The sequence below is a fragment of the Blastomyces dermatitidis genome (assembly GCF_000003525.1).
Source record: "Blastomyces dermatitidis ER-3 genomic scaffold supercont1.1, whole genome shotgun sequence".
Classification (NCBI taxonomy): Eukaryota; Fungi; Ascomycota; class Eurotiomycetes; order Onygenales; family Ajellomycetaceae; genus Blastomyces; species Blastomyces dermatitidis.
The window spans coordinates 1,744,438-1,816,526 of record NW_025544774.1 but is presented as its reverse complement, the minus strand read 5'-3'; the positions used below and the strand labels follow the sequence as shown (position 1 = coordinate 1,816,526).

The 72,089-nt window shown below is 32.0% G+C and overlaps 5 protein-coding genes across 5 annotated transcripts; 2 read left to right on the top strand and 3 right to left on the bottom strand.

Moving 5' to 3' along the window:
• Positions 1-9,927: 9,927 nt before the first annotated feature.
• On the top strand, positions 9,928-10,722 carry BDCG_16085 (uncharacterized protein; the record flags this gene model as incomplete). Its single annotated transcript, XM_045425356.1, has 2 exons — positions 9,928-10,407; positions 10,716-10,722. The coding sequence occupies exons 1-2, from the start codon at positions 9,989-9,991 to the stop codon at positions 10,720-10,722; spliced, it is 426 nt and encodes a 141-aa protein (XP_045279094.1). The 5' UTR covers positions 9,928-9,988.
• A 24,842-nt stretch (positions 10,723-35,564) lies between these two features.
• On the top strand, positions 35,565-39,117 carry BDCG_00269 (SRP receptor beta subunit). The gene is made up of 3 exons (XM_045415788.1): positions 35,565-35,836; positions 35,919-38,026; positions 38,091-39,117. Exons 1-2 carry the CDS (start codon positions 35,639-35,641, stop codon positions 36,687-36,689), a joined length of 969 nt encoding a protein of 322 aa, XP_045271651.1. The 5' UTR covers positions 35,565-35,638; the 3' UTR covers positions 36,690-38,026; positions 38,091-39,117.
• BDCG_00268 (short chain dehydrogenase/reductase) lies at positions 36,826-38,420 on the bottom strand. Its single transcript, XM_045415787.1, has 2 exons — positions 37,320-38,420; positions 36,826-37,170 (listed from the first exon to the last, which is right to left on the bottom strand). Exons 1-2 carry the CDS (start codon positions 38,010-38,012, stop codon positions 37,093-37,095), a joined length of 771 nt encoding a protein of 256 aa, XP_045271650.1. The 5' UTR covers positions 38,013-38,420; the 3' UTR covers positions 36,826-37,092.
• Positions 39,118-39,305: 188 nt separating the features above from the next.
• On the bottom strand, positions 39,306-42,816 carry BDCG_16084 (cystathionine beta-synthase; the record flags this gene model as incomplete). Its single annotated transcript, XM_045425355.1, has 7 exons — positions 39,306-39,935; positions 40,003-40,679; positions 40,764-40,798; positions 40,879-41,163; positions 41,725-41,782; positions 41,886-42,315; positions 42,397-42,816. The coding sequence occupies 7 exons, from the start codon at positions 42,814-42,816 to the stop codon at positions 39,306-39,308; spliced, it is 2,535 nt and encodes an 844-aa protein (XP_045279093.1).
• A 19,014-nt stretch (positions 42,817-61,830) lies between these two features.
• On the bottom strand, positions 61,831-62,157 carry BDCG_16083 (uncharacterized protein; the record flags this gene model as incomplete). The annotated part of the gene is made up of 1 exon (XM_045425354.1): positions 61,831-62,157. The coding sequence occupies one exon, from the start codon at positions 62,155-62,157 to the stop codon at positions 61,831-61,833; it is 327 nt and encodes a 108-aa protein (XP_045279092.1).
• Between the last annotated feature and the right edge of the window lie 9,932 nt (positions 62,158-72,089).

Here is a 72,089-nt window from a genome sequence, read left to right as displayed (position 1 = left end):
ATCAAATCTATTGAATGCTCAAAGATTTATTTAATTAGATTATTAACTCTCACTGCTCTCTTACATTCTGAATTTCATCAAAGATAATGTGTATTGAAGTCTTCTACAATTATAGAGTTTCTTAATAAAGTTATGTTCAGAAATTCTCTATCAATTATTCAGATATTGTTATATTTCTTCAATGACTTTTTATTATAGATATTTATAAGCTGTATAGTATTAAACTCATTTTCTTTATCTATAATATCACTTATCAGAATATCAGAGTCAGACATGATATTAAATCTTAGATTAAATTGATATCTTGATCTCTTTCTTTCATAGATCACTACTCTTAACTTTATCTCAGACTTTTGAGATAAAAAGCAGTAGTAGCTTAAGTGAGAAATGATATATTTTTGCTCAGCATCAAAATTCAGCTTCTGAAGCAGTATAAAATCAACTTTTTATTTAAATACAATTTAAAGATAAGAATAAATGCAATTTGAGTTTCTATTCACATTATTTTGAATAAATGTGATTTTTAAAGAGTTTTTAAACTTTTATTGTTTTTATTGTATATTCATACTAAAAGAGAGTAGAGTAGAATCTAATCACTATTATTAGATAGTAGATTATAACTGTTCTGAAAAGTAGGAATCTCAACTACTTACATTATATCTAGTTTATTATCAGAGTCATTTCTCAATTCTCTAATCTTAACAGAAGTTTGAGGATTCAAATTCTGTTTACATTTCACTGAAGAATTGAAGTTTGAAGACTTAGATAATTGAGAGTTTCTTCTTTTTAAGCTTACAGTTGTGAGTTTACTGACTTGACTATTCTCTTCAGTTCTAGATTTACTCTGAGCTTCATCTTTTCTTCAGTTCTTTTGAGTTCTTGAAGTAAATATACATTCTTTTGAGCTAGATGTATGTTTCTCTTTGTAATTAGAGTATTTAAGCAGAGTATATTAACATATTTCATCTCTTTTTAAGCATGTTTTTCTTTGTAATTAGAGTATTTAAGCAGAGTATATTAACATATTTCATCTCTTTTTAAGCATGTTTCACATTTATACTCACTAGTTTTATGATCTCTGACACAGAATGCACATTTTGAGTCTCTGAAATAGAAGATTGTAAAGTATTCATATCTTTAACAGTTTGAACACTGTGTTTGAGCTTTGAGATTCATTCTTGAGTCTTTGTATTCATGAACTCTCATTTTCAAATCTATTACTCTTACTTCAGAGATCTTTGACTGTTTCATTATCTTTATATATACTAGAACAGAGACATTTCTTCTGCTTTGTCTGAACTCAGTTGAATTTAGTCATATAGACTTCTTTCTCAGTTGAATAGAGTTGTATTCTTCTAATTCATTTTTAAGAAGTAGCATTTCTTCTTCACAGTTAAAAATTTCAACTGAAATATCATGATGAATGAATTTGTCTCACTTTTCATCTCTCTCAGATAGAATTATTGTGTTTAACAAAGATTCTACTGCTGATTTTCAGAGATTCTCATTCTGAATAAGGAATTCAGCACTGAATTCAGGCATTGTAGTCAGAATGATGAAGTTTTCAAAGAAGAATGGCTCAATTGAAGCTATAACTGGTTTTTGAACTTCAATATCAGTCATTAACTGAGAAAAGAACTGCTGATTGATTTCATGTTATGAATTATTTATTAAGTTGTGTAAGATCTGTTTCTCTGATTCTTTCAATGTGTATGTTTTCAGAGAATGTGATTTGAGTATTTTATATGACTCAAATCATCTAGATTGGAACTTCTCAGAACTCTTATTATGTATAAAAACTCATGTTCTCATCTTGAGACTTGATTTCTTAACTAGTGAGTCTTGTATTCTTTTTGATTGAATTGCTCAGTTCAGGAGTAACTTGTTAGCTTTTGTACATGTGTGGCTGATCTCTTTCAATCTTGATTCTGTGTCTGCGACTGTTGCATCTGCAACTGCTACTGCTGTGTCTGTAACTGCTGTTTCCGCTATGTCTGCAACTGCTGTTTCTGCTGTGTTTACAACTGCTCTCTTTCTCACCTTTTCTGAAGCATTCTTCAGAATGCATGAATGCAATTCATACAACAGATAGAATGATGAATGCTTAGAGACTGCATACTGTCAAATCTATGTAGTCAATAGCACCTGTCTGAGATATTCATCTTATAGTCTCATAGACTTACTCACTAGATATTTCATCAGCATGTTGCTCAAGATTTCATTCAAGTGTTTTATCTTCTCATTTGTCCGCGGATGATATAATATTGTTCTATGATGTCTTGTCTGTAACTGGCCTATGAAATGCCTCATCACTTCTCTCACAAGGTTTGCACTGTTATCAGTTAGAATCTCACACAGCATTTCATAGTTAACATAGATCTTATTATGTAGAAACTTTGCTATCATCTTCTCTGTTACCTCTGAAACTGCTTTCACAACTAGCCAGTCAGTAGTGTAATCAATAGCAGTGATTATTCATCAATTTTTATTTGATATTCACAGTAATATATCTATGAGATTCATCTCTCATTGTTTAAATAATTGTATTATACACTTTATCTGATATTACACTTTCTCACATTCTAACTCTTTCTTAGATTCTTTCACAACCTGATAATTCAGACACTTATGAGTATATATCTGAATATTCTCAGTCATACTTAACCAGTATACTCTTGATTCAAGTACACTCATGAGTTCAGAGCTTTCTAAGTGACTGAATTCCTTGTGCATGTAAGTATTATTATTATTATTCTTCAATTATAGATGTATGCAGTCAGAGACTATGACATCTACCTGAGAACTTTAGTTCTCAGGGTTTTTTCTATGTCTGTAAAGTTAACTATTATACATTCATCAATTTCAGATATGCAAAATCAGAAAATTCCAGCCCAGAATACAAAAACTGTTTACAAATTGCAGTGTTTTAACATCTTTTGATACTTTGAAATCATTTGACAATATCATGACAAAAGAAAAGAGAAAAAGAACACAGTCTCAAAGATAGACACATTAAATAAATAGATAGAAAGAAATTGAAAGAAAAAGATAAAGAAAAAGATAAAGTAAAGAGAGACTATAACAAAACAAATTATTAAAAGAGAGTGTATAGCTGTTTTAACAGACTATATCTGATTTATTTTCTCCTCTTCATACTCAGATAATTCTGAATTTAGCCATTTTCTTATAGCTGCTTGAGTTTCTGATAGAAAGTCTATTAAGTATTTAATTCCTGTCTCAGTTGAGAATAAGAATCTCATATTTAATTGATTTAGATCATACTTCTCTTTCAATCTGGCTCTGAGACTATTGTATAATGCACAGTGTATTATAATATACTCAGGATTCTCATTTGTATTGCAGAATGAGCATTCTATTGAGTCAAATCTATCATCAAATCTTTGTATATAAGATTTGAAATAGCCATGTCCTAGTTTCAGCTGTATTATAGATGAGAATATTTTCTTTTTATATTTAATTGAACAAGATTTCCACTTGGGTTTTATTTCAAATCTTGAATAATGTATACTCTTCTTTTGTTTCTGTCAGCTTTCATTTCACTTGTCTAAACAAGATTCTTTTATTTTTCTCTTTATAAAAGATCAGGATATAATTTTTTGAATAGATCTGCTTAATTCTGCACTCTTTTTTACAGCTGAATCAGCCAATTCATTATCATAAATATTCATGTGAGCAGAAACTCAGTGTAGATGAATTATCAGCTTTAATATTCTTCTCTTTTGAATTTTCAAAACAGAGTTTAAGATCAGTTCAAGATTCATTTAATCATTATAAATCTGACTATTTCTAAGTCTTTTTAAAGCAGCTTGACTATCAGAGAATATTCATGTCTCTTTCAAATAATTTCCTCTTTTATAAGATTTTATTTCAATGAGTTTGAAAGCTTTCACTATTGCAAATAGTTCAGCATCAAAGACTTCACATTCAGAGCCTAGATTCCAGAAATCTGAGATAAAATTAATATTATCTTCAGTATAAGCAATGCCTGCGCCTAATCTATTCAAGTTCTCATTTTTTAAGTCATCTGAATAAATCAGAATAGAGTCTTTTATATTGATTGTAGAAATTCTCTTCAAATACTGTTCATATTCTTTCTCTTTTGATAGTTCACTTATTTATAAGTCTATAAGAGATTCAAGCTTTTCTCTTCAGAGAGATAACTTCTCATGATCAACTTTTTCAATATTTAAAGAAGAAAATTGATTTTTAATCAGAGAGTATAGTCTGTACAGTTGAAAAGGCATTTTCTTTGAAGAATTATTTTCATTTCAATCAAGAAATCTATTCCAATCCAGTTCATTTCCAGAGTTAATTGATAGAAATGAAGAAGAGACTCTTTCTCTGATTATATAATTTAAGCTCATCTTTACAACTCTCAGAGCATAGTTCATACAGATCTTTTTAAATCTAATAGCAGAAGAAGGAATTGAAGCTTCAATTTTTATTACTTTAATAGAAGATGATTTGAATGCTCTCAGAATTCTTCTCAAGGCTCTGTTTTACAGACTTTGAAAGAGTTCAGTGAAATTCTCTTGATTATTTCATTAAACTTGAACTTCATAATCAGCTACTGATGTGATACAGGCTATATATAACTGTCTCATAGCCTGAAAGAATAGACCTCTCTCTGTATTTGATAGTCTGATTATGTTGTTCAATAGTCTTTCTGTCTTGACAGTTCTTTGTTGAATGTGATATTTAAAATTCAACTTGGAGTTTAATCATACTTCTAATCATTTGACATTTACACTGGGTTTAATCTCTCTATTTAAAAGAGTTAGAGATAGTTCTTTCTCATTGAGTCTAGAAAAGAAATGAATTAACTCAGTTTTATTCATATTAAATTGAATTTGATTGATATCTGCTCTAATAAAGATTTTCTTTACAGCTTCTTCAATTACTTTCAAATTCTCTTTGATAGTTTTTGAGCTGTAGACTAGATCAATATCATTCACATAACTCAGAGATTGCACTATTCTCATATTTCTATTTTTGAATAGATATACAGTATATATTACAAATAAAATGAGTGAGATTGAAGATCTCTGTGATACTTCTATTTTTATCTCAGTCTTATCTTATTTCATTTCATCAAAGAAGAGTTATATAATTCTTTTAGATATAAAACAGTTAACTCATTTTATTAGAGAAAGTGACAGTTTTAATATCTTCAATATCTGAATTAACTTTGACTTTGAAACATGATCAAATGCTTTCTTTATATCAATAAAAACTGCAGTTGAGACCAGATTCTCATACTTTGCTATTTAAATATTATGAATAACTGAGAGAACAGTGTCAATTGCAGAACACTGTTTTCTATCTCTCATTTATTCACTGAATAAAAGAGAATCATCTATAGAGCTTATAAAAGATAGTTGAGTAGCTATTATCTTTTCTAAAACCTTTTCTAAACAGTTCAATAGAGATATTACTCTATATGACTTAGGAATTGAAGTTTTTCTATTAGATTTTGTAAGAATCACTTCAGTGGCTTCTCTCCAGTATTCAGAATGATATTCATTTTTCAAGAGATTGAAAAAGAGCTCAAAATATTCATTCTTTAAGTAGGAATATGTATTTTGAATAATCAAGTGATTAATTGAATCAGGACCTGCAGCAGTTTTAACAGAACTTGAGAAAATAGCTGACTCTAATTCATCTTGTGTAAGATCAGGTCATTCCCAGTCATTTTCATCAATATAGTTGAGAAGTGATATATTCTCTTTCTCTGAATCTGAATCTGAGTCTGATGAGTTCTGAAAGAGGATTCTCATGAAAGCTTGACATTTTTCCTCAAAAGAGTTTGCTATATATGATTCATTCTGAAACTCATATTCTAAGACTGAAAGTTTTGCTACACTTCTTGTTTTAATATAGTTAAAAGCTTTAAAAATTTCCTTTTCTTATGCTTCTTCAAGAAATTTATTCCAGCAGTCTGTTTTAGCTCTTTTGATATCTGAAAAATATTCATTTCTGACAGCTTTGAACTCTTCATCAGATATTATATCATTTTTTCAATATCTTCTAGCAGTAGCTAATTCTTTTCTTTTAGATGAGATATTCTCATTTCATCAAGATTTTGAATACTCAGAAGATTTTCTTTTTGAAATATTATCTCTAACACTTGTTAGAATAATAGATGTAATAAGCTTCACTCTATTCTCAAGCATTTCATTTAAGATATCTTGACCAGAATTTCAATATAGCTCATTCTATCTTTCAGATTTTAGCAGTTTTATACTTTCTTCAACTGCTTTTCAATCAGCTTTTTCAAAGTTATACTGATTAGAGAGAAGAGGATTTTCACTCATTTATTTTTCACTCAGTTCAATATTAAATTGAATAATCTCATGATCTGATCCTGATGTCTCATTTGAATCAATAAATCAGTTTACAAGTCTTCTTTTCATTAAATTTTGTGACATGAAGATTAGATCTATAATAGACTTCTGTTTCATGTCTTTTCTAAAGAATGTTTATTGATCAGACTTATTAACCAAATCTATTGAATGCTCAAAGATTCATTCAATCAGATTATCAGCTCTCACTGCTCTCTTGCATTCTGAATTTCATCAGGAATAATGTGCATTGAAATCTCCTATAATTATAGAGTTTCTTGATGAAGTTATGTTCAGAAATCCTCTATCAATTGTTCAGATATTATTATTTTTCTTCAATGACTTTTCATTATAGATATTTATGAGCTGTATAGTATCAAACTCATTTTCTTTATCTATAATATCACTCATCAGAATATCAGGGTCAGACATGATATCAAATCTTAGATTAAATTGATATCTTGATCTCTTTCTTTCATAGATCACTACTCTTGACTTTATCTCAGACTTTTGAGATAAAAAGCAGTAGTAGCTTGAATGAGAAATAACATATTTTTACTCAGCATCAAAATTCGGCTCCTGAAGCAGTATAAAATCAACTTTTTATTCAAATGCAATTTGAAGACAAGAATAAATACAATTTGAGTTTCTATTCACATTATTTTGAATAAATGTGATTTTTGAAGAGTTTTTAAACTTTTTTTGTTGTTTTTATTGTATATTTATACTAAAAGAGAGTAGAGTAGAATCTAATCACTATCATCAGATAGTAGATTATAACTATTCTGAAAAGTAGAAATCTCAACTGCTTGCATTATATCTAGTTTATTATCAGAGTCATTTCTCAATTCTCTAATCTTAACAGAAGTTTGAGAATTCAAGTTCTATTTATATTTAGCTGGAGAGTTGGAGTTTGAAGACTTAGATAGTTGAGAGTTTCTTCTTTTTGAGCTTGCAGTTGTGAGTTTACTGGCTTAACTCTTCTCTTCAGTTCTAGATTGACTTTGAGCTTCATCTTTTCTCCAGTTCTTTTGAGTTCTAGGAGCAAACATACATTCTTTTGAGCTAGATGCATGTTTTTCTTTGCAATTAGAGCACTTAAGCAGAGTGTGTTGACAAATTTCATCTCTTTTTGAGCATGTTTCACATTTATGCTCACTAGTTTTGTGATCTCTGACACAAAATGCATATTTTGAGTCTCTAAAACATGAGATTGCAAAGTGTTCATATCTTTGACAGTTTGAACACTGTGTTTGAGCTTTGAGGTTCATTCTTGAGTCTTTGTATTCATGAACTCTCATTTTCAAACCTGCTACTCTTACTTCAGAGATCTTTGACTGTTCAAGTGTTTTTATATATACTAGAACAGAGGCATTTCTCCTGCTTTGTCTGAACTCAATTGAATTTAGTCATACAGGCTCCTTTCTCAGTTGAATAGAGTTGTATTCTTTCAATTCATTTTTGAGAAGTAGCATTTCTTCTTCACAGTCAAAAATTTCAACTGGAATATCATGAAGAATGAATTTATCTCACTTTTCATCTCTTTCAGATAGAATTGTTGTGTTTAACAAAGATTCTACTGCTGACTTTCAGAGATTCTCATTCTGAATAAGGAATTCAGCACTGAATTCAGGCATTGTAGTCAGAATGATGAAGTTTTCAAAGAATGATGATTCAATTGAAGCTATAACTGGTTTTTGAACTTCAATATCAGTCATTAACTGAGAAAAGAACTGCTGGTTAATTTCATTTCTGATTCTGAAAATGAGATTTGAGTTTAGCTTGTTTCTTTGCAGAATGTCCTGATTTGAGACTTTGAGAATAAGTCTTCTATTTCTGGAGATTTGGAAGTTTTTCTCTTTTTACATTTTCTTTTTCACTTTTCTATGAATAGAGGCATGAGCAGTATTCTTCTCAGTTTTCTCAGAATTTTGAGCAGGTTTTGAGACAGTAGGTTTAGAGACAGCAGATTTAGAGATAGCAGATTCAGCTGCTTGAGCATATGTTTTCTTCTGATTCAAAGAAGAAGAAGAAGAAGAAGTAGAAAAGAAAGAAGAGCAAACTGAAGAGTCAGTGATTGTATTAGAAATTTTCAAAGTTTTTTGAACTGTGTTTGAAATTCCAAGTTTGAACTTGATCACTTTCTGTAGTTGTCTAGCCTGAGCATGAAGAATTAACAGAACTTCTTCATTCATCTCATTCAGACACTGCTTTTCAAGAATTTTACTTGCTTTTTCAAGTTTCTGTATTTCAAGAACTTGTTATTTCTCTATCTCTTCTTTCTTTCTTCTCTTCAGAATTTCAATCTCAGGAATAGCATTTGAGAAAGCATCTTTTTCCACATCAACTGAGTGTACTTTTGAACTCATTGTTCTTACTCAATGAAAAGTTGATCAGACTAATTCAATTGAGATATTTATTAAACTCTTTTGAATTGAAAAGTTGGTCAGACTGTTTCAATTAAGAGGTTTCTAAGTCTGTTTTCAATTGAAAAGTTGATCAGACTATTTCAAAAGAAGAATCGCAGACTTTTGTGTATAAAACACCTGATTTTTTTCACACTAGTTCAGTAACTAGGTTAGATTTTTGAAGAGAATCTAATAAACTAAAATTGATTTTTAAGATAAATCAATAAAATCTTTACAATCTCTTTCTTAGGATACAGTGAGGAAAAGTATGATATCAATTGATAGTAAATCAGATGATATGACAGTTTTTGAGAGAAAAACTGACAAAAAATAAATCAATTTTTTGAAGAGAAATTGATTAAAACTATTCAATTTTATTCTAAATTATTCAATTCTCCTCGCACAACAGGTGTGCAACTCAAATCAGTTAATAAAGAGTGTAAAAAAGAATTAAGTATTAATAAAAGCTCTTCAGCCACTGAAAAAGTAATTCTTACTTAAAAGAATATGAAATTATGACAGAAAACAACTCTATTTTTAATTCTTTGTAAGAATATTGTGTAAAACCCAGAGAAAAACATCTTACTTTTTTAAGAGAAGTAAAAAACTATTTCTAAAATCTTTTTTTTTGCATTAACTGCTGCAGAAGAATGAGATAGAAACTGCTAAAATATGCACTACTGTATACTCTCTATCAAGACTTTCCCTCTTCAGAGTCTTGATATTATAGAGAATATAAGTCTGTTTCTATATGATAATATAAATATTGTCAGCAGGATGTAGAGGAACTGGTTATTTATATCTCAAAATAGAAGACTTTGTCAATGATTATATCAATATAGAGTTAATTCTCAAATTCAATAGAAACCTAGTGTTGCTGTTCTCAATCCCTTGCAGAATCTATTGAATATTGAGATATTAAAACTAGATTTAATATATCTCACTGTGCAGGGATCAAAGGCTCAGTCAGACCTTGAAGTATACTGATTTTATAGTTGTCATGTCTGCTGATTATGTATTGAGTACAGTTGCTGAGGTATCTTTTTGTACTTTTCTGTCGGGGATGAGCCAGATTGAGAGGGGTGGTACAAGGGCGAGACTTGGCGTTGATGTTCAGATACACTGAAGACAGACCGCGGAGGTTGCACTTCAGAAGTGGCCGTTGGTTATGTGCTTGATATTATCGCCGAGGTATCTTTTTGTATTTTTCTGCCGGGGATGGGCCAGATTAGGAAGGGCGGTACAACGGTGGGACTTGGCGTTGGTGTTTTGGAACATCAAAGATGGACAGGGTTTTCGCGGAGGTCGCTCCTCAGATATCTCCACAACTACAGATCGGGGATCTTCCAAAATCGAGAAGATTGGTGCATATGGCTAGGTCTCTTCACCTTACAATTTGTATGGCACTTTGGCCCGGGGTTGTGGTGTGATAGGGGAGAACGGGGGATACTCCCACACAGGAGTTTTGAACAACGTCCGGTTCACATTTGGCTGGATAACTCCACCACCACACAGGGTATGCGGTCGGCGATGGGGTCAGAATGCTCGTATGATCGAGGGCTTTTCGATGGATCTATCGGCGGGTTCTTATTCGAAAAATCGAGCGAGTTCGTGGTGGAGCGGTCGGCTGTGTGCATGTAAGTTATTAAGTCACATCTAAATAAAGATTCTAGATAGAGAGCTTCTGTGTATTTCAGATTGCAGTAAAGCACAATGTTGTTTTTCAATTTTCTCAGCTTGAAGTTCAGAAGCATCTCTTCTACTACTCTCATAAGACACTTATCATTTGACATCTTATCATTCTTTAAGTGAGAGATCATGATGTTCACTCATTCTGATTTCTTGTATTTTCTCAGTGCATTTAACATGAACATTTCTTATGCCTGATTTACAGAACTCTCACTCATGAAATCAAGTCTGTAACTGATTACATCAGATATCACAGCATCTGATCTCTTTCAGTATTTAATATAAAGATTATATACTTAGAACTCTGAGATTCAACATGCTAAGCATTTGAAAGGTTTTATCATCAATTATAAATAGATAAGACTTTTATGATCTGTGATCACTGTTGTTATATACTCATTGTTAATATATCTATCTCATAACATCAGCACATGCTTGATCACTAGCAATTTCTTTTCATACACTGAGTAATTGAGCTCAATGTCTGATAGTTTTCTATCATTGTATGTCATCAGATATAGCTTGCTGTTCTTACTCATCTGTAGAAGAGTGTCTCTGATAGCTCATTTAAATGTGTCTATCTCAATGTAGAAAGATTTATCACAATCTGATTAAATAAGTACTGAGAATGTTATTACACATTCTCTCAGTATGAGAAAAGCCTCTTTGTATACAGCATTTCAGATGATTGAACAAAACTTCTTCTTTCACAGATTTGCATCTATTTCTCTTAAGAGATCTGAGAGTGATGCTGATATTCATATAAAATCCTTGATAAATCTGTAGTAATATGAGATCAACTTAAGAAACTATTGTACATAATATACATTTCTTAGCTGCAGTTAATTCACTATGACATTCAATTTCTCTAAGATAAGATGTATACAGTCATTACTTACTATATATTCTACAAACTTCAACTCTTCTGTTTTAAACACATATTTGATTGATTTAATATAGAGCTTATACTCTGTCAGAGTTGTAAGTATTTCATTGAAATACTTCAGATATTCATTATATGAGTTTGAAAAGACAAGAATGTCATTGAGATATATAAGATATAAGATTTCATTCTGTTTATGAAGAATCATATTTATCATTATTTGAAAGATGACAGACATATTTATTAGACTGAATAGTATTATCAGAAATTTGAACTTTTCTCATTATATATTAAACACAGTTCACAGAACTGACAGTTTATCTATACAGATCTGTCAGTATTCTGAGAGAAGATTAATCTTTGATAGATATCAGATGTTTCTGACTGTATTCAACTGTTGTTGAATCTGTGACAGTGAATATTCATTCTTGATTATAAGCTTATTAAGTACTCAATAATTAATACACATCTGTCACTTCTCATCTGTCTTTTTCATAAATAGAACTGAAAAGCCTCACATGCTTGATGAGAGTTATATGAGACTATGTTCTAGAAGATCAGTGATCTGATGCTTCTGTTCTTTGAGATATGTTTGTGACAGAGAGTACACATTCTGATTGACTGGTTTTATGTCTTCTGTGTCAATCTCATGTACAAATTCTTGTTCTGACAGTAATTTCAGTGAAAGATCTGTTCAGAAGTTCTTTTTATACTTCTTCAGAAGCTTCTTCATACACTTATTCTCTCACATATCTTTTATCTTGGTTTTCTCTGCTTTCAAGTTCTGTATGATATACAGAATGCTTTCAGATGAGGTCTTGTAAATTATTCTCTTTACTTATTAATGTATAAGCAGATTTAACTCTTCTATATCAGAGATGTGAAATGTTCTTCTCATATCAGTTAATAGAATTGTATGAATCATTTTCTTTCTATCAGTCAACTGTATATGACATGTACATCATTGAATCTGCAGATTGAACCTTTGAAATCAATTAAGTCTGAGAATAAGATTATATTTCACATTCTGCAGCTCTCATGCTCAAATATAGCAAGATCATTCTCTGAAGTGCAAGGGAACTCTTACTCTTGCAGATGATATTAAATATTGATTATTAGATAATCTTATGTATCAGAGATTCTTCACTTGATGAATCTCTTTCAGTCTTTGAATTATATAATCATTAATATATTGCATAGAAGCTTCTGTGTCTGCTAACACTTTTGCAGTCATCTCTTGATTCTTACTCAAGTACCTCTTATACATTAATATTTCAGGTCTCAAGACATTGAGATGAATGTTCACTTCCTCATTCACATCTTAATCAGAAGCCTGCTTTCTCTTTGTATTCACAGAATTCAAAGAATCATCTAATATGAGCATCTCTTTTACTTTAAAAACTTTTTATAAAATATCAGTGAGTGTCTCTGAGCTCACTGATTCTGCTAGTTTTTTGACTCTCTTACTTCTCTTGACTGCATACACTGAGTGTAATCTTTTATATCATGATTTTAGCATCTGCAGTTGAAGCAAGCTCAATGCTTATAATATCAAGATTTTCACTCAGAGAATCTCTTTTTCAGAGAATTCAGTGCTTTAGTAATAGCATTCAGATCTAGATTCATCACATTCAGATATATGACTTATGTTATAGAAGTCTGATTATCTGTTCTCTACTAGAATATACTTGATTGCAGTATTTTCTATTGTAATTGACTTACTTATTCTTATATAATGAGAATATTGTATACTTTCTTCACTGTGTCTGACTATGAGATTAAGCATTTTCATTCTGCTCTTAACTCAGGTATAAGATCATGAATAAAGATCTGTAAATAGAAAGATGTTGAAAGCTCTTCATTCAATATGAGATAGTATAAACTGAAGTATATAAAGTATGATGTAAGATCACTCACTTATCTACACTCAGTGAAGTGTTTATAATACTTATCTTACATATTCACTTTCTCAAAGTTGTATAAGATTCATTTGAAAAACTCATTTCATGTTTATAAGAATGAATATCACTTCAGATCTGTGAGATTTATCTTTTCATTAGTTATTTATAATGACTTTGCTTTTCTATGTAGAAATGCAGCAGATCTTAAGACTTGTTAAAATTCTATTAACTGTTTATCTATGAGTTCATATTTGATTCAATAATATGATTATATCTGACTTAGTCAGCTGATTGTAGCATCATTTTTTCAGTTGCTATTAAAGCTTAATAGCTCTGATAAATCTCTCAGCTTGATATATCTCATACTTGAATTCTCATTCTGTACAGTGATCTCTGATGATGTGTATACTTCTGAAGAGATTATAAATAATCATGATAAGATCTTCAGATTTGATATAGTTATCTATCTATGTAAATATTCAATCTTCTACTGCAGACCTAAGATCTGATTTTCTCTATTTTTATTAATAGTGATAATTGTATCAGTGAAGCTCTTTATAGTGAATACTTAATCTGCAGTGAATGTCAATTGTTATTTGACTTTTATCTCAGTCTGCCACTATGTATAGACTGGCCGCCGGGACCATGAATTTCACGTTTGGTCTCATTTGGTCTGGTCCCATACATTTCTTGGCGTGAATCCCGCTGGGACTAATCATTAAATAAACATGCAAAGTGACTATATATCAGATCTCAAAATGAAACCATGACTTGAAAAAAATGAGAAAGTGGTCTCATTTGGTCTCATTTAGTCCCATTCTTAGCATAAAGTTACTATTTTTAGACATTTTAAGGTTTTTTTTAGACTATTTTTAATTTTTTAAAAAGTAACGCTTTTTGGTAACGCTCAAATGAGATTTAAAGCCATTTAAAGCAATAAAAATAATTTAAATTGAGAAGTGGAAATCATGGTCCCATTTGGAAAATGTGACAAGAGTAGACAGTAAGTCCCACTGGGACAGTATGGGACTACTATCTAATGTTAGAACCGTGTAATGGGATCTGTCGAATTGACAATGGGACTATCAAAAATTCTGGTCCTGGTCCCAGACACGGTCACACGGTCAGTCTAACTGTGTATGCAAGGCCTCAATCTCATTTAGAATTCTTATACATGTATAAAGCTTTGATTTCAGTTTGACAGTTTCAGCTGCTTTTCTTACTACTTTAAGTAAACTCTCTGAGAGATTCTGCATATCTTTCAGTTCAGATAGCAGAGAAGAATGTTATTCATATTGACTAGAGAAGATATTCATTTCAGTGATTTCTCACTAATTGTATGATATCTATCATTATATTACTGTGTTATTATATTGATATATTGTTCTATCACTATATCATTATATCACTATATTATTATATGATTTCTGTTATCATTGTACAACTCTGATGATAGTTACTCTCTCTTTTATCTCTTTAAGTGAAGAGCAGTCTTCTTTGAATCTGATTTATCACTCTCATTTCTTTGCTTACATCTCATTCATTCGCATACATAGCATTCACCTGAGTATGGAGTTTTTCTTCAACAAGTGAAGCAGCATCAATTGAATACTCTTTCACTCACTGCTCTTCATACACTATCTTTTGAGATGTTCTAGAATCACACTGGCATGATAACTATAAATTGCTTCATAGACAGAATTATCACACTCTGAAGAAGTCTGCACTTCTCACCAGTTTTTAGACATGCTATCAGATGTGATTCAAAGGTTGCTTAAGTCAGTGTACAATTACAGGCATACACCGGCTTCTTATATATTGTAATATCATACGCTAAATTAATTAGTAGCCGCTATGGCCCCTCTTTACACTCGTACGCTAGTAGTTCGGAAGCGGCCGCGTTATTATCCGACGGTCGTACGTTCTTCCGAACCACAGATATAGAAGAGTTAAATCTGCTTACATATCAATAAGCAAAAGAGAATGATTTACAAGACCTTATCTGAAAGCATTCTGTATGTCATACAGAATCTAAAAGTGAAGGAAATCAAGATAAAAGATATACAGAAGAATAAGTGTATGAAGAAGCTTCTGAAGAAGTATGAGAAGATCTTCTGAACAGATCTTTCATCAGAATTACTGCTGAAACAAGAATTTGTACATGAGATTGACACAGAAGATATAAAATCAGTCAATCAGAATGCATACTCTCTATCATAAATACATCTTGAAGAACAGAAGCATCAGATCACTGATCTTCTGAAATATAGTCTTATACAACTCTTATCAAGTGTGTGAGACTTTTCAGTTCTATTCATGAAAAAGATGAGTGAGAAGTGACAGATGTGTATTAATTATCAAGTACTTAATAAGCTTATAATCAAGAATGAATATTCACTGTCATAGATTCAACAATAGTTGAATACAGTTGAAAATATCTGATATCTATTGAAGATCAATCTTCTCTCAGAATACTGATAGATTCATGTAGACAAACTGTCAGTTCTGCAAACTGTATTTAATATATAATGAAGAAAGTTCAAATTCCTGATAATACTATTCAGTTTGATAAATGTACTCATTATCTTTTAAATAATGATGAATACAATTCTTCATAAACAAAATGAAATCTCATGTCTTATATATCTTGATGACATTCTAGTCTTTTCAAACTCATATGATGAATATCTGAAGCATCTCAATGAAGTGCTTATAACTCTGACAGAGTATAAGCTCTATATTAAATCAACAAAGTGTGTGTTTGAAACAGAAGAGTTGAAGTTTATAGAATATATAGTAAGTGATGACTGTATACACTTCATTCTGAAAAAATTGAATATCATAGTAAATTGATCATGACTGAGAAACATACATCATGTACAACAGTTTCTTAAGTTGATCTCATATTATCACAGATTTATCAAGAATTTTATATGAATATCTATATCACTCTCAGATCTCTTAAGAGAAATAGATACAAATCTGTGAAAGAAGAAGTTTCATTCAATCATCTGAAATACTGCATGCAAAGAGACTTTTCTCACACTGAGAAAATGTATAATAATATTCTCAGTGCTTATTCAATCAGATCATAATAAACCTTTCTATATCAAGACAGATATATCTGAATGAGCTATCAGAGACACTCTTCTACAGATGAGTAAGAACAGCAAGCTGCACTCAGTGATATACAATGATAGAAAACTATCAGACACTGAGCTCAATTACTCAGTGTATGAAAAGAAATTGCTAGTGATTAAGCATGTGCTGATGTTATGAAATAGATATATCAATAACAGGCATACAATAACAGTGATCATGAATCACAAAAGTCTCATCTATCTACAATTGATGATAAAACCTTCTAAACACTTAGCATGTGAAATCTCAGAGTTTCAAGTGTACAATCTTTATTAGACTGACCGTGTGACCGTGTCTGGAACCAGGACCAGATTTTTTGATAGTCTCATTACCAATTCAACTGATCTCATTACACGGTTTTAACCTTAGATAGTAGTCTCATACTGTCTCAGTGGAACTTACTGTCTACTCTTGTCACATTTTCCAAATGAGACCATGATTTTCACTTCTCAATTTAAATTATTTTTATTGCTTTAAATGACTTTAAATCTCATTTGAGTGTTACCAAAAAGCGTTACTTTTTAAAAAATTAAAAATAGTCTAAAAAAAACCTTAAAATGTCTAAAAATAGTAACTTTATGCCAAGAATGGGACTAAATGGGACCAAATGAGACCACTTTCTCATTTTTTTCAAGTCATGGTTTCATTTTAAGATCTGATATATAGTCACTTTACATGTTTTTTTAATAGCCAGTCCCAGCGGGATTCACGCCAAGAAATGTATGAAATCAGACCAAATGAGACCAAACGTGAAATTCATGATCCCGGCGGCCAGTCTAATCTTTATATTAAATACTGAAAGAGATTGAACACTGTGATATCTGATACAATCAGTCATAGACCTGATTTCATGAGTTAGAGTTCTGTGAATCAGATATAAGAAACATTTGTGTTAAATGTGCTGAGAAGATGCAAGAAATCAGAATGAGTGAATATTATAATCTCTCACTTAGAGAATAACAAGATGTTAGATAACAAGTATCTTATAAGAGTAGTAGAAGAGATGCTTCTGAACTTCAAGCTGAGAAAATTGAAAAACAACATTGTGCTTTATCATGATCTAGAATATATAGAAGCTCTCTATCTAGAATCTTCATTTAGATGCAACTTGATGACTCACATACACAAGGAATTCAGTTACTTAGAAAGCTCTGAACTTATAAGCATACTCAAATCAAGAGTATACTGATCAAGCATGACTGAGAACATTCAGATGTACACTTACAAGTGCTTGAATTGTCAGGTTGTGAAAGAATCTAAGAAAGGATTAAAATGTAAGAAAGTGCAATATCAGATGAAGTGTACAATACAATCATTTAAATAATGAGAGATAAATCTCATAGACATATTATCATGAACATCACATGAAAATCAATGAATAATCACTGCTATTGATTACACTACTGACTGGTCAGTCATGAAAGCAGTTTCAGAGATAATAGAGAAGATGATAATGAAGTTTCTACATAATAAGATCTATATCAACTATGAAATGCTGCATGAGATTCTAACTGATAACAGTGTGAATCTCATAGAAGAAGCAGTGAGGCATTTTATGAGTCAGTTACAGATAAGATATTATAGAACAATGTCATATCATTCACAGATAAATAGAAAGATGAAACACTTGAATGAAATCTTGAGCAACATGCTGATGAAATATCTAGTGAGCAAGTCTATGAGATTATAAGATGAATATCTCAGTCAGATACTATTAGTCACATGAATTCAGCAGTATGCAGTCTTCAAGTGTTCATCATTCTACCTGTTGTATGAATTGCATCCGCGCATTTCAGAGAATGCTTTGAAAAGGATGAGAGAGAAAACAGCAGTTGCAGATGCAACAGTCACAGACACAGAATCAAGATTGAAAGAGATCAGTCACACATATGTAAAAGCAAATGAGTTACTTCTGAACTGAGTAATTTAATTGAAAAGAATACAAGACTCACTAGTTAAGAAATTGAGTCTCAAGATGAGAATATGAGTTCTCATACATAATGAGAGTTCTGAGAAGTTTCAACCTAGATGATTTAAGCTATATAAAATACTCAAATCACATTCTCTGAGAACATACACATTGAAAGAATCAGAGGGACAGATCTTATATAACTTAATAAATAATTCATAACTTGTGAAAGCAAAGATATAAGACTTAAGCAGATTATAATTATTCACAGCACTATTATCAGTATTGAAAAAGAAGAGACTTATAATTAAAAAGTCTCATGAGATAAGAGAAATCATAGACACTTATGAACTAGATGATCTCACTTATTCTGATCTTTTCATAATTATAAGAAAAGAATGAGAAGTAATGAAGAAATCAGATAAATATCACACTTCAATAAGTAATGAGACTGTAGCTAGTCATATAATAACACACTGCAGATAGTGAGTACAACACAGCAAAGAGCAGTCTCAAAGTAACAGATTTATATGTGAATCAGATCACAGAAGAAAAAGGAATTCAGAGTTAAATTTAACTGTTTACATCAGTTCAATCACAGAGATCACAGAGAATAAACTATCTGAAATATTCACAGATATGTGAGACTAAGTCATCTTGATCTCTGAAGACACTCAGAGATCAGATGAGATTAGTTTTAATAAACTGTTCACTGTAGTGATCTAAGCAGGTGAAGAGAGACAGTATAATATATGAGACAGAATCATAAAAGATGAAAGCTGCTGAACCTAGTCACTGAACACTATATTATATAGAGATCATGTAAGAGTAGTAACTAGCAGATAAAGAAAAAGTATAAGAAAAGAAAAGAGATAATGAATTAATCATTAACTGTAAGAATTGACTGTAAAAGATAAATGTTATCATACACATCTCATTCATTTTCATATACTACACATTTAATCTATTTCCAACACCACATCATCTGAAAAACATCAAAAACAAAGAAAATCTCAAAACTCAAGATCTGTAAGAGATTTGAGAGTCACAAGCTGCTCTTATAATAATATTATACATGTCTCTGATTTCTCTACAGCTCTGTGTACAACATTAATATCATTTATCACAAGATTGACTGAAATGCCAATATAGAAATGTGTACACATATGCATAGAAAAATTGAAGAAGAGTGCAGAACTTATAGAATCAGAAGTCAGAATAGAGAGAGCAGAGACAGAAGAAATGAAAGAAGAAGAAGACACAGAATTAGATGAATAATAATAAGAGTCATCTGAAGCTGAATACTTATAATCTGATGTACACACAATCTTCTCTGCAGAGAAGAAAGAGAAAGTAATAGAAGAAGCTTAAGAATAGAAGAGAATAGTCTCAGCAGTGTTATCATCTTCAATTAGAATGACCTCTGACACTGAAGTAACTAAGAATCATTATTAGCATATGAAATTACAAAAGCAGAGATAACAATTACTGAATGAATACTCACTGATCTTAGAATTGTACACACAATTACAACATGCATGAGACTTCTCAGAAAGTGAGAGAGAGAAATGAGAAAATACAGAAAGCTGAATGCAGCATATGAACAGCTCATTTTCATAACAACATCTCAGACAAGGTGTATAAGCCTCATATCTGTGAGTGTAAAAGAGTACAACATCCGCATTTCTGTTTCTAAAAACACAGATATCTTTCATCTGCATCATGAAGTCAGATGATAGATATTAAAGAATAGACTGATACAGATCTATCATTCTGAAGAAATTTATTAGAGTAGATATTCTCATAATATTGAAGTTTACAGTTGTGAAAAGCTTCTTAATATCTGTGAATATCATAACTTCATACATAGCAAAACTTATAATAATTTTCTCTAAGAACAGAAAAATCAGCATCAGAAAGAAAAGATGAAAAAGAAAAAGACTTACAATCTTAATACTGTTGAGAGAAGAGATAACTCTCTGATATGAATAAATAATTATCTCATTATGAATATTTAAAATGAATATAATAATTGATGTCTGTGACTGAGCTTCAGATTGTTATATTGTACACAGTCTTTATATAATAAATTATTCTGAGAGTTGATAAGAAGAGTGAGAGTGTATATACTGAGAAATATAATTCATTAACTTTATCAGTAAATACTGATCAGCTTTTTACTATTATCTTATAATAAAATGTCTTCTCAGTACTGCATTTCATTCACAGACAGATAATTAGACTGAATGTCAGAATCAGATATTAGAACAGCATCTTTAAGCATTCTATTTATATTATCAGAATGATTGACTTAAACATCTTCTAATCACTGAATTTGTATATAATAATATAAAGAATATAATCTTAAAGATATCTTCTTTCTATACTTATTATGAATACAATTCTTTGTTATTCAGTGATATTATAAATAATGTTTTAAAGAGAGAGATAGACAGTCAGAATATTGAACAGATACAGAGAACAGAGTATTTCTCAGTATCAGAAGTAAAAGTGAGATTGAAACTTTTGAATAAAATTTATAAGAAGACAGTGAAAAGCATCTGCTGCACTTAGAAGCAGTAGATAAAATACTATAATTAAAAACATCTTTTAATGAAGTTCTTGATAGAGAATTAAGTACTACTTTTAACAAAGAATATCAAGATAATAAGACTATGTAAGAAGCTCAATGAGCAGTGACTAGAACTCTTCTCAGTAATAAGAGTGATAAGTAAGCAGATATATAAGTTGAAATTACTCACAGAATTAAAATCAATTTATTCTGTTTTTCATATTTTCTATTTAAAGTTCTATAAGTAACACTCTGAGACAGAGTTATCTTAACTGAATAATATCAAGATAGAGAGTGATACTGAATATCTTATGAAGAAAATATTGAATAAGTGAATATATTACAGTAAGCTTCAATATCTTATGAAATAAGAAAATTATTTATTATCAGAGAATTTATGAGAATTACTTAAGTATTTGAAAAATATTAAGAAAGAGATTGTAAGCTATGAGATAGCTAGTAGAGATTATTCTGTTACATGTCAAAGATATTGAATAAGAAATATCACTTAAGACTTCTCATTTTTTTTAAAGAGTTTTTTAGAGATAATCTTATAGTAATGAGCTGATATCTTATAAGCTCTGTAACACTCTTCTTCTATTTTCTCTCAAAGAGTTTTTAAAAGTTTAATGAGACTACACAAGTGTAAAATTCCTGAAGTGATTAAAAGAAAAGAAATATTTGAAATTAATAAAAAGATTAATATTATTAACTTACAGACTGCTGCTATTCTAATGAGACTGCAGCTTGCTGAAAAAGTAAAAAGAGAGATCAGAATCTACTTATCAATAATTACATCTTTATCAAACTCATTCTTCATCATTAAAGTCTCTGATATAAGTATCTTTATCTGCTGAGAAGTTAGTACTGCAATACTGCAGAAGAGTATGAGAAATGCATAAAAATATCAACTTATTAACTTATAAAGCATCTCAGTTATCTGCTTCAATTAAAGCAAGATTCTCTTCAATCAGTGATTGATCTTTACAGTACTTTCAATAATAATACTAATTAATCTCTTCTTAAAATCAGTTATTCTGAGGTATTTTTTTTATCTCAGAGATTCAGACTTTCATCTTCTTTTACAGATGAGTAAGAGAGATCTTCTCAGTCTTGACAGAATCTGTCAACACTTAGAGCTCTAAGACTCTCACTCTGTACTACTTGAGTATCTAGACTTCTTATCAGAGCTGATATAATGTCTTTCTGTGAAGTAATACTTATAGAGAGATAGAAGTTATTGTTACAGATACAATGAAAATAATAGAAGTGAGAGAAGAGATAGATATATAAAATCTCTCTCTTCTTCAGCTGTTTAATACAGTGTAAATTTAATCTAAGATTTGATATCATGTCTGACCCTGATATTCTGGTGGGTGATATTATAGATAAAGAAAATGAGTTTGATACTATACAGCTCATAAATATCTATAATGAAAAGTCATTGAAGGAAAATAACAATATCTGGACAATTGATAGAGGATTTCTGAACATAACTTCATCAAGAAACTCTATAATTGCAGGAGATTTCAATGCACATCATCCCTGATGGAATTCAGAATGCAAGAGAGCAGTGAGAGCTGATAATCTGATTGAATGAATCTTTGAGCATTCAATAGATTTGATTAATAAGTCTGATCAACAAACATTCTTTAGAAAAGGCATGAAACAGAAGTCTATTATAGATCTAATCTTCATGTCACAAAATCTAATGAAAAGAAGACTTGTAAACTGGTTTATTGATTCAAATGAGACATCAGGATCAGGTCATGAGATTATTCAATTTGATATTGAACTGAGTGAAAAACAAATGAGTGAAAATCCTCTTCTCTCTAATCAGTATAACTTTGAAAAAGCTGATTGAAAAGCAGTTGAAGAAAGCATAAAACTGCTAAAATCTGAAAGACAGAATGAGCTATATTGGAATTCTGGTCAAGATATCTCAAATGAAATGCTTGAGAATAGAGTGAAGCTTATTACATCTATTATTCTAACAAGTGTTAGAGATAATATTCCAAAAAGAAAATCTTCTGAGTATTCAAAACCTTGATGGAATGAGAATATCTCATCTAAAAGGAAAGAATTAGCTACTGCTAGAAGAGATTGAAAAAATGATGTAATATCTGATGAAGAGTTTAAAGCTGTCAGAAATGAATATTTTTCAGATATCAAAAGAGCTAAAACAGACTGCTGGAATAAATTTCTTGAAGAAGCACAAGAGAAGGAAATTTTTAAAGCTTTTAACTATACTAAAACAAGAAGTGTAGCAAAACTTCCAGCCTTAGAATATGAGTTTCAGAATGAATCATATACAGCAAACTCTTTTGAGGAAAAATGTCAAGCTTTCATGAGAATTCTCTTTCAGAACTCATCAGACTCAGATTCAGATTCAGAGGAAGAGAATATATCACTTCTCAACTACATTGATGAAAATGACTGGGAATGACCTGATCTTACACAAGATGAATTAAAGTCAGCTATCTTCTCAAGTTCTGTTAAAACTGCTGCAGGTTCTGATTCAATTAATCACTTGATTATTCAAAATACATATTCCTACTTAAAGAATGAATATTTTGAGCTCTTTTTCAATCTCTTAAAAAATGGATATCATTCTGAATGCTGGAGAGAAGTCACTGGAGTGATTCTTGCAAAACCTAATAGAAAAACTTCAATTTCTAAGTCATATAGAGTAATATCTCTATTGAACTGTTTAGGAAAGGTTTTAGAAAAGATAATAGCTACTTGACTATCTTTTATAAGCTCTATAGATGATTCTCTTTTATTCAGTGAACAAATGAGAGATAGAAAACAGTGTTCTGCAATTGACACTGTTCTCTCAGTTGTTCATGATATTCAAATAGCAAAGCATGAGGATCTGGTCTCAACTGCAGTTTTTATTGATATAAAGAGAGCATTTGATCATGTTTCAAAGTCAAAGTTAATTCAGACATTGAAGATATTAAAACTGCCACTTTCTCTAATAAAATGAGTTAACTGTTTTATGTCTAAAAGAATTATACAACTCTTCTTTGATGGAATGAAATAAGACAAGACTGAGATAAAAATAGGAGTACCACAGAGATCTTCAATCTCACCCATTTTATTTACAATATACACTGCATATCTATTCAAAAATAGAAATATGAGAATAGTGTGATCTCTGAGTTATGTGGATGATATTGGTCTAGTCTACAGCTCAAAAACTATCAAAGAGAATTTGAAAGTAATTGAAGAAGCTGCAAAGAAAATCTTTGTTAGAGCAGATATCAATCAAATTCAATTTGATATGAATAAAACTGAGTTAATTCATTTCTTTTCTAGACTCAATGAGAAAGAACTATCTCTAACTCTTTTAAATAGAGAGATTAAACCCAGTGTAAATGTCAAATGATTAGGAGTATGATTAAACTCCAAGTTGAATTTTAAATATCACATTCAACAAAGAACTGTCAAGGCAGAAAGACTATTGAACAACATAATCAGACTATCAAATACAGAGAGAGGTCTATCCTTTCAGGCTATGAGACAGTTATATATAGCCTGTATCACATCAGTAGCTGATTATGAAGTTCAAGTTTGATGAAATAATTAAGAGAATTTCACTGAACTCTTTCAAAGTCTGCAAAACAGAGCCTTGAGAAGAATTCTGGGAGCATTCAAATCATCTTCTATTAAAGCAATGGAAATTGAAGCTTCAATTTCTCCTCCTGCTATTAGATTTGAAAAGGCCTGTATGAACTATGCTCTGAGAGTTGTAAAGATGAGCTCAAATCATATAATCAGAGAAAGAGTCTCTTCTTCATTTCCATCAATTAACTCTGGAAATGAACTGGATTGAAATAGATTTCTTGATTGAAATGAAAATAATTCTTCAAAGAAAATGCCTTCTCAACTGTACAGACTATGCTCTCTGATTAAAAATCAATTTTCTTCTTTAAATGTTGAAAAAGTTGATCATGAGAAGTTATCTCTCTGGAGAGAAAAGCTTGAATCTCTTATAGACTTACAAATAAGTGAACTATTAAAAGAGAAAGAATATGAACAGTATTTGAAGAGAATTTCTACAATCAATATAAAAGACTCTATTCTGGTTTATTCAGATGACTCAAAAAATGAGAACTTGAATAGATTAGACACAGGCATTGCTTATACTGAAGATAATATTAATTTTATCTCAGATTTCTGGAATCTAGGCTCTGAATGTGAAGTCTTTGATGCTGAACTATTTGTAATAGTGAAAGCTTTCAAACTCATTGAAATAAAATCTCATAAAAGAGGAAATTATTTGAAAGAGATATGAATATTCTCTGATAGTCAAGCTGCTTTAAAAAGACTTAGAAATAGTCAGATTCATAATGATCAAATGAATCTTGAACTGATCTTAAACTCTGTTTTGAAAATTCAAAAGAGAAGAACATCAAAGCTGATAATTCATCTACACTGAGTTCCTGCTCACATGAATATTCATGATAATGAATTGACTGATTCAGCTGTAAAAAAGAGTGCAGAATTAAGCAGATCTATTCAAAAAATTGTGTCCTGGTCTTTTATAAAGAGAAAAATAAAAGAATCTTGTTTAGACAAGTGAAATGAAAGCTGGCAGAAACAAAAGAAGAGTATACATTATTCAAGATTTGAAATAAAACCCAAGTGGAAATCTTGTTCAATTAAATGTAAAAAGAAAATATTCTCATCTATAATACAGCTGAAACTAGGACATGGCTATTTCAAATCTTATATACAAAGATTTGATGATAGATTTGACTCAATAGAATGCTCATTCTGCAATACAAATGAGAATCCTGAGTATATTGTAATGCACTGTGCATTATACAATAGTCTCAGAGTCAGATTGAAAGAGAAGTATGATCTAAATCAATTAAATATGAGATTCTTATTCTCAACTGAGACAGAAATCAAATACTTAATAGACTTTCTATCAGAAACTCAAGCAGCTATAAGAAAATGACTAAATTCAGAATTATCTGAGTATGAAGAGAAGGAAATAAATCAGATATAGTCTGTTAAAACAGCTATACACTCTCTTTTAATAATTTGTTTTGTTATAGTCTCTCTTTACTTTATCTTTTTCTTTATCTTTTTCTTTCAATTTCTTTCTATCTATTTATTTAATGTGTCTATCTTTGAGACTGTATTCTTTTTCTCTTTTCTTTTGTCATGATATTGTCAAATGATTTCAAAGTATCAAAAGATGTTAAAACACTGCAATTTGTAAACAGTTTTTGTATTCTGGGCTGGAATTTTCTGATTTTGCATATCTGAAATTGATGAATGTATAATAGTTAACTTTACAGACATAGAAAAAACCCTGAGAACTAAAGTTCTCAGGTAGATGTCATAGTCTCTGACTGCATACATCTATAATTGAAGAATAATAATAATAATAATAATACAGTGTAAATAAATAGTAATACTGATCAGAGACTGCACTGAAGCCTTCTCACAGAGAGAAGATGAAGAAACTGCAGAACTCTGTGAACTCAACTCAGCAGTATTCTGAGCAGAGCTCAGACATATTATGAAAGAGAAACTGTGAATTAAGCTTCTCAGAGTTACTATCTCTGAAATCAAGCTCTTCTCAGATTTCTCTCTGAATGATCACATGAAGTCATACATTACTGTGTTAACTGAAGAGAGAGATAATGTCACAATAATAATAAGAGAGACAGAAGAAGAACTGAATATAAATGAACTGACTGATAGAAGAGATAACATCTCACTGCAAGATATAATAACTATCATCACAGCTGTAAGAGAAGCAGAAGAAGAAGAAGAAGAAGATATAATAATGAAAGTGATACTTCTGCAGTTCATTGACACTGCTGTCTTCATCTTTAATCAGACTTTCTTAACAGTTATGAAGACTGCAGCTGTATTACAATAATGTTTACTCACTAGAAAATATCAGAATAAGTTCTTTATTATTCTTCAAGAATGATACTCATACACTCACTATTACAATTGAGAAGAGAGACAGAAAAATGTTTCATAAGAGAGAGAATCTTTTTAAAAAATCCTGCTACTACTGTTAGCTTTGTCTCTAAAAATACATCACTTTTACAGAGAATTTCATATATAGAATAAAATATATTAAAAGATCTGCAAGTCACTTGTTAACTACATTTTCCATATTTTAAATTAATATATAAGAAACTCACTTATCATACATTTGATTTGAATAAAGATGAAAAAAGAAAGATCTATACAGTCAGCAGAAAAACTCATCTATTTCTTTATACTATGTACAGCACATGTACTGTCAAATCAGTTATTATTATTATTCTTCAATTATAGATGTATACAGTCAGAGACTATGACATCTACCTGAGAACTTTTAGTTCTCAGGGTTTTTTCTATGTCTGTAAAGTTAACTATTATACATTCATCAATTTCAGATATGCAAAATCAGAAAATTCCAGCTCAGAATACAAAAACTGTTTACAAATTGCAGTGTTTTAACATCTTTTGAAACTTTGAAATCATTTGACAATATCATGACAAAGGAAAAGAGAAAAAGAACACAGTCTCAAAGATAGACATATTAAATAGATAGATAGAAAGAAATTGAAAGAAAAAGATAAAGAAAAAGATAAAGTAAAGAGAGACTATAACAAAATAAATTATTAAAAGAGAGTGTATAGCTGTTTTAACAGACTATATCTGATTAATTTTCTTCTCTTCATATTCAGATAATTCTGAATTTAGTCATTTTCTTATAGCTGCTTGAGTTTCTGATAGAAAGTCTATTAAGTATTTAATTCTTGTCTCAGTTGAGAATAAGAATCTCATATTTAATTGATTTAGATTATACTTCTCTTTTAATCTGGCTCTGAGACTATTGTATAATACACAGTGTATTATAATATACTCAGAATTCTCATTTATATTATAGAATGAGCATTCTATTAAGTCAAATCTATCATCAAATCTTTGTATATAAGATTTGAAATAGTCATGTTCTAGTTTCAGCTGTATTATAGATGAGAATATTTTCTTTTTACATTTAATTGAACAAGATTTTCACTTGAGTTTTGTTTCAAATCTTGAATAATATATACTCTTCTTTTATTTCTGTCAGCTTTCATTTCACTTATCTAAACAAGATTCTTTTATTTTTCTCTTTATAAAAGATCAGAATACAATTTTTTCAATAGATCTGCTTAATTCTGTATTCTTTTTTACAGCTAAATCAGTCAATTCATTATCATGAATATTCATATAAGTAGAAACTTAGTGTAGATAAATTATCAGCTTTGATATTCTTCTCTTTTGAATTTTTAAAACAGAGTTTAAGATCAGTTCAAGATTCATTTGATTATTATAAATCTAACTATTTCTAAGTCTTTTTAAAGTAGCTTGACTATCAGAGAATATTCATATCTCTTTCAAACAATTTTCTCTTTTATAAGATTTTATTTCAATGAGTTTGAAAGCTTTCACTATTATAAATAGTTCAGCATCAAAGACTTCATATTCAGAGCCTAGATTTCAGAAATCTGAGATAAAATTAATATTATCTTCAGTATAAGCAATGTCTGCATCTAATCTATTCAAGTTCTCATTTTTTAAGTCATCTGAGTAAATCAGAATAGAGTTCTTTATATTAATTGTAGAAATTCTCTTCAAATACTGTTCATATTCTTTCTCTTTTGATAGTTCACTTATTTATAAGTCTATAAGAGATTCAAGCTTTTCTCTTCAGAGAGATAACTTCTCATGATCAACTTTTTCAATATTTAAAGAAGAAAATTGATTTTTAATCAGAGAGCATAGTCTGTACAGTTGAGAAGGCATTTTCTTTGAAGAATTATTTTCATTTCAATCAAGAAATCTATTTCAATCCAGTTCATTTCCAGAGTTAATTGGCTGTTAAATCAGTTAATAACTGTTATTATATAACAAAGATAATTTCTAATCTGATAATCTTAAGAGTATTAAGACTATACTCTTAAAGAAGAGAGTATTATTATACTTCTGACTATGTCAAGACTCTGTTACAGTTTCATACAGCTCATTACTTTCATACAGATGCTTTCATTCTGTTCAAACTAGTTTTCAATCACTTTATAATATTATTCAGATATATCATAGAAAGATCTGATAAATAAATATAAAAATCTCACTTCTATATAAGATTAGCAGATTACTTTTTCTTAACAGTGAGATACTGCTAAGATATCACTTCAGCTATTCTTACTTATAAAATAGAAGAAGAGTATTCACTCATTTTCTATATAGAATAGCTAGATACTGACTTCTTATAAAAGAAGTTAGTGATTCATTTTTCTTCTACTGAAATATATACAAGAGTTACTATGTGTCTTATATAATCTTCTATACTAAGTATCATATCTGTGATATTCTCACAATAACTCTGTAGTCTATAAGCTCACTATTCAAGCAAGATAGTCAAGCTCACTTTATTATTATTATTATTATTCTTTTATTATACTTATATGCAAGCGAAGCTTATAATGAGTCCTTGCATAATGTTAAATACAGGTCAAGTATTGATTATACAGAAGGAAATACAGGTGTTAAGATTATATCAAGATAATAAGAACATAGAAAATACAAAGAAGTGACAATTAAATACATGCGATAATAACTTCTCAGCTCAGAAACATAGAGTGATTTATTGAAGTGATTTATACACCTCTGTATTTATTAGAAATCTGAGGTGCTTGAGTTCCGGATTTAATGTATTCCCTGCGGGTTTCGAACTCACACGTCTTGGTTTCCCACGCCAAGGCGCTACCGGGTGGCCGCATTAACCATTCGGCCACCAGGGTGTCAAGCTCACTCATACAGCTTCTCAAACAACTACCTCTATATAACACTGCTAACTAGCTATCACTTCGGTTCCACTATGTTACATAATTAGATACATTGATTCTGAATTGATTCTGAATTAATTATAGTAATAAAAAATTGATTTAATCTATATATTTAAGTAATTGATAATTGATTGAAAATCAGTTGATAATCAATTCAGTATTATTATTAAATTCAAGAATAATTTTAGTATTAAATTGATTTTGAATTGATTTTGAATTAATTCTGAATTAATTGTTAATTAATTATAGTAATAAAATAAATTCAATCTATATATTTAAGTAATTAATAATTGATTGAAAATCAGTTAATAATCAATTCAGTGTAAATTATATAAACACTTACTTTATTATTAAATTCAAGAATAATTTCAGTATTAAATTGATTTTAAATTGATTTTGAATTGATTGTAGAATTGATGGTAAATAATTAAGAAAGAAAGAGTGATTTCAAATTATAAGAAAAGATGTATTAAGTAAGATCAGATAGTGACACAGATCACTTTTATAAAATCAACTTATATAACAAGGTCAAGTGACGCACTTAGTGAGATCAAGTTTTCTACTTTCTATCAACTATTCTACAGTTGCTGAGTATGATTAATTATATCAGCTTACTAATCATTTAGAGCCTACTATGTAGAATAGTTGAAGATTGTATTAATAGATTTATCTACAGAAATATAATATAGTGATAAGTTATATAATCTAGTGAGATTGCTAACTGCAACAGCTATAAGAGTCAACACTCTCTCTCAAGATAATAAGAATTATATACAAAAACACTCAAATTATCAAGATAGTCTGTTAAAATCAAATACAAATGTAAAATTAAACATTTTCAACTTTTATATCTGTAAGACCTAGCAAAATCATGAATTGTGTAAATATCACAGTATCTAGAGATTTAGTAAGTTCATTCACTGCTATCTGAGCAGTGAGAATATATTCTAAATTAATGATTCTCTGATTCAACTGTCAATGTGAAAAATGAAAACACATGTTAATGTGTTTACTTCAGACTGTAATAACTATCATCTTTGTAAGATCTATGACACTCTTATTATCAGTGAGAATCTGTATCAGAGATGTAGTAATGAAGTCAAGCTTAATTATGAGATTTCAGATTCATGTTATCTCGCAGACTATCTCACTAAGAGTCATATATTCAGCCTCATTGAAACTTAGAGATATACAAGATTGCTTCACTGAATGCTATGAAATCAGATCATCTGTGAGTTTAAAAATGTAGCTGAATGTTGATTTCCTATCATCATTCAAGAGACTGACTCAATCGAAATCTGAGTAGTTGAAGAGTAGATAGAAATCATCAGGAAAATCAGAGAAAATGAAAAGATCAGTAGAAACAGACCTCTCATACAGGCCATGTCTGTAGAAAATGCCCAGATTCATGATCTCTTTCAAATAATATATAATATATAATAGAGTCTTTCAATATTAAGATGTTGAATCAACATTCTGTTAAGTGAGTAGTGAGACAGTATGAGTGATATCAGAATATGTTTTAACTGCAAGATATTACAAGCAACTCACATTATATTGATATCATCAAATTATGAAATCAGTCTCTTTCTCAGATATAGAGAAATCATCAATGTAAAATTCATTCTTTACTGATATTCTGACAACAGCTGTATTATCAAGATAGAAATCTTCAATAAGACATTTAATATATTGATAATGTATTAAATTAATTCTCTTATCTGAATAATTGATCTTCATATTCAAATACTTAATTAGCTGATGTAGATTCTTGACTTTCAATTTCTCACTGAGTATACTCACTAGTCAATCAGCATTCTCAGAAGCTTCAGATATGATGTTAAGATTATTAATATAGATTATTATATAGAGATAACATCTGAATATATGATATCAGAGTGCTGAATCATGAATACTGACTGTAAATTCAAGATCACTCAACAGAGCTGTTAAGTAATCATATCAGACCTTTGTCACAGAGTTCAGATTATATAGACTATTCTCAATCATGCAGATAAGTGTTTTCAGTGAATCTGTCTCAAATTCAGTGAGTTGTCTTATATAGATCTTCTTAGTGAGACACTCATACAGATATACTATCACTATATTCACTTGATAAAGTGTTTAACTGTGTAGTACTGCTATTGCAAAAAGAATACAATTGACAGTATTAGTGATAACAGAAGTGTAGATCTCTTCTCTAGAATTCTTCTTAAGTCAGTTATTACAAATCACTTAATATAATTTTCTAAGAATATCATCAGAATTAGTATTTAAATTCACAGATCTATCTTTCTTAAGAAACACTCAATAATCTGAAGCAATCAGTTCATCTTTCAGAACATCAGATCTAGAGATTAAATTTCATATATTATATTTCTTCAGATCAGTAATCTTATGTTGTATAAACTTCTTTCAATAATCTTCTACTCTTTCTAACTGAAATGTGACATTCTTATAGAACTTCAGAAGGTTATCTGTAATAAGACTTAAAGTGTAAGTAGTCAGTGATTTCGCGGGTCACAATTATGTAGAATTCAGATTATCAATGTTAGAGACATCTTCATCATCAATCAGATAAATATCAGGCTTCAGTTCAATAATATAATTAATAAGTTTCACAGATGTAATAATCAGTTTTTCAGTGATTGAGAATCTCATATTACTACTGACAATAATCTTGTCAGATTCAGAATATCATAGACAATATATTGATATATCACTGAATTCAATGATATAATAGAAATCAGCATGTGAAGAAAGCTTATTCACAGACTGCTGAAATTCATGTAAGTGAATAAAAATCTCTGCACTCAATCAGTGAAAATGTCTCATATTCAGCAGAATATTCATAAGTGCATATTAAGAAATCTTATATGAACTTGAAATTATAGAAGTCTCTGTAGTAGAGAATTAAAATTTCAAGTTATAAAGAACTGTAGATATGAGAGTATTATTAATTATTATAATCACTGTCTCTAGAATATCTGCTCAGAACTTCTTAGAAAAATTATCTTTCAAAAGAGCAGCTCTAACTCATTTCATGATAGTGTGAATTTCATATTCAGAAACATTATTCTGATGTGATGAATATACTACTGTTAATTTTCATTTAATGTCATATGAATTCATAACTATATGTATACATGTGAATTGAAAAACATCATTAATATCAGTCTGTAGAAAAGCAGGAACTGTATACTCAAGATTACTCATGAATCTGAGTCATAACTCAAAGTATTGAACAGTCTCATTCTTGAATTTTAAAAAATATACTCAACAGTAGCAGGTCACATCACAGATGATAAGCATTCAGTATTTAATTTTCTGATGAAACTCTAAGAGATGATCAGAGAGATCTTTCAATATATATTCATTATCTATAAGATTAATATGAATCTTCTCAATGAGTTGAATAGATCTAGACATTGATGTTTTTAAATAATCTTATATCATATCTGTCTTGACACATTTCTTATAAAAGAACTTAGTCTTAGAATCTTTAATTATGACTTCAGTATGGAAATTCTTGATTATAGCAATTATAGCATCAGTGTGAATATGACTGAGATTACAGTATCAGTTCAAAAAAGTCTTTGATATTCTTGTATTCTTGAGACCTGTATTCAGAACTGTAGAATCAATGTTATCAACAGTAGTAGCAGCAGTTACAGAAAGATTAACTTTTTAATTAAAATCATACTTATATAACATTGCAATATACTTGACTGTCTTATTTAGATAATTGAAATTCTCATTGAACTTCTGTTCATTAATCTTATATATGTTATTCTGAGCAGTCTGAACTGCATGAAAAATAACACTGTTTAAGACTCTGCAAATGAAAAATGAGAGAATAGTGAAAGATAATATAAATCAGAATCTCTGATCTTCAAGCTTTGTAAATAAGAGCAGATTAACTGTAATATTAGAAATATAGTAAATATTCTGTAAGTTAATATCATCACTCTCAATCTTTAAGATGACAGTCTTAATCTTCTTAATAAACTCAGTTTTCTCAGTCACAGAATTGACAGAGATATTATCATTAAAAGATTTAATATTTGAAAAAGAATGAAGCTCATCTATCATATTCAGACTTATATATATGTTCAAATATCAAGATCTAGAGAATGATTTTTCAGTAACTGTGAAAGAGAAATAGAACTTAATCTTTGTAATTACTGTATTTACTGCTGATTAAGAACTTATTAAGTTATTCTTTTTCTCTTTCTTCTTATCATTCTTCTTTTTCTTTTTATCAGAGTGTAAGATAAAATATCTGTCAACAGTATATTCATATCTTCTACAGTGAGTATACTTTCATACAGATGTACTTTTATTCTTATCTTTATTCTTATCTTTATTCTTATCTTTATTCTTTTTCACAGTCATAGAATTAATCTGAGACTGCTTTTTTCACTCAGTGATAATCTTCTTAAATATATGATTAATCAGTTACTTCATTAAATTATTAATATTAATATTAACAATAAGTTTCTGATCAGTGAAGAAAAACTCATTCAAATATATCTTAATAAACAGTCTTTGATAATCTTGTAGATTATTAAGAAAAAGATTATAATATATATTCTCAGTACTCTGACAGAGCTTCTTATAATAGATAATAAAATAGTAGAAATATCTCTGAAAAGTAAGATAATTATTCTTCTTAACTTATAATTTTATTAATTTCTTAAAGATATTAACTCATTCTTCTATCAGTGATATTATATATTCAATATTAATCTTATCTTACAGAGCTATAGTATTATCAGCTTTCAAGATTTTAATAGTAATTTAAACATTTTTAATAAGACTTAATAGTATATATCTATATAGAGACTTGAAATGAATTCTTCACTTCTCAGAGTTAATATAATATATAAAAGAGAATTCTTATTAAATTCTTAATAAAATATTAGTTTTATTAATAACTTCTATATTAGTTAATATATTAATATATCAGACTTTATAATTAGAGTTATTAAATATAGTTACTGATTTAATATCTAATATATATTTAACTTTCTTCTAATATTTCTATAACTTATTTCTTATAGTGTCTCTTTATACAGAGATAGATATAGTAAGATATTAAGTAATTTCAGTCACAGTTATTTAATTCTATAGTATTATCTGTATAAAATTTATAAGATTATCTGTAATATAATAAATAGATTAATTCAGATCATCATTAAAAGTTAACATTTCAGAAATAAGAGATAATAAAAATTTAAAGAGTTAAAATAAACAGATTCTATAGATAAATATTAACTCTGTTTTCTCTTATTCTGAAGCTTCTTTATTATCTTATTATCAAATTTCATACTCTAGTAAAAACTGATCTCAGTTTTATTTTATAAGTCAGAAGCCTTCTCATAATAAGTGATTATTCTATTAATAAGTTATTTAGTAAAGTGTGTGATTCTGAGTCTTGAGCTGAACTCTGAAGTAACAGATATATTACTTATATTAAGATAACTCTGCTTCTTTTAGATATAAAAAAAGAGTGATATTCTTCACAATGAAGAACATACTTTCTTAAAAATATAAAGTATATAAATCTGCTGATTAGCAGATTCAGAAGAAATAAAATATCTCTAATAAAGAGTGAGAGTCTTTTCAAAAAAGATAAACTATTCATATCAAAAAATATTGATATAATGTTCTAAAAAGAAAAACATGCCATTCAGGCTATAATCTGTAGAATAGTTGAAGATTGTATTGATAGATCTATCTACAGGAACATAATATAGTGGTGGGTCACGTGATCTAGTGGGATCGCTAACCGCAACGGCCGTAAGGGCCAACATACTATTAGTTCGACAGCATTGAATGAACAGATTTATCAAATTCCAATTGTCCGCTCTCCCTATATAATTTGCGTGCGAGGGCACAATCTAGCCACCACCATGGATTGGAGTCCCAGCGGAATAGCGACCACCCTTCTCTCCGGCAACCTAATTGCCATTCTCGTTACCTGCACCATTGCCCTCTCGCTCCCTGTCGTCTTCCATATTCTTCTCTACCAAACCTCACCCGCAAAGGACTCAAGGGATTTCTTGCTCCTGGGTCCTAGCGGGTCAGGCAAAACAGCCTTATGCTCACTCGTATGTACAGCGCCCCGGTTCCAAGTTTTAAACCCATATAGCACAGCATATACGTGAAATCTTGATAGCTAACAGTGTATAGTTGCAACAACGCTCGATATCATCCTCTTCTCCGAAACCACCTCGAGAAACACATACCTCCCAAGTTTCATCCTTTGTCCACATAACTCTCCCGCCAACTGTCCCTATTGGCTCCAACAAATATCGCTCAGTCAATGACCCGACTCTCGGAGAAGCTACAAAGAACCCGATTACATATCGGCTCCGAGATACCCCTGGCCATGGCAAACTCCGTGCATCCCAGGGCATCGCTTCATTGTTGTCCCTCTCAGATCCTAAAAGGAAAGGCTCTGTTGGGATCCGTGGAGTAATCTTCATGTTGGATTCCGCTGCCCTATCACAAAGCGATAAAACGCTACGGGACACCGCTACCTACCTACACGATGTGCTCATTACGCTACAGAACCGAGTGTACAAGAACGGGAAGAGAATATCATCATCATCTTCTAAAAAGACACCTAAGATTCCCGTCCTGGTCGCTGCGAATAAGCAAGATTTATTCACCGCCCTGCCGCCGGGTTCAATAAAGGCGAAGATGGAGTCCGAACTTGAGAATATCAGAGTCTCGAAACGGCGAGGGTTGTTGGATGTGAGCATGAATGGCTTGTCTGCAGAAGAGGAGCCGGATATGCTAGGTGGGGACGAAGAGGAAGGGCCTTTTACTTTTCAGATGCTAGATGAGCAAATGGGGATTGAAGTTGACGTTATGGGGGGTGCTGTGTTGAACGATGATGAAACGGATCGTGGGGGTGGGATGCGGCGTTGGGAAGAGTGGATTGGGATGTGCTTATGATGTGCTTGTTATGCACGAGGTATTGCGCAGATCATGAACTCGGTTCCCATTTTTATTTTCCATTCGACATACCCTCTAGCCGGGGTCTTTCCTATTTTTTGTTGCTGATGATATCGATCAATCTCCTCATCTACCCCGCCATCGTCATGAAAAGAGAGTGCATATGTGTATGCCCCGGCAAAATGAAATTTGGGTATATTTCGCGGCCGGAAATGGAAATAGCTCTTCAACTTAGGATCATGATGAAGACGGCCCAGACCATGCAATTCCCATCCATGTCTAGGAACAAGGCATACGTGAAGTCCTCATCATGAGTTACCTGCCAATATAAAATCGCCCAACACAGTTGCTCCTTGCCTGTCCTCTCTGAGTTGGATAGAAAAGAGGATGCTCCTGATATCCGTCAACAAATTCCCTCGGAAATGCCATTTCTTTGCCAACCATCCCCCAACACCTCGGCAACCTTCCTGTCAGTCCAATCCTACAAAACAGGAAAGAAATGAAGTAATCAGTCGGTTAGTCATTAACAACAGCTCCTCCGAAACCCGCTCTACAATGCCACAATGTCGCCCACCGCTACCAGAGAATAAAAAAAAGAAAGAAACAGAGAAATCACGTCGAACCACTCACCCACAGTTGCCTCGCCAGTTCCATATCGCCTGCCATACGACTGGTCTCATCCCTCTTCGCAACCGGCACAAAATACTGGCCCCTCACTCCACCACCTGCAGCAATATCTCCACTAGCTGCCAAATAAAGCGCTGTCCCCACCGCATCCTGAATGGACTGCCCAGCCACGGAGAAAAACATTTCAAATGCCTTGCCCACTACGGTACCTAGATATCCTCTCCAGATCTTCATATGATCCGTGGCGATTTTTCCGGGGAAGAAGCTCTTGACATAGATGTGTTTAGTCGTTTCGTCATTGGCACCATTGCCGTCCACCACGCTCCGATTATACCTGCCGCTCTCACTATTCGTCGCAGCCGCTAAAACCTCACTAAGTCCCCCTTCCATGAGTCTCCTGCTAACATGGCACGTGAAGAGAATATTTGCCAGCTTAAAGCGGCCGTAGCGCCAGATACCATCATAACATGCGCTCTTGGTTGGAGATCCTTCGGATGGCGTGAGAAGGTTGAGGTCTAGTTCGCGGCAGAGGCTGTGGAGGGATGATGTGGTGAAAACGATGCAGGTGGAGGTGGCATCTGGGAAGCGGGTGACTGTGGAGTGAAGGAGGGGAAGGAGGAGGACGGTTAGGATGTGGTGGCCGACGTGGTTTGTGGCGAAGATGGACTCAATTGATTTGGGAGAAACTGGGGTCATACGTGTGTGTGGAGGTGAGTCAATGGGAGGTCCCGTTTTTCAGATTTGATGATATATTAATAATATATATCTTCGTAGGTGATCCCGGGTAATAGAGGAAAGTTTTTCAAAAAGGCGCCTTATGTTTATCAGAAGAAAGAGGGGTTAAGGGGCTGAGTTCTCATACCAGCATTGCATACGAGAATATCCAACCTATCAGCCCTCCCCCGAATATTCCACGCCGCCCTCCTTACCTATACCATATCTCCCAAATCGCATTGGATAAACTCAGTTCTCTGCATCTCGCACCAGTCTCCAGCTGAATATGCGGGTTCCTCTTCCAGATATCGACGGTAGCGTCATATTTGTCTCGTCTGCGACTAAAGTATATATAGCTTCGCGATGCCATAGAGGAGAAGCTGCATGCTTATCCATAGAGAGATGTTTTTTTAAATATATATATATATATATATATATATATACATCTCAGCAACGTCAAAGTGTTGGATTAGGATATGGGATGGATGAATAGTAGATAAATGAGTACAACAATCGAACTGAAGAGAAAATTTAGAAATCGAACTTTCCTTGTCCAATGCCTGATTGACCTCCCTATTGGGATATGCGTAAAATAATAGCCGTCGACCACAATCGTTAATTGTCTATTGCCTATGGATTAGATGTTGTATCATAGATAGTTGTGCAGATAGATACCCTAGCCACTGCGACCACACGAAACGGGGCTTACAGTGATAATCACAGCCTTCCCATGAAGGTCTGGAACTTGAGATAATGAGAACCTCCGGGATGTAAATATACCTGTCATCTTCGACGTGTTCTTCTTTCAATTAACGGTTTGTGCAGCATCTTCGTTTGTAGATATAACTTACAGTGTATGTATGTACTTGAAGTTGCGTGGTTCAGTTATACGGCGTATGAGGCGGATATACTCATTTAAGCTAAATAAACATATTGGGAAAGCCACCCTTGCATGAAGCAAGCTGACGGGTTGACATTGAAAATCAGGAGCTTGAAAATAAGTAGAAATTCCCATGGATATTCGATGTTGAATTATATAGAATCTATCATGCTACATTAATAGCCAGAGGTAATTAAGTCATCGTCATATCTCCAGGGGTTTGTTATGTTGAAAACAGGTTGGAGCCTCACCACCTTTTTGATGTCGACATCATGGCGCAAATTCTATCTAAAGAAAGCCCGAAGACCTGACTGACTTGCCATAGGAATGGAGAGAATAAAATACCCAAAACTCAAACACCAGAGCGGCCACCGATGGTTACAGACTAAGACAAATCAGCCTTGCACTTTACTCTGGTGTAACAGCCAGGTCAGTAAATCCACCTTGGTAGCCACAGCCACCGGCTTCATAGCTCCGCTTTCATCCTTCTCCGTAACAACAGCGGCACTGTTCCATTCGAAAAAACGCTTTAATGCGCTCAGCGGAGTTTCTAGCGTTATTTCAATAAACTGGCGACGCTTCTCTGCGCCCGGCTCAGATTCAGAACGTCCCGTCGAGCCAGCGAGGAGTTCTGGAGCAGACCGTGAGATATCTCTGGGATCTGTTACTACCTCTGACAACTTCGAGAAGTCAAACATCACATCGGAAACGGGACTGCTGCTCGTAGCTCTTCCGTGAGAAAGGCGGCTGAGGATATTTCCGAGAGTTACAAGACCAACCAAACGTCTCCCCGTAGGGGCAAGCACGGGTAATTGATCGAAGCTTTTTTCTCTCATTACCTCGATGGCGGCTTCGCATGTGGAATTTGATAGGATTGTAGTAACTGGCTTTAATCTGAGCGCCTTAACTTTGGCCCCTGAGAATGGATCCTTTGGACCGCGTGGTTGCAACTCCGGTGATGGAGGCTCCGTCGGCGGGACCTCTGGAAGTAGATCATTCGCCGCAAGCCAGTCATCATCCGCAAACTAAAGGGTAATCAGTACCATTCATATCGACACCACATCCTAGGGCATAATGTAAAAAAGGAAATACCTTGGTCAGATAGCTTCGAATGCTATCAGGGAGAACAACAACGATAACGTCATCCTGAGTAAAATTGAAGTCTTTGGCTGCCTTTGCAAGACCGGCAATCGCACTTCCACTACTCCCACCAACGAGAAGGCCCTCTTCAGCTATCAGCCGTCTGGCATACTGGAACGACTCCCTGTCACCCGTCTTATACCATTTGTCAATAGTACTACGGTCCAGCACATCAGGAATGAAGTCGTAACCGATGCCTTCCACCTTGTATGGCTCGTTCATGTGCTCCTCGTTCAAAATTTCCGGTAACGCGAGGACGGAGCCGTGAGGGTCCGCCGCAATGACTTTGATATTGGGATTGTACTTCCTTAGACCACGGGCAACGCCAGTAATCGTACCACCTGTCCCCGCTCCTGCTACCACAGCCTTGATCTTGCCTTCAGTTTGGGTCCATATTTCCTCCGCTGTGCCATATTCGTGCGCGAGTGGGTTATCTTCATTTCCATACTGGTCTAAAATGTGGGCGTTTGGTAATTCCTTCTCCAATCGCTTTGCGACACCGATGTGAGATTCTGGAGAGTCGAAGGCGGCTTCTGTTGGTGTTCGGATAATTGTGGCACCCAATGCACGCAGAACGGAAACCTTTTCAGCGGACATCTTCTCTGGGAGAGTGATTATAGTTTTATAACCTGCCGGTGTATAACGTAAACCGTTAGAGAGCTGGGACAACCGATCGACAGAAGGAGTACACGCGACTCAGGATTACAACTCACCTTTCACTGCAGCAACAAGAGCAAGTCCAATACCCCTAATCACCAATTGTAGTCAGTCAACCGATCTTAATCCAATTGGCTCCAGCCAACATGGGCATATCCGGTTATCACTCACGTATTTCCACTTGTAGGCTCAATCAGCGTATCACCTGGCTTTATTCTTCCCTTGCGCTCGGCCTCCTCAATCATGCGCAGTGCAATCCGATCTTTGACACTACCCCCCGCATTGAAGTATTCCAATTTAGCATAAACAGTCGCTTTGATACCCAGACTCTTGGGCACCTTGTTGAGGCGGACTAGCGGGGTATTGCCGATTTGTTGCGTGATGGATTCCATCACCACTGGAGGGTTCGTTTTGGTAGACATTGTCGCGGGGTGTAGATATGAGTGGACAATGAAACTGAGAGAGAGAGAGAAGGGCGAGAAGTAACGGAGGACGGAAAAAGTAAAGAAAAAGGTAGAATAGTTAGAGCGAGGTATGCCACCTTAGGTGAAGCAGGGCGGGTGTTGCCGATAATAACGGAGGTGTTTTTTTCGGCCTTCAGCAAAACTTCAGATGGGGCCGGACTGCCCTAGCTCGCCGATGCAAACCGCTTTGTGAAGTCAAGCATGAGAAAAGTATGTAAGAGGGGAACTCCAACATCTCAACAAGGTCATAATATTTCTAGAAAGGAGATAAAGATAAATCACTGCGACTGAATGCCTATACGTGGTCATCCTGAATTAAATGTATGTGGTGATGTGGCAATGCTCGCTTTTTCACAACTTTGTCTGAGCTAAAAAGGCTATTTTGAAGGCATATTATTGAAGGGTGTATGTGGAACTTCAACGATTTCATTGATATCAAATAAGTCACTCGGAATGAGTTAAATACATGGATACAAATTTGCGGTCCTTCTACCGCACATCGGATGCTGCTCAGCTCTATGGTCAACCAGCCGATACAATCTAAGATACTAACCCATCAATGAATGCCAGTAGGTCCTGAAGAAGTTGTTCACGATGCGTGATATACAGGCCTGTCAAGGGACGAAATTGATTAGCAAAGGAGGGATACAAAAGATGAAATACCAATTACAACATTGGTTGGAAATAAAAGAATGAGACAAATGATTCACGCACCATGAGCACCCGACTCATACTTCCTGGCCACCGTCCTGGGAATCATATCCTTGATGATTTGGGTGCTGGACTCATAGGGACAACCCATGTCCTGATCTCCATGAACGCACATGATGGGAACATCAGTTTCCGCACCAAGTTTTCGCAAGCGGTCCGTGAAATCCACGCTCGTGATGATCTGGACACAGCGCTCGATGGCGAGGGAATCGGCCTGGGCAACAATGCCTTCCACCCGGCGGAGCGTGCATTCTGATACTTTGCGGTCTGACGAGAGTACAGCTAGTGATAGCGGGAGAGCTTCATGGGTGTAATCAGCCCGTGAAGCACGGAATCCTTCGACAATCGATCCCCACACCTCGCGCGATGGTGCCGTAGGGTTTTCCGGAGTGTTCAGGGGAAATGGAAGTGCGGGACCTATCCAGAAGAATCCCTATATATATCGACCGTCCGTTCGGTGTTAGTGAAATTATCGTAAAACTTGCTAATTGCTAATGGGAATGTTTCGACATACCTTGCAGTTACTTCTGACATATTCGCTGCGCTCGTACGCCAGCAGAGTTTCTCCTGGGCCCATACTGGCTGCCACAAATACAAAAGGCCGGATATCAAGTTTCTCCAATAGATAGACCGTGTCCTGAGCGAAGACGTCATAGTCTATCTGCTCCTTGCCCGGTTCGGCACCGTTCCAGTCACTCTGACCGAAACCACGGCGATCAGGGGCAATGCATCTGAATCGATAAGTCTCGCAAAGGGGCAGAGTCTGTTGCTCAAACATCAGCGAAGACATTGGCCATCCATGGATGAATACCAGTGCGGGCTTCTGTTTGCCTGCATAGGTTTTGTCCACTCTGAATGGCGGGGGATTGCTTGTAGGTTGGTAATCCCTATAGAAGAGCTCGGCTCCGTCAAAAGGGCTGGTGAAGCGAGGCATGTTAAGGTAGCAATAAAAGCAATAGATGATTATTTGGTATTCTCTGGGTGCTGGAAATCGTTTTGATACTGAATTACTCGTCAGCTTTGTGAGGAAACAGGGGCGATATCAGCAGCGGTGTGGAGTTGGCTTTCATAATATATTCTTGCGACGATGTTAAATACAAAATATAACGAGCGCAACTGTTGGCTTTCGTTATTTAAGGTCATGTTTCAGGCAGATGCCCATGTGTATTTTGCACGTCAACTCTTTGGCAAGCACCAGTTGGTTCCCCGCGCAGTAGTTAAATATACGAGATTCCGTCCTCACACCTCATAACGTTATGGCTAGAAAGACCAGTACGGAAGACTTTTCACCATAGAAACTCTCAACCACCACAACAAAATTGTGGATTTGGTGGCTTAAGGGATACGAGCGATGATGTGATAGAGTTCTTCTGTTGAAATATGCAAAGGTTGAATGGAGTCAAAGGCTGTCGGTAGTTAAAGAATTGGTTTCTGGTTGTTCATTCATTTCAACGCTCAAGTATGAGTTGATTGATAGCACAAGAAACTGCTGACTTTTGCGTCCTATTCCAGACATCAGCAATTTCAGCTGAGCGGCTTTGACCCAGCTCCAACCTTTTTTTCCTTTCTAGGAACTGGGATTGAGCGGTTTATCCCTTAATGTAACGATTTAGCCGGGGTTAGTTTCGGGGGGTTTGCGCCGCGCTTTGTTTTCAGCAATCGTTCGCCATGCATCCTTCTGGCCATCATTGGATCACAGCTAACGTTAGGCGCAGTAATCACTAACATATGTACGGAGTAATGGATATAACGTAGCTGTAGGTGGGAAAGATTGATCCTTCTATTATTATGGGAGCAGCTAGCTACGTTATAACGTGACTCACCACCCAACAAACTCATCCACCCAACGAACTCCAAAAAGCACTCTATAGAGCTGTTAATTTTCAACCATAGCACAACAATGCAATAAGATATTAATATTAATTATCAAAGATTAAAACTATATACAGAATACATCATATAAATATATATGATTAATTCAGAGAACAGTTGCTTGACCTAATAATTCACCTGGAATGTGAAACTCATGATTTTGAAATGATTGAATCAGATCACAGTGTAGAAGATGTCAGAGAAGAAATATCATTTGATTTCATCAGAGAGATCTGTATGTGATACTTATTACTGCTTTCAGAGAATTGTATAGAGCTTCTACAGTGTTTTGAGCTCACTGTTAATCTTCTTATAGATCTCTTTGAGATCTCTATGAATATCTACTTTACTATGCTTTATAATATTTAGCAGTATATTCTTTCTTCTCTTTTTACAGTTAAAGCTTTCATTCATCTCACTATTACTTCTCTATAAGATGTTTAGCTGCAGCTGCAGCTTTGATCTTCTCACAGTATTAAGCAGTTTCTAATCATTTCTTCTGTGGCGGGCTGCGCCCGATCAATCATATAGACTATTCTGTTACACTCCATAGATTCTTCCGCTCCATTCTCAAACGCGTACACTCTGATTCTCAATCCTCGGCTGCCATGAACATGTATAGATTCTTCCGCCCTGAAGCTTCACTGTGTACATCACTATATATATGTATAAATATTCACTCTGATCATCAATTCTCACACTTTCTCTTTCTTTCCTTCTCTAATGTTTTTCTCTTTGTTATATAAGACCTATAATATTATACTGATCTATTCAGTGTAGGCCTCTTAGACTGGCCGCCGGGACCATGAATTTCACATTTGATCTCATTTGATCTAGTCTTATACATTTCTTGGCGTGAGTCTCACCAGAACCAAGTCTTAAAAAAATCTGAAAATGAACCATTTCTGAGAGAAATGATGTGAAAAATGACTAGATTTAATTCAAGAATAGTGAAATGAGAGTAATTTCTCAGAATAAACTATGAAAGATAATCATTCTTTTAAAATCAGAATAAGACTGAAACTGAAAATTAAATTCAGTCTTATTCAGTTTATTCAGTAATTGCTTATATAATCAGAATTTAGTAATAATTATTGATAATACTTATGAAACAACTAAATACATTCTTATATAAGTTTATTCTTTACTTTCTTATGAAAACTACACTTCTCTGATATACTGTGATCAGAGATATTAAACTATCTGATAATTTTATATTTTATAATTATAAGTTTCTTGATTATTTCTTCTTATAATTGTTCTCAGTAATAGTAATAAATATTTTAACTTAAGTTAAACTTTTACTTCATTCTTATCTCTGTTAATAAAATTATCAGAATATTATATATTATCAGTATAATAGTTGAATATATACTCTCAATAATTTTTTATAACTCTAGAATTGATTTAATGTATAAATTTATTAAATTATCTTAAAAATAGTGATTAAATTTAGTTTTATAAGTATATAGTTTTATCTGATTTTCAGTTATAATTAATATATATAAGTTCTGTTTTAAAGTTAGTATTATAGTTCTATATAATATAAAGTGTTATTAAAGATTATTACTTACTAGAGAATTATATTTTACTGTCTTTATATCTCTAATATCTACTTATTCAAATCTCTGATAGTTAGTATTATAGTAGTCTCAGATTAATTTAATATATAAGTCTCATTTCTTCTCTATTCAATCTTGAGAAGTGTAGATATTAACTTAATAAAAGAAATCTAGTAAAGCTGCTATAGTATAATACTCTGTAAAAGATTATTCAGTTTTACTGTAGTAATATATCAGTTTATTTCTTACAGTAATAATAGTCTGTACTATAGTATTATTTCAGACTGAATTTCTTTTTAAGTGATTTAACTGCTTCTTAAGATAAGTAAATAAACTATTATATACTTATCAGACTGACTGCAGTATTAGTGTATAAGTGATTAAGACTGTCTTTATTATCTTATAAAACTGAAACAGTAAATTAATTACATATTTCAACTGAGTTTACTTTATATTAGAAAGTTTCAATATCTGAATCTTTTTCTAATCAGAGTATTATATTCAATGATTAATTATCTGATATAATCAAAGAGTTTAATATTGATGATTACTACACCTACTCTAGTCACGTGTCATCTCAATCTATTCATTTAGTGTAACTCGCGTAGTTAGATTACAATATAACATAACAACATTATTCTTCAAGAGATTATAAAGCTCTTCGCAAGCAATAAATAACTGTAATAATATGCCAACTACGTCTTCACATATTATTACATATGTCTAGATGTCTTTTATTAATTAATTGAACTCATGGTGAATCTGAGATTAAGTGAAAAGCCTGACTTAACAAAGAATTACATGCTAATGCATAGAAGAAGAAATTCACAAACATCTGAAGTATAAGAAGAATTGAGTGTGAGTTTATCAACATCTGCAATGAATTGAAAAGTAACTGTCTCAGAAGCATTTGAGCTGAATGAAATCATTACAGAGAAACAGTCTGACAAGTTCAATAAATACAAAAACTCAGTTGAAGATATCAGTGAGATATCAGACAATGTAGAGAGCTCAAGTGACTGAAATAACAATAGCTCAATGAGTAAGAAGACTTGTATGAGGCTTGAAATTGCAAGACTTCAGTATGAGATTGAGTATATGAAGATCAGTAGAAGTAAGACTCTTGCAAGTAATGAGATGAAAGTGAATCTGGCAGAATATCTTCAATAAAAAGAGAAGACATCTGTTATAATAAAAGTTCTTAAAGAATTCAGAAGCTAAGTAAGACTTATCAAAAGATCAATAGTTCTCACTGAATTCATTAACTACTCAATATAAAGAGAGGAAATTCTTTTGACTGCAGAGCAGTCTGAAACTGATGATATTCTTGAAGATAATAATCTTGATGAGAATGTCACTATGAATATATAACATTTCTGAAAAGAATGCAATCTTTGATTATATAATTACATATAATCTGCAATTGCTCTGCAGATCAAGGCTTATTTCACTATACTTAAGAAGTTCAAATTATCAGCTTATACTCTATGAACTATTATAGAGAATAACTTTTTCAAGAGACCTGCTGTACACAGAACTCATTTATTTAAAGAGCTTATTAAAATAATCTTCAAAAGTAAAGAATCTGACAGAGCTTTCATTGAATGTCTGATTGTTATAAGAACTGATTATATCTGTCTAGAATATAAGATTCTGAATGTCATGTTTTTCAACAGACTACTTACAGAAGTCAACAGAGATTGAGCCTCATTTATAAGAAATTAAATGAATCAAATTGATAAAGATAATACTCAACCCTTAGAGAATGATTTTATAAGCCTGTGTCACAATATTCTTTTACAGCTCTCTGCTGCAAATGAAGTAAATACTGATGTGTCTAGAAATTCTACCAACAACACACAAGATAAGAATAAGAAAGACAAGGACAAAGAGAAAGACAATAACAAGAACAAGAACACTGAATTCAAACCTGAACATAGAGATAATGACGCGAGGACCTGCTATCATTGTCAAAAGATTAGTCATATTCAGACTGACTGTTGAAAGAAATACTCTGAGAAACATTCTTTGAACTTTAATATGAATAGAAACAAGAATAAAGACAAGAATGCAGAGAATACAGATGCTGCTTCTGTTTACAATGTTATAAAGCAAGTATTTTGCATCAAAGAAAAGGCCTATACAAGTAGTCAGACAGGAAAAGATACCTGAATTCTAGACTCTGAATCAGGTGCTCACATCACACCTCACAGAGATCTTGTCATAGCAAAACCTCAGAAGATGAAAGTGATATTGAAAATAGCAGACAGAACAGTGATCTCTGCTACAGCTATAGAAGATATGAAGATTTCAGTGAAAGAGATGAATATGCTGTTAAATGATATCTGCTATGTCTCAAAGTTAGAAGTGAATCTCATGAGTATGAGTAAGCTTGTATATCAGAGTTATATCTATAAGCAGTTGATATATGAGAATAATTATACTATGTTGATTATGTCTTCTGATCACATGTTCTCATTTACAGCAAGACTAAATGAGAATGATATCTATGAGATGAAAAGATCAGTTACATACAGAGACTTGATTCAGTTTGCTATACTCAATGACAATTTTGAACCTGTGAACACATTACAGATGAAAGATGACACAATATTGACACTATCTGAAAGAAATGATACAAAGATTATAGAACTTATAATGATGCAATAACATTAAAAGCTAGAATATCTGAATTCTGCAGATATCACAAAAATGATAGCAGATTCATAACTAGAAATGAGAATAAGAAGTGACAGAGCTTTGTCATTCTGTAAGACCTGTGTACAGGTAAAAATAACATGTTCAACATTCATATCAATAATGAGAACTATCAAATCTGTAATGAGATTCTTCATGAATCTTGCAGATGATGATCACACACTATATAATGAAGTCAATCTCTCTACTCAGAGAGAAGTTAATTATTGAATGAGTATTACAGATGATGCTATACACTACAGATGAATTATTCTTATAATGTCAAAGAATGAGATCACTGCATGTTTGATAATCTTTATTGATAAAATTGAGACTACTACTTAATACTGAATTGAAACTCTACACTGAGATGATGAAGAAGAGTTCAAAAGTCAAGAACTTAAGATCTACTGCCAGAGTAAAGAAATAGTGTATGAAACAACTACATCTGATATATCACAATCAAATGACTCAGTGAAACATGTGAATCAAATAGTTGCAGAGAAGACAAGAAGCTTGCTATTTAATAGTAAGCTGATGAAAGAGCTCTGAGATGAGATAATACAAGTCATAATCATGATGATCAACACATTCTCAATATCAACAAAAATATTTAAATGCAAGAATGAAACATCACTTACATCTTTTGAAGCTTGAACTGGGGTGCAATCTTCTGTTCATTGAATACAGAGATAGGGGTGCAAGGTCTACAAGAAGGATTTGAAAGTGTTAAATAAGCTCACAGATAGAACTGACAGTAAGAAATAACAGCTGATTGAATATCAAGAATTATATCAATATCATGTGTGAGATTCTGTTGCACATTGTCTTGAGATTGCACAAGATATCATATTTGATGAAGCTCTTGACATGAGTGTAAACACACCTGTAAATACAGTGAGAGAATTCAATGAATTGTCTAATGAATTGAACATTCTGAATGCTAGAGAGAGATGACAACACTGTCTTCTAAGAAGACTTACAAAGAAAAAGTCAGATGTTTTGAAGATGATTGTCAATGAGAACTTAGAGAGTGTAATTGATTCAATCTATCTTCTAGATAATGAGACACAGCTTGTCATAAATGAAGAGTCTGAAGATATCATTAATGAGAATGATTCTGTTCTAAGTGTTCTGACAGATTGATCAACTACACTGATAAAAGTCAAGAGAAGCTCAGACTGAGACTATTAACATGAGACAATGAAAACGAAGATTAAGATATTTGAATAGAAGAAGACATATATTATCATTAAGAAGGCTCTAGAAATGAATATTCTTACAGACAAATGAGTATATAATTGAAAATTCAATAATAAGAGAGAAATCATTCATTTTAGAGCTTGCTGAGTGATTAGAGAGTTCTTGCAATAGCAGGGTATTCATTATACAAGATTGTATACTGCTGTGATATCAGAGCCTACATCACACAGTCTATTCACTATATTAACTGTCAAAGAATAGAAGGTCAAATCAATTGACTATGTATCCGCATTTTTGAATGACATACTATCACAGAACAAGATGATCTATATACAACTACTCACAGATGTTAAGTATGACAGAGAGAACTTGGTGAGATTAGTTTATCAGAGTCTATATGAAATGAAGCAAGCTGTGAGAGTATGATATTTTCTAGCAATGAAACATCTCATCACATTAAGATTCAAGATATCATCTTATGACAGTGAATTTCTATATCACTCTGTTCATAAGATCTATCTGACATTGCATATTGATAATTGTTAAGTGATGAGATCTCAAGAACAGCAATTAGACTGAGTATTGAGAGAGATTGCAAAGAGATTTGAGACAAAGAATGTTAAAGAGATCAAGTCATATCTTGAAATAAAGATCAAATATCAGAGAAATGATGATCTAGCAGTTACACAGAGCTGTTATATTGAGAAGATTCTTGAAGATTTTAGCATGAATAAGATAAATTCAGCTGACACTCTGATAGCAGCTGATATATGACTGGAATTCTTACCTGATGAGAGAGAGGGATTGAATGATGACTTTACAGCTATGAGATATTATCAAGAATTGAGATCATTGCAATATTTAATCTCAAGCAGCTGGTCAGACCTGGTGTTCACAGTCAACTATCTCTTGTGTTTTAACTCATGTCCGTACAAAGCATGTTGAGCAGCATTGAAGCATGTTCTACATTATGTCAAGAAGATGAAAAACCATGGCATATTATATAGAAAGAAGATAGGTGATGTGAGCCTGAGTTCTGTGACATACTGTGATTTGAACTGAGCAGAGGTGAATTCTCAATACAAATTAACTACTGACTATATTATATTGATTAATGAGTCACCGATCTCATGGCAGTTGCAGAGACAGACATCTATTATCAAATCAATCACAGAAGCTGAATATATTGCAGCTAGTGAGACAGCTTATGAGATAATCTGATTGAATGATATATTATATGATACTGAGTTGATGAATGATGAAAAAGTGAAAATATACTCATATCTATAAGTTGATAATAAGAGAGCAATTGATCTAGCAAAGGAGAAATTCTTAACACAAAGATCATATCATATCAAGATTAGATATCATATTCTCTGTGATTTGGTTGAAAAAGGGGAAATCATGATAGAACATGTTAATTCTACAGTGAATATAGCTGATGAGCTTATCAAGTTACTGGCGAAGCCTGCATTTGAAGATTTTGTCAAAAGAATTGATTTGAAAGAGATCAGAAAGAAATGATTGAATGATAATAATAATACAGCAGATTAATGAATTTTGCATGTATTTCTTAATTTTTATGATTATTACTGTACAGACGCCTTTTCTAATAAGAAAATCAGAGTCCGATTGATGTAATTAATTATTATTGCATTTTCAAAAGATTTGAGAATAAGGAAGATCTCAGGTGATGACTTACAGATCATGATGTAGTAAGAGAGAGTGTTAATAATTACTACATCTATTCTAGTCACGTGCCACCTCAATCTATTTATTTAGTGTAACTTGCGTAGTTAGATTACAATACAACACAATAATATTATTCTTCAAGATTTAAACAGTTATTTTATATATTAAACTTTATTATATTCTAATATTCTGTATCATATTCAGTGATGTGACTGATTTGTTTATATATTAAATATTATGAAATTATTATTATTATTTAGAGAAGATATAAATTATATTAGCAATGTTTTAAATCTATAATATTTAAATTATTAGTCAATCTATTCAAAATTAACAGTAGTATTATCAAAAAACATTATTAAAAAGCAATATTAAAAAGTATTATTAAAAAATATTATCTTTTATAAAGTAGATATAAAAGTTACTTGAGTAATTACTTTTATCTTATTCTTATCTCAAGAATCAGTCATCTCATTATTCTTTATCTTAATATTAAGATTCTTTATCAGTGTTTATATTACAAGTTGAATCACATGAGTAATACAGAGAATATAACCTTATTTATTATTTCAGAAATATAAAGTCAATTTTTACTCTAAGCTGTTCATCATAGTATAGTTATTTGCAGTATTATCAGTTATAATTATAAGAAGTCTGAGACTAATATTTTAATAGTTATTTTAAATCACAGTTATTAATATCTCTATTATATAATTCTCAGTATGACTACTGATTAATGATTCAAATTCAATTAATATCTCTTAATAAGTTCAGTTTTTATTAATATAATAACATATAACTCTTATTAGACTGATCACTGAGATCATGAATTTCATGTTTGATCTCATTTGATCTGATCTCATACATTTCTTGGCATGAATCTCACTGAGACTAATCATTAAATAAACATGTAAAGTGACTATATATCAGATCTCAAAATGAAACCATGACTTGAAAAAAATGAGAAAGTGATTTCATTTGATCTCATTTAGTCTCATTCTTGACATAAAGTTACTATTTTTAGACATTTTAAGGTTTTTTTTAGACTATTTTTAATTTTTTAAAAAGTAACACTTTTTGATAATGCTCAAATAAGATTTAAAGTCATTTAAAGCAATAAAAATAATTTAAATTAAGAAGTGGAAATCATGATCTCATTTGAAAAATGTGATAAGAGTAGACAGTAAGTCTCACTGAGACAGTCAGTATGAAACTGTAGAATAGTTGAAGGTTGTATTAATAGATCTATCTACAGAAACATAATATAGTGATGAGTCATGTGATCTAGTGAGATTACTAACTGTAACAGCTGTAAGAATCAACACCCTCTCTCAAGATAACAAGAATTACATACAAAAACACTCAAATCATCAAGATAGTCTGTTAAAATCAAATACAAATATAAAATTAAACATTCTTAACTTTTACACCTGTAAGACCTAGTAAAACCATGAATCATGCAAATGCTATATTATCTAGAGATTTAGTAAGTTCATCTGCTGCTATCTAAGCAGTGAGAATGTATTCTAAATCAATGACTCTCTGATTTAACTGTCAACATGAAAAATGAAAACACATGTCAATATACTTGCTTCAGACTGTAATAACTGTCATCTTTGTGAGATCTATGACACTCTTATTATCAGTGAGAATCTGTATCAGAGATGTAGTGATAAAGCTGAGCTCAATCATGAGATTCTGAATTCATGTTACTTTGTGAACCACCTCACTAAGAGCCACATATTCAGCCTCATTGAAACTTAGAGATATACAAGATTGCTTCACTGAATACCATGAAATCAGATCATCTGTGAGCTTAAAAATGTAGTCAGATGTTGATTTTCTATCATCATTCAAGAGGCCAGCTCAATCAGAATTTGAGTAGCTGAAGAGTAGATAGAAATCATCAGAGAAATCAGAGGTAATGAAAAGATTAATAGAAATGAACCTCTTATACAGACTGCATCTGTAGAAAATACCCAGATTCATGATCTCTTTCAAATAACATATAACATGTAATAGAGTCTTTCAACATTGAGATGTTGAATCAACATTTCATTGAGTGAGTAGTGTGTTGGCTCTTACGGCCGTTGCGGTTAGCGATCCCACTAGATCACGTGACCCACCACTATATTATGTTCCTGTAGATAGATCTATCAATACAACCTTCAACTATTCTACAGGTTATAGCCCAGATGGCACATTTTTCTTTTTAGAACATTGTACCAACATATTTTTGACACAGATAGTTCACCTTTTTTGAAAAGACTCTCACTCTTTATTAGAGATATTCCATTTTCCCTGAATCTGCCGGTCAGCAGATTCATATACTTTATTTTTTTTTGAGAAAGCACATTCTTCATTGTGGAGAATATCACTTTTTATCTTTTTTTTTTACACACCTAGAAGAAGCAGAGTCACCTCAATATGAGTGATACGCCTGTTACTTCAGAGTCCAGCTCAAGGCCCAGGACCACACACTTCACTAGACGACTCATTGATAGAATGATCACTCATTATGAGAAAGCTCCTGACTTGCAAGATGAGGCTGAGATCAGTTTTCACCAGAGTATGGAATTTGATGATGAGACAATGAAGGAACTTCAGGATAAAGGAAAGCAGAGTCAACATCCATCTGCAGAATCTGTTCATTTCAACTCATTAAATCCTCCACCATCCCCCACCCCCGGAATGCCGACTTTTAATGGTGATCTGAATCAACCTATCTATTGCACTGCAGGCAATCTTATGAATCTTATGCAGATGATACTACAGAACCAGATGGCTGCGGCTGAAACCACTCAACATCTCACTACACCTGTACAAAGAGACATCATGAGAGATGAGTTGTGGGAATACCAGAAGAAAGTCAAATATGCACTAGACACCAAATCAGTGACCACATTTGATGACTCTAATTATGAAGCCTGGTGTGTCAGTATGTTGGCTGATGCAGAAGTTATTGATGAAACTGACATTCTATTGAGAACTCAATGAGAATCCTCTTTTACATGTCATATTGACTCCGAGAAGTGAAGGATCTGTTCTAAGTCTCTATATAGACGCATGCTATCAAGTCTTGTTGGAAACATTCAAATCACTATTGAAACCTTGGAAGCTGACAATGCTGCGGCCCTGTGGGACAAGATCAATGTGGAATATGCGATATCACTGACTGAAGAACAAGTTAATGTCTTCAAGAAATTGACAAAATTATAAGTCAAGGAGAATGATTATCTTACTTTTCAGAGATGTTTCTGCTATCTTATTGCCTATCACAAGAAGCTCTGTCAGAGCACTGAGAATGTATACCATGATCTTTTCCTCAACAACCTACAAGATTACCAAAGATCATTTGTCAAGACATGTTTGGATGAGTTTTTCTCCACTGGCCAGAGACTCATTGTCAACATTGATATCAATGATTTGATGAAGCAACTGATCAATCATACATTCAAGAAGATTATCACTGAGTGGAAAAAGCAGCCTCAGGCTGATTCTGTGACTGCGAAAAAGGACAAAGATAAGAACAAAGATGAGGACAAAAGCACACCTGTATGAAAGTGCACTCACTGCAGAAGATATGAACATACTGTTGACAGGTGTTTCATCTTACACCCTGATAAAAAGAGAAAGAAGGATGACAAGAAGGATGACAAGAAGGAAGAGAAGAAGGATGACTTGATGAGTTCTCAATCAGCAGCAAATGCAGCAATTATGAAGATTGAGTTCTATTTCTCTTCCACAGTCACTGGAAAACCATCCTCTAGATCTTGATATTTGAACACATGTGCAAGCCTGAATATGATGGATGAGCTTCATTCTTTTTCAAACATCAAATCTTTTAATGATAATATCTCTGTCAATTCAGTGACTGGGGGAACTGGGTTTGTCAAGAAGATTGAGACTGTCACCTTGGAGATTGAGAGTGATGATGTTAACTTGCAGGATGTTCACTATATTCCTAATATTACAGTTAACCTGCTCTCATTTATGAAGCTTGAAGATCAGGGATTCTGATTTACATTGTCTTTCACTATTCCCTCATTTTTCATTTGCAGAGTCCTGAACAGTGTTATTTTTCATGCAGTTCGGACTGCTCAGAACAACATATATAAGGTTGATGAACAGGAGTTCAATGAGGATCCCAATCATCCGAACAAGGCAGTCAAGTATATTGCAATGCCACATGAGTACGATTTTGATTGAAAAGTTGATCTTCCTGTGACTGCTGTCACTACTGTTAATAATGTCGATTCTGCAGACACGAATACAGGCCTCAAGACACAGACATCAAAGATATCAAAGACTCTTTTGGATTGGCATTATGACCTCGGTCACATTCACACTGGTGCTATAATTGCTATGACCAAGGATCCCCATACTGGAGTCACAATTAAAGATCCTAAGACTAAGTTCTTTTGCGAGGAATGTGTCAAGGCTGGTATGACATGAGATTATTTGAAAACACCGATGCCTAGATCTATCCAACCCATTGAGAAGGTCCATATTGACCTTGCAGGTGGTGGACGTACATTGGAAGACCTCTCTGACCACCCCTTAGAGTCCCGCCAGGGGATCAAATACTGGATGCTTATCACCTGCGATGCGACTCACTACTGTTGGGTATATTTTTTAAAGTTCAAGGATGAGGCTGTTCAATACTTTGAGTTGTGGCTCAGATTCATGGGTAATCTCGGGTATACAGCCCCTGCTTTTCTACAGACTGATATTGATGGTGTTTTCTGATCCACATGTATGCACACAGTTATGAATTCATATGATATCAAATGGGAACCAACAGCATCATATTCACCACACCAGGATGGTGTTTCTGAACATGGGATTCATACTATCATGAAATGGGTTAGAGCTGCTCTTTTGAAAGGAAATCTTCCTAAGAAGTTCTGGGCAGATGTTCTAGAGACAGTGATTGCAATAATCAATAATACTCTCACATCTATGATTCTTTACAACTCAAAATTTTGGCCCTCTACTGCAGAGATCCCTGTGACTCCAAGTTCACATAAGATTCCTTGATGTGCACTTACAAATACTCCACTGAATATAAGGCATTTTCACTGATTGAGTGCAGAGGTTTTTGTTCACTTGCATGAATCCCAGCAGCTCATGAATAAGCTTTCTCCACATGCTGATTCCTATCATATCATTGGATTCAGTGGCACATCGATATATCGCCTATGGCATCCCGAATCTGACAAGATTATTGCCAGTAGTGATGTGAGGTTCCCAATCACCGAAAAACCGGTTGTTACATCTGTAGAACCCATCAATCATATTGTTGAACCGGAGCCTGATATTCATCTGATTGATGATGGAGACACCCCTGACATTGATGATCCGAATTCTACATGGTTGCGGCCCGCGAAATCACTGGCTACTTACACTCCAAGCCTCATTACAGGCAACCTCCCGAAGTCCTACAAGGATGTCACATCTCAGCCAGGGGGGGTAGGAGATTATTGGAAGAAGTTCATACAACACAAGATTACTGACCTGGAGAGACACAATACATGGAGTTTGATCCCTAGATCTGATGTCCTGAGGGGTGAACTGATTGCTCCAGGCTGTTGAGTGTTCCTTGAGAAAGATAGGCCTGTGGACCCGAATGCTGATCCTGATGATATTCTTAGAAAATTGTGTTGAGTGATTTGTGATAACTGGCTTAAGAAGAATTCTAGAGAAGAGATCTACACTTCTGTCATCACTGATACTATTAATCATATTCTTTTTGCAATAGCAGCACTACACAGTTGAACACTCTGTTAAGTGAATATAGTGATGATATATCTTCATGAGTGTCTCACTAAGAAGATCTATATGAGACAACTTATCAGATTTGAGACAGGTTCACTGAAAACACTTGTCTGTGTGATTGAGAATAGTCTATACAGCCTGAACCCTGTGATGAAGATCTGGTATGATTACTTAACAGCTCTGTTGAGTGATCTCAGATTTACAGTCAGTGCTCATGATCCAGTACTCTGATATCATACATTCAGATGTCACCTCTATATGATGATCTATGTTGATGATCTCAACATCATATCTGAAGCTTCTGAGAATGTCAATTGACTAGTGAGTATGCTCAGTGAGAAATTGAAAGTCAAGAATCTACATCAGTCAATCAAGTATTTGAGTATGAAGATTAATTGTTCAGACAAGAGAATTGATTTAATACATTGTCAATATATCAAATGCCTTGTTAAAGATTTCTATCTTGATGATGCAGCTGTCATCAGAATATCAATGAAGGATGAATTCTGCATTGATGATTCCTCTATATCTGAGAAAGAGGCTGATTTCACAATTCAGTGATACCAACATGATGTGAGTTGCTTGCAATATCTCACAGTTAAAACATGTTCTGATATCACTCACACTGCCTCACTACTTGCTCAATGGAACATTGATCCAACATCTCAATGTTGAAAGGCCCTATTACATGTTATACATTATTTGAAAGGGATCATGGATCTGGGTATTTTCTACGGACGCGGCCTGTATGAGGGGTTCATTTCTACCGATTTTTCTGTTCCTATCAATTCTTTCATTACCCCTGATTTCCCTGATGATTCCTACCTACCCTTCAGCTACTCGGATTTCAATTGGGCCGGCCCCTTGAATGGTGATAGGAAATCAACATCCGGCTACATTTTTAAGCTCACAGACAGCCTGATTTCATGGCATTCAGTGAAGCAACCTTGTGTATCTCTAAGTTTCAATGAGGCTGAATATGTGGCTCTTAGTGAGGCAGTCCGCGAGGCAACATGGATCTGAAACCTCATGATTGAGCTTGGCTTCATCACTACATCTCTGATACAGATTCTCACTGATAATAAGAATGTCATAGATCTCACAAAGGTGGCAGTCATTACAGCCTGAAGTAAGCATATTGACATGTGTTTTCATTTTTTGCATTGACAGTTGAATCAGAGAGTCATTGATTTAGAATATGTTTTCATTACTCAGATGATGATGAATGAACTCACTAAACCTCTAGACAATGTGACATTTGCACAATTCATGGTTTTGCTAGGTCTTACAGGTGTAAAAGTTGAGAATGTTTAATTTTACATTTGTATTTGGTTTTGACAGACTATCTTGGTGATTTGAGTGTTTTTGTATGTGATTCTTGTTATCTTGAGAGGGGGTGTTGGCCCTTACAGCTGTTGCAGTTAGCAATTCTACTAGATCATGTGACCCATCACTATATTATGTTCCTGTAGATAGATCTATCAATACAACCTTCAACTATTCTACATAGTGAGACAGCATGAGTAATATCAGAATGTGTTTTAACTGCAAGATATTACAAGCAACTCACATCATATTGATATCACTAAATTGTGAAATCAGCCTCTTTCTCAGATATAGAAGAATCATCAATACAGAATTCATTCTTCATTAATGTTCTGACAACAGCTGCATCATCAAGATAGAAATCTTCAACAAGGCATTTAATATATTGACAATATATTAAATCAATTCTCTTGTTCAAACAATTGATCTTCATATTCAAATACTTGATTGACTGATGTAGATTCTTGATTTTCAATTTCTCACTAAGCATACTCACTAGTCAATCAGCATTCTCAGAAGCTTTGAATATGATGTTAAGATTGTCAACATAGATCATCATATAGAGATAATGTCTGAATGTATGATATCAGAGTGCTGAATCATGAGTACTGACTGTAAATTCAAGATCACTCAACAGAGCTGTTAAGTAATTATATCAGATCTTTGCCGCGGGGTTCAGACTGTATAGACTATTCTCAATCACACAGACAAGTGTTTTCAGTGAATCTGTCTCAAATTCAGTGAGTTATCTCATATAGATCTTCTTAGTGAGATGCTTATAAAGATATGTCATCACTATATTCACTTAACAGAGTGTTCAACTGTATAGTGCTGCTATTACAAAAAGAATATGATTAGCAGTATCAGTGATAACAGAAGTGTAGATCTCTTCTCTAGAATTCTTCTTAAGTCAGTTATCACAAATCACTCAACATGATTTTCTAAGAATATCATCAGAATCAGTATTCAGATTCACAGGCCTATCTTTCTCAAGAAACACCTAACAGCTCAGAGTAATCAGTTCATCTCTTGAGATGTCAGATCTAGAGATCAAACTCCATGTATTGTGTCTCTTCAGGTCAGTAATCTCACATTGTATGAACTTCTTTCAATAATCTTCTACCTCTTCTGGCTGAGATGTGGCATTCTTGTAGGACTTCGGGAGGTTACCTGTAATGAGGCTCAGAGTATATGTAGTCAGCGATTTCGCAGGCCGCAATCATGTGGAATTCGGATCATCAATATCAGGAGCATCTTCATCATCATCAATCAGATGAATATCAGGTTCCAGTACATCAGCATTATTAGTGAGTGTCACAGATGTGACAATCAGTTCAACAACATGATTAATGAGTTCCACAGATATAACAACCCAGTTTTTCAGTGATCAGAAACCTCACATCACTACTAACAATAATCTTATCAGATTCAGAATGTCATAGGTGATATATCAATGTGCCACTGAATTCAATGATATGATAGGAATCAGCATATGAAGAGAGCTTATCCGCAGGCTGCTGGGATTCATGCAAGTGAACAAAAACCTCTGCACTCAATCAGTGAAAATGCCTTACATTCAGCAGGGTATTCATAAGTGCACATTAAGAAATCTTATATGAACTTGGAATCACAGAAGTCTCTGTAGTAGAGAGTCAAAATTTTGAGTTGTAAAGAACTGTAGATGTGAGAGTATTATTAATTATTGTAATCACTGTCTTTAAAACATCTGCTCAGAACTTCTTAAAGAGATTATCTTTTAAAAGAGCAGCTCTAACCTGTCTCATGATAGTGCAGATCTCACATTCAGAAATGTCATTCTGATGTAATGAATGTGATGCTGTTGATTTTCATTTGATATTATATAAATTCATAACTGTGTGCATATGTGTGGATCAGAAAACATCATCAATATCAGTTCATAGAAAAGCAGGAGCTGTATATCTGAGATTACTCATGAATCTGAGCCACAACTCAAAGTATTGAACAGCCTCATTCTTGAACTTTAAAAAATACATTCAACAGTAGCAGGTCACATCACAGATGATAAGTATTCAGTATTTTATTCTCTGATGAGACTCTAAGAAGTGGTTAGAGAGGTCTTTCAATATACATCTGTCATCTGCAAGATCAATATGAATCTTCTCAATGAGTTGAATAGATCTAGGCATCAGTGTTTTTGAATAATCTCATGTTATATCAGCCTTGACATATTTCTCACAAAAGAACTTAGTCTTAGAACCTTTAATTGTGACTTCAGTATGAGAATTCTTAGCTATAGTAATTATAGCATCAGTGTGAATGTGACTGAGGTCACAGTGTCAGTTCAAAAGAGTCTTTGATATTCTTGTATTCTTGAGACCTGTATTTGAGACTGTAGAATCAATGTTATCAACAGTAGTAGCAGCAGTCACAGAAAGATCAACTTTTTAATTAAAATTATACTTATGAGACATCATTGCAATGTACTTGACTGCTCTATTCAGATGATTGAGATTCTCATTGAACTTTCATTCATTGATCTTATATATGTTGTTCTGAGCAGTCTGAACTGTATGAAAAATAACACTGTTCAGAGCTCTGCAAATGAAAAATAAGAGAATAGTGAAAGATAATGTAAATTGAAATCTCTGATCTTCAAGCTTCACAAATGAGAGCAGATTAACTGTAATATTAGAAATATAGTGAACATTCTGCAAGTTAACATCATCATTCTTAATCTTCAAGATGACAGTTTCAATCTTCTTGACAAACCCAGTTCTCTCAGTCGCAGAATTGACAGAGATGATATCATTAAAAGGTTTGATGTTTGAGAAAGAATGAAGCTCACTCATCATATTCAGGCTTGCACATGTGTTCAAATACCAAGATCTAGAGAATGATTTTTCAGTGACTGTGAAAGAGGAATAGAACTCAATCTTTGTAATTACTGCATTTACTGCTGATTGAGAACTTATCAAGTCATTCTTCTTCTCTTTCTTCTTGTCATTCTTCTTGTCATTCTTCTTTTTCTTTTTATCAGAGTGTAAGATAAAACACCTGTCAACAGTATATTCATATCTTCTGCAGTGAGTGCACTTTCATACAGATGTGCTTTTATTCTCATCTTTGTTCTTATCTTTGTTCTTATTCTTTTTCACAGTCACAGAATCAGTCTGAGACTGCTTTTTTCACTTGATGATGATCTTCTTGAATGTACAATTAATCAGTTACTTCATTAAATCATTAATATCAATGTTAATAATGAGTTTCTGATCAGTGGAGAAAAACTCATTTAAACATGTCTTAATAAACAGTCTTTAATAATCTTGTAGATTGTTGAGAAAGAGATTATGATATATATTCTCAGTGCTCTGACAGAGCTTCTTGTGACAGGTAATAAGATAGTGAAAATGTCTCTGAAAAGTAAGATAATCATTCTTCTTGACTTGTAATTTTATCAATTTCTTGAAGATATTAACTCATTCTTCTGCTAGTGATATTGTATATTCAACATTGATCTTGTCTCACAGAGCTGCAGCATTGTCAGCTTTCAAGGTTTCAATAGTGGTTCAAACATTTTCAACAAGACTCAATAGCATATATCTATATAGAGACTTGGAATGAATCCTCTACTTCTCAGAATTGATATGATATGTAAAAGAGAATTCTCATTGAGTTCTCAATAGAATGTCAGTTTCATCAATAACTTCTGCATCAGTCAATATATTAACATGCCAGGCTTCATAATTAGAGCTATCAAATGTGATCACTGATTTGATGTTTAATGTATATTTGACTTTCTTCTGATATTTCTGCAACTCATTTCTTGTAGTGTCTCTTTATACAGATGTAGTAAGATGTTGAGTGGTTTCAGCTGCAGTCATCTGATTCTGTAGTATCATCTGCATAAGATTCATAAGATTGTCTGCAGTGCAATAGATAGGTTGATTCAGATCATCATTAAAAGTCGGCATTCCGGGAGTGAGAGATGATGAAGAATTTGATGAGTTGAAATGAACAGATTCTGCAGATGAATGTTGAGATTGACTCTGCTTTTCTTTGTTCTGAAGTTCCTCTGTTGTCTCATCATCAAATTCCATACTCTGGTGAAAACTGACCTCAGCCTCATCTTGCAAGTCAGAAGCTTCCTCATAATGAGTGATCATTCTATCAATGAGTCATCTAGTGAAGCATGTGATTCTGAGCCTTGAGCTGAACTCTGAAGTAACAGGTGTATCACTCATATCAAGATGACTCTGCTTCTTCTAGATGTGTAAAAAAAAAAGATAAAAAGTGATATTCTTCACAATGAAGAACACACTTTCTTAAAAAAAATAAAGTATATGAATTCACTGACTGACAGATTCAGAGAAAATGGAATATCTCTAATAAAGAGTAAGAGTCTTTTCAAAAAAGGTGAACTATTCATGTCAAAAATGTTGATTCAACATTCTAAAAAGAAAAACATGCTATTCAGACTATAATCTGTAGAATAGTTGAAGGTTGTATTAATAGATCTATCTACAGAAACATAATATAGTGATGAGTCACGTGATCTAGTGGGATCGCTAACCGCAACGGCCGTAAGAGTCAACAGAAACTACTATCTAATGTTAGAACCGTGTAATGAGATCTGTTGAATTGACAATGAGACTATCAAAAATTCTGATCCTGGTCTCAGACACGGTCACACGGTCAGTCTAACTCTGATAAATGTAAGATTATTTATACTAGTTTATATATTCACTGTAAGAGACACTCTTTGATAATTCTTCAACTCTGATTCTAGATATTATATATTAACTTTATAGTATATCTTGAGATTGAACTGAAGACAGAATTAATATGAAATATGAAGATTTGAATTAAACATTTGAAGAAGTGTTCAGAATTCAGAGTTTTCAATTAATTAAAGAGAAAGATTCAGAGATATATATATATAAAGTAATTATTCACAGAAGTTATCAGATAAGAGTTATGAAATCAGAGTACTAATATATAATTATTTTTACATAATTTTCTTTAAATTAGAAAGTTAGTATTATTAAAAATTATTATCTAATAGAGTAACTTATCAGCTCAGTAGTAATTTTCTGATTATTTTTCTTTTATTATCTATATTCTGATGACTTCAGATGTCAGAAAATTTCTTCAGAGTTATGATCAGTCTATGATAAATATTTCTGAATAAAGTTACAGTAATTATAGTAGAGAGATAACTCTTCAGTAATCTGTAATATAATCTATTAATAATTATTCTATAGTTCATCTTGATATTTATGTTAAGTTTTTCATAAATTTTGTGACCTGAAATCAGATGTGAAGAATGAAGTAATTATTTATTATAATTGAAAGAGAGCATTCTGTGTTGAATTGTAAATAACATAGACTTTATAATTCACAGTGATTTCTTAAAGAGTTTATGAATCTTCAATAGAAGTAAAAGAAGTGAAAGAAGTAAATTCAGAAAATATGATAATAATTTGAGAAAGATAATAATTTATTTTCAATAACTAATCACTGATGTGTGTAAGAAGAATTAATATAAGAGAAAATAATCTTCTTTCTTAACTTAGTTATAATTTTAGTACTAACTCAGATTGAATATTATCAATGTATAAAAGTAAATAAATAATCTTAATTAATCTCTGTCATATTTCTTGAAATATATTAATATTATAAAAGAGAGTATTATCAAATTACATTATCAGATAATATTATTAAAAATATATTAATATTATGAATATCAATGTTGAAAAAATGTTGATACTTATACATTATAGTGGTATAATATGATAGTTGAATATATATATATATATTATTTCTGACATTGATAATTGATTACAACTTGTACAATAATTTTTGAAAACTCAAAATTAATTTCAATTATTAACTAATAGTTATAAACTTATAACTAACTAATATAAAAAGAAAAAAACTTTTTCTACTTATTATCTTTCTTCTCTTTCTCATTCTTCTTATCATTCTTTATAATTCACTTCTTATTCTTATTCTTCTTCTTCTTCTTCTCATCTGAGATGATAATTATCTTAAAATCTCTCTCTGCTGTTTTCTCAGAGAAGAGTTCTCACTGCTCTCTCTCAGCCAGGTTAATCTATGTCTCAAAATCCTGCATTTTCTGATCTGCTGTCTTGAGTTCCATCTCAGTAGTAAGTAGATTGACATGCTCAGAGAGTAGAGCTGTCTTCTCAATATTCTGAATTATGAAGCATATTCAAGATCTGAACAAGGTCTTAATTCTCTTCTTCTCTGTTAGCTTCTACTAATTAATTAGAGAACAGAAGTATTATCAAAAATTATTATCTCTTAATAAAAAACTTATCAGTTTTGACTTCTTTGTCTTCTGTTTCAATACCTTCTCAATCTTCTTCTACTGTTACTTATTTACAGTAACACTCTTCTTCTCTCTCTCTCTCTTCATCTTTGTAACATGGCGGAACCGAAGCGGTGGCTAGTCAGCAGCATCACATAGAGATAGTTGTTTTAAAAGCTGTATAAGTGAGCTTGACTATCTTGCTTGAAAGATGTATGCAGTCAGAGACTATGATATCTACCTGAGAACTAAAAGTTCTCAGGGTTTTTCCTATATCTGTAAAGTTAACTATTATACATTCATCAATTTCAGATATACAAAATCAGAAAATTCCAGCTCAGAATACAAAAACTGTTTACAAATTGCAGTGTTTTAACATCATCTCATACTTTGAAATCATTTGACAATATCATGACAAAGGAAAAGAGAACACAGTCTTAAAGATAGACACATTAAATAGATAGATAGAAAGAAATTAAAAGAAAAAGATAAAATAAAGAAAGACTGTAACAAAACAAATTATTAAAAGATAGTATATAGCTGTTTTAACAGACTATATCTGATTGATTTCCTTCTCTTCATATTCAGATAATTCTGAATTTAGTTATTTTCTTATAGCTGCTTGAGTTTCTGATAGAAAGTCTATTAAATATTTAATTCCTGTCTCAGTTGAGAATAAGAATCTCATATTTAATTAATTTAGATCATACTTCTCTTTCAATCTGGCTCTGAGACTATTGTATAATGCACAGTGCATTACAATATACTCAGAATTCTCATTTGTATTGCAGAATGAGTATTCTATTGAGTCAAATCTATCATTAAATCTTTGTATATAAGATTTGAAATAGTCATGTTCTAGTTTCAGCTGTATTATAGATAAGAATATTTTCTTTTTACATTTAATTAAACAAGATTTTCACTTGAGCTTTATTTCAAATCTTGAATAATATATACTCTTCTTTTATTTCTGTCAGCTTTCATTTCACTTGTGTAAACAAGATTCTTTTATTTTTCTCTTTATAAAAGATCAGAATATAATTTTTTGAATAGATCTGCTTAATTCTGCACTCTTTTTTACAGCTGAATCAGTCAATTCATTGACATGAATATTCATATAAGCAGAAACTCAGTGTAGATGAATTATCAGCTTTGATATTCTTCTCTTTTGAATTTTCAAAATAGAGTTTAAGATGAGTTCAAGATTCATTTGATCATTATGAATCTGACTATTTCTAAGTCTCTTTAAAGCAGCTTGACTATCAGAGAATATTCATATCTCTTTCAAACAATTTCCTCTTTTATAAGATTTCATTTCAATGAGTTTGAAAGCTTTCACTATTGTAAATAGTTCAGTATCAAAGACTTTACATTCAGAGTCTAGATTTCAGAAATCTGAGATAAAATTAATATTATCTTCAGTATAAGCAATGTCTGTATCTAATTTATTCAAGTTCTCATTTTTTAAGTCATCTGAATAAATCAGAATAGAGTCTTTTATATTAATTGTAGAAATTCTCTTCAAATGCTGTTTATATTCTTTCTCTTTTAATAGTTCACTTATTTATAAGTCTATAAGAGATTCAAGCTTTTCTCTTCAGAGAGATAACTTCTCATGATCAACTCTTTCAATATTTAAAGAAGAAAATTGATTTTTAATCAGAGAGTATAGTCTGTACAGTTGAGAAGACATTTTCTTTAAAGAATTATTTTCATTTCAATCAAGAAATCTATTTCAATTCAGTTCATTTTCAGAGTTAATTGATGAAAATGAAGAAGAGACTCTTTCTCTGATTATATAATTTAAGCTCATCTTTACAACTCTCAGAGCATAGTTCATACAGGCCTTTTCAAATCTAATAACAGAAGAAGGAATTAAAGCTTCAATTTTCATTACTTTAATAGAAGATGATTTGAATACTCTCAGAATTCTTCTCAAGACTCTGTTTTACAGACTTTGAAAGAGTTCAGTGAAATTCTCTTGATTATTTCATCAAACTTGAACTTCATAATCAGCTACTGATGTAATACAGACTATATATAACTGTCTCATAGTCTGGAAGAATAGATCTCTCTCTGTATTTGATAGTCTGATTATGTTATTCAATAGTCTTTCTGCCTTGACAGTTCTTTGTTGAATATAATATTTAAAATTCAACTTAGAGTTTAATCATACTTCTAATCATTTGATATTTACACTGGGTTTAATCTCTCTATTTAAAAGAGTTAGAGATAGTTCTTTCTCATTGAATCTTGAAAAGAAGTGAATTAACTCAGTTTTATTCATATTAAATTTAATTTAATTAATATCTACTCTAATAAAGATTTTCTTTACAGCTTCTTCAATTACTTTTAAATTCTCTTTGATAGTTTTTGAGCTGTAAACTAGATCAATATCATTCATATAACTCAGAGATTGCACTATTCTCATATTTCTATTTTTAAATAGATATACAGTGTATATTATAAATAAAATGAGTGAGATTGAAGATTTCTGTGATACTTCTATTTTTATCTCAGTCTTGTCTTATTTCATTTCATTAAAGAAGAGTTATATACTTCTTTTAGATATAAAACAGTTAACTCATTTTATTAGAGAAAGTGACAGTTTTAATATCTTTAATATCTGAATTAACTTTGACTTTGAAACATGATCAAATGCTTCTTTTATATCAATAAAAACTATAGTTGAGACCAGACTCTCATGCTTTGCTATTTAAATATTATGAATAACTGAGAGAACAGTGTCAATTGCAGAACACTGTTTTCTATCTCTCATTTATTCACTGAATAAAAGAGAATCATCTATAGAGCTTATAAAAGATAGTTAAGTAGCTATTATCTTTTCTAAAATCTTTTCTAGATAGTTCAATAGAGATATTACTTTATATGACTTAGAAATTGAAGTTTTTCTATTAGATTTTATAATAATCACTTCAGTGACTTCTCTTCAGCATTCAGAATGATATTCATTTTTCAAGAGATTGAAAAAGAGCTTAAAATATTCATTCTTTAAGTAGAAATATGTATTCTGAATAATTAAGTGATTAATTGAATCAGAATCTGCAGCAGTTTTAACAGAACTTGAGAAGATAGCTGACTCTAATTCATCTTATATAAGATCAGGCCATTCTCAGTCATTTTCATTAATGTAGTTGAGAAGTGATATATTCTCTTTCTCTGAATCTGAATCTGAATCTGATGAGTTCTGAAAGAGAATTCTTATAAAAGCTTGACATTTTTTCTCAAAAGAGTTTGCTGTATATAATTCATTCTGAAACTCATATTCTAAGGCTGAAAGTTTTGCTACACTTCTTGTTTTAATATAGTTAAAAGCTTTAAAAACTTCCTTCTCTTGTACTTCTTTAAGAAATTTATTCCAGCAGTCTGTTTTAGCTCTTTTAATATCTGAAAAATATTCATTTCTGACAGCTTTGAACTCTTTATCAGATATTATATCATTCTTTCAATCTCTTCTAGCAGTAGCTAATTCTTTTCTTTTAGATAAGATATTCTCATTTTATCAAGATTTTGAATACTCAGAAGATTTTCTCTTTGAAATATTATCTCTAATACTTATTAGAATAATAGATGTAATAAGCTTCATTCTATTCTTAAGCATTTCATTTGAGATATCTTGACCAGAATTTTAATATAGCTCATTCTGTCTTTCAGATTTTAACAGTCTTATACTTTCTTCAACTGCTTTTCAATCAGCTTTTTCAAAGTTATACTGATTAGAGAGAAGAGGATTTTCACTCATTTATTTTTCACTCAGTTCAATATTAAATTGAATAATCTCATAATCTGATTCTGATATCTCATTTAAATTAATAAATCAGTTTACAAGTCTTCTTTTCATTAGATTTTATGATATGAAGATTAGATCTATAATAGACTTCTATTTCATATCTTTTCTAAAGAATGTTTGTTGATCAGACTTATTAATCAAATCTATTAAATATTTAAAGATTTATTTAATCAGATTATCAGCTCTCACTGCTCTCTTATATTCTGAATTTCATCAGAGATGATGTGCATTGAAGTCTTCTGTAATTATAGAGTTTCTTAATGAAGTTATGTTCAGAAATCCTCTATCAATTATTCAGATATTATTATATTTCTTCAATGACTTTTCATTATAGATATTTATAAGCTGTATAGTATCAAACTCATTTTCTTTATCTATAATATCACTCATCAGAATATCAGAGTCAGACATGATATCAAATCTTAGATTAAATTGATATCTTGATCTCTTTCTTTCATAGATCACTACTCTTGACTTTATCTCAGACTTTTGAGATAAAAAGCAGTAGTAGCTTGAATGAGAAATAATATATTTTTACTCAGTATCAAAATTCAGCTTCTGAAGCAGTATAAAATCAACTTTTTATTCAAATGCAATTTGAAGCTAAGAATAAATACAATTTGAGTTTCTATTCATATTATTTTGAATAAATGTGATTTTTGAAGAGTTTTTAAACTTTTTTTGTTATTTTTCTTGTATATTCATATTAAAAGAGAGTAGAGTAGAATCTAATCACTATTATTAGATAGTAAATTATAACTATTCTGAAAAGTAGAAATCTCAACTACTTGTATTATATCTAGTTTATCATCAGAGTCATTTCTCAATTCTCTAATCTTAATAGAAGTTTAAGAATTCAAATTCTGTTTACATTTAGCTGAAGAATTGAAGTTTGAAGACTTAGACAGTTAAGAGTTTCTTCTTTTTAAGCTTATAGTTATGAGTTTACTGACTTAACTATTCTCTTCAGTTCTAGATTTGCTCTGAGCTTCATCTTTTCTTCAGTTCTTTTAAGTTCTTGAAGTAAACATACATTCTTTTGAGCTAGATGCATGTTTTTCTTTATAATTAGAGTATTTAAGCAGAGTGTGTTGATATATTTCATCTCTTTTTAAGTATATTTCACATTTATACTCACTAGTTTTATAATCTCTGATACAGAATGTATATTTTGAGTCTCTGAAACAGAAGATTACAAAGTATTCATATCTTTGACAGTTTGAACACTGTATTTAAGCTTTGAGATTCATTCTTGAGTCTTTGTATTCATGAACTCTCATTTTCAAATCTGCTACTCTTACTTCAGAGATCTTTAACTGTTTCATTGTTTTTATATATACTAGAATAGAGACATTTCTTCTACTTTATGTGAACTTAATTGAATTTAGTTATACAAGCTTCTTTCTCAGTTGAATAGAGTTATATTCTTCTAATTTATTTTTGAGAAGTAGCATTTCTTCTTCACAGTCAAAAACTTCAGCTGAAATATTATAAAGAATGAATTTGTCTCACTTTTCATCTCTCTTAGATAGAATTATTATGTTTAACAAAGATTCTACTGCTGATTTTCAGAGATTCTCATTCTGAATAAGGAATTCAGCACTGAATTCAGACATTGTAGTCAGAATAATGAAGTTTTCAAAGAAGAATAACTCAATTGAAGCTATAACTGATTTTTAAACTTTAATATCAGTTATTAACTGAGAAAAGAACTACTGATTGATTTCATTTCTAATTCTGAAAATAAGGTTTGAGTTTAGCTTATTTCTCTATAATATATTCTGATTTGAGACTTTGAGAATAAGTCTTCTATTTCTGAAGATTTGAAGATTTTTCTCTTTTTACATTTTTTTCTTCACTTTTCTATCACTAGAAGTATGAGCAGTATTCTTCTCAGTTTTCTCAGAATTTTGAGCAGGTTTTGAGATAGCAGATTTAGAGATAGCAGGTTTAGAGATAGCAGATTCAGCTGCTTAAGCATATATTTTCTTCTAATTTAAAGAAGAAGAAGAAGAAGAAGTAGAAAAGAAAGAACAGTAAATTGAAGAGTCAGTGATTATATTAGAAATTTTCAAAGTTTTTTGAACTGTGTTTGAAATTCTAAGTTTGAATTTAATCACTTTCTGTAGTTATCTAGTCTGAGTATAAAGAATTAACAGAACTTCTTCATTCATCTTACTCAGACACTGCTTTTCAAGAATTTTACTTACTTTTTCAAGTTTCTGTATTTCAAGAACTTATTATTTCTCTATTTCTTCTTTCTTTCTTCTCTTCAGAATTTCAATCTCAGAAATAGCATTTGAGAAAGCATCTTTTTTCACATCAACTGAGTATACTTTTGAACTCATTATTCTTACTCAATGAAAAGTTGATCAGACTAATTTAATTAAGATATTTATTAAACTCTTTTGAATTGAAAAGTTGATCAGACTGTTTCAATTAAGAGATTTCTAAGTCTGTTTTTAATTGAAAAGTTGATCAGACTATTTCAAAAGAAGAATAGCAGACTTTTATGTATAAAACACCTGATTTTTTTCACACTAGTTCAGTAACTAGATTAGATTTTTGAAGAGAATCTAATAAACTAAAATTGATTTTTAAGATAAATCAATAAAATCTTTACAATCTCTTTCTTGAAATACAGTGAGAAAAAGTATGATATTAATTGATAGTAAATCAGATAATATAACAGTTTTTAAGAGAAAAACTAATAAAAAATAAATCAATTTTTTGCAGAGAAATTGATTAAAACTATTTAATTTTATTCTAAATTATTCAATTCTTCTCACACAACAAGTGTGCAACTCAAATCAGTTAATAAAGAGTGTAAAAAAGAATTAAGTATTAATGAAAGCTCTTCAGTCACTGAAAAAGTAATTCTTACTTAAAAGAATATGAAATTATGACAGAAAATAACTCTGTTTTTAATTCTTTGTAAGAATATTGTGTAAAATTCAGAGAAAAACATCTTACTTTTTCAAGAGAAGTAAAAAACTATTTCTAAAATCTTTTTTTTTTTGTATTAACTGCTGCAGAAGAATGAGATAGAAACTGTTAAAATATACACTACTGTATACTCTCTATCAAGACTTTCTCTCTTCAGAGTCTTGATATTATAGAGAATATAAGTCTGTTTCTATATGATAATATAAATATTATCAGCAGAATGTAGAGAAACTGGTTATTTATATCTTAAAATAGAAGACTTTGTCAATGATTATATCAATATAGAGTTAATTCTCAAATTCAATAGAAATCTAGTATTGCTATTCTCAATTCCTTGAAGAATCTATTGAATATTGAGATATTAAAACTAGATTTAATATATCTCACTGTGCAGAGATCAAAGGCTCAGCCAGATCTTGAAGTATACTAATTTTATAGTTGTCATGTCTGTTGATTATGTATCAAGCACAGTTGCTGAGATATCTTTTTATACTTTTCTGTCAGAGATGAGCCAGATTGAGAGAGATAATATAAGAGTGAGACTCAGTGTTAATGTCTAGATACACTGAAGACAGATCACAGAGATTACACTTCAGAAGTGACTATTAATTATGTACTTGATATTATTACTGAGATATCTTTTTGTACTTTTCTGTCAGAAATGAGCCAGATTGAGAGAGATAATATGAGAGTGAGACTCAGTGTTAATGTCTAGATACACTGAAGACAGACTGTGAAGATTGCACTTCAGAAGTGACTGTTGATTATATACTTAATATTATCATCAAGATATCTTTTTATATTTTTCTGCTGAGAATGAGCCAGATTAGAAAGAGTGATATAAGAGTGAGACTTGATGTTGATGTTTTGAAACATCAAAGATGAACAGGGTTTTCATGAAGATCACTCCTCAGATATCTTCACAACTACAGATCAGAAATCTTCCAAAATCAAGAAAATTGATGTATATGACTAGGTCTCTTCACCTTACAATTTGTATGGCAATT

Bases quoted from the DNA above. Each gene is read 5' to 3' on its own strand.
- BDCG_00268 (XM_045415787.1), bottom strand. From the start codon at position 38,012: ATGACCCCAGTTTCTCCCAAATCAATTGAGTCCATCTTCGCCACAAAC. The intron at 37,171-37,319 runs GTGAGTGGTTCG...CCTGTTTTGTAG, and splicing joins AACTGGCGAGGCAACTGTGG to GATTGGACTGACAGGAAGGT.
- BDCG_00269 (XM_045415788.1), top strand. From the start codon at position 35,639: ATGGATTGGAGTCCCAGCGGAATAGCGACCACCCTTCTCTCCGGCAAC. The intron at 35,837-35,918 runs GTATGTACAGCG...AACAGTGTATAG, and splicing joins AAACAGCCTTATGCTCACTC to TTGCAACAACGCTCGATATC.